This window comes from Schistocerca gregaria, chromosome 3 (assembly GCF_023897955.1).
Source record: "Schistocerca gregaria isolate iqSchGreg1 chromosome 3, iqSchGreg1.2, whole genome shotgun sequence".
Taxonomy (NCBI): domain Eukaryota; kingdom Metazoa; phylum Arthropoda; class Insecta; order Orthoptera; family Acrididae; genus Schistocerca; species Schistocerca gregaria.
This window is the reverse complement of record NC_064922.1, coordinates 622,126,865-622,198,953: the sequence shown is the minus strand read 5'-3', so window position 1 is coordinate 622,198,953 and position 72,089 is coordinate 622,126,865.

Genomic DNA, 72,089 nt, shown 5'->3' with positions numbered 1-72,089 from the left:
GTAAAAGCTTATAAGACTCGCTTTTTTGCTAACGTATATTACGTTTATTTATTTATTCATCCAAAAATTTTCATGATTGTGGGATACGTCATTGTTTTGCAAATATCCCCCCCCCCCCCCCCAAACACACACAGTCAGACAAACTGCAGCAGAAAATCAAACATAGATCGCTGTTCTTGTAGTTCCAGAAGACGCGAAATTGTACCTGCCGACCATTATTTTCTAGCCGCGCGACCTCAGGCGCCTTGTCTCGACTGGCGAGGTTTTCCCTGTCGGAGGTTCGAGTCCTCTCTCCGGCATGGGTGTGTGTGTTGTTCTTAGCGTAAGTTCAAAAGGTTCAAGGCACTTTGGGACTTAGAACTACTTAAACCTAACTAAACTAAGGACGTTACAGGATTCGAACGTAGGAGCCGGCCGGGGTGACCGAGCGGTTCTAGGTGCTACAGGCTGGAACTGCGCGACCGCTACGGTCACCAAGTTCGAATCCTGCCTCGGGCATGGATGTGTGTGATATCCTTAGGTTGGTTAGGTTTAAGTAGTTCTAAGTCTAGGGGACTGATGACCTCAGTAGTTAAGTGCCATGGTCCTTTTTTTTATGACCGTAGGAGCAGCGCGGTTCATTTAGGGTAAGTTAGTTTAAGTTAGATTAAGTATTGTATAAGCCTAGGAACCGATAACCGCAAGAGTTTGCTACCGTAGGAACTTACCACAAATTTCCAAGGAATTATTTTCTCTTTTTTCAGTAATAAAATGAAAACTCGCTGATATCGATTGTAGCACAGCAACAGTTACTCCACGACAGCTGCGATAGAATGCTTGTGCTTCGAGTTACTGCCACCAGGGAGCAGTGGTGGAAGGGAACCGGCGCAACAAGTACTGTCACTGAAATGATACAGGAATTGGAGTGGATATCATTAGAACAAAGGTGTTTTCGTTGCGGGCAATTCTTGTTACGAAATTTCAACCACTAGCTTTTTGCTCTGAATGCGAAAAGTTTTGTTGGCGCCAACCTACATAGGTAGTACGATCACCATAATGAAATAAGGGAAATCAGAGCTCGCACGGAGAGATATAGACGTTTGTTTTTTCCGCGCGCTGTATGAGATTGGAATAATAGAGAACTGTGAAGATGGTTGAAAAAATGGTTCAAATGGCTCTGAGCACTATGGGACTTAACTTCTGAGGTCATCAGTCCCCTAGAACTTAGAACTACTTAAACCTAACTAATCTAAGTACACGACGCGCATCCATGCCCGAGGCAGGATTCGAACCTGCAACCGTAGCAGTCAAGCGGTTCCAGACTGTAGCGATTATAGCCGCTCGGCCACTTCAAGGGGCGAAGATGGTTCGATGAACCCCCTGCCAGGTATATAAATGTGAATTGCAGAGTGTCCATGTGGATGTAGAGAACCAAACTGAATTTCTGTGGAGTGACAAAACTTGCGTGTCTTAAGTTGTGCCACTAAAAATTGGGAGTTCACAGATGGGAATATACTGCAGCTGTAGAACGCCGCTAGCTGTGGCGACACGTTTCCTGGGTATGAGAACGCGGCCACAGGCGCGTGTCGCAGCGCAGAGGCCGCCGGATGAGGGACGAGGCAGGACAGCGAGTAAGTGTGCCACCCGGCGGGTTCCCGGAAGGCGCGGCCGGCAGATGCGGCGCGGGTTAAGGCGCGCTGAGAGGAGTAGGGCCGGCCGCCTCGCCTTGGCTCGCCTTCCGCGTCCGTGACCGCCAGCCACGGCGTCACGAGACACGCACGTGCAGCGCACACCCCACCCCACCCCACCCCTCCAGCCGGGCGGCGCGGCAGCTCAGCTGACCCCGATACGGGCGCGGGCCGCCCCACTCCCACGTGCGTCGCCGCCAGGCAACGGTACCGCCGCGCGGCGGCTAAAAAGAACCACCACCAACCCGAGTGGCACTCGTTAATGTCCTTTTGTTGGTGCCCCGAAACGAGGACGCTCGGCCTCCAGTGACTCAGGAAATATGACCATCCTGTGAGCCTGTTGAGTTGCTAGCAGTATGGGTACCGGAGGCGACACGATGGCATGACTGGAAATTCCTCCGGTCCTCGGCAATATGAATCAAATTGATCTATATTCTCTACCAACAACAGGTCCTGCGGTATACGCCCACATCTGGTTACAAACCCATATCAGATCTACACCTACGTCTACATCTACATGCATACTCAGCAAGCCATGGCGGAGGGTACCCTGTGTTACTATTACTCATTTCTCTTCCTGTTCTACTCGGAAAAAGAGCAACGCAAACACGACTGTTGTATGCCTCCGTATGAGCGTTAATTGCTCGTATATCATCATCATGCTACTTACGTACAATGTACTGGGTGATCAGAAAGTCAGTATAAATTTGAAAATTGAATCAATCACGGAATAAAGTAGATAGAGAGATACAAATTGGCACACATGCTTGGAATGACACGGGGTTTTATTAGAACCAAAATAATACAAAAGTTCAAAAAATGTTCGACAGATGGCGCTTCATCTGATCAGAATAGCAATAATTAGCGTAACAAAGCAAGAAAAAGCAAAGATGATGTTCTTTACAGGAAATGCTCAATATGTCCACCATAATTCCTCAACAATAGCTGTTGTTGTTGTTGTGGTCTTCAGTCCTGAGACTGGTTTGATGCAGCTCTCCATGCTACGTTATCCTGTGCAATCTTCTTCATCTCCCAGTACCTACTGCAACCTACATCCTTCTGAATCTGCTTAGTGTATTCATCTCTTGGTCTCCCTCTACGATTTTTACCATACACGCTGCCCTCCAATGCTAAATTTGTGATCCCTTGATGCCTCAGAACATGTCCTACCAACCGGTTCCTTCTTCTAGTCAAGTTGTGCCACAAACTTCTCTTCTCCCCAATCCTATTCAATACCTCCTCATTAGTTATGTGATCTACCCATCTCAGCTTCAGCATTCTTCTGTAGCACCACATTTCGAAAGCTTCTATTCTCTTCTTGTCCAAACTATTTATCGTCCATGTTTCACTTCCATACATGGCTACACTCCATATACTTTCAGAAACGACTTCCTGACTTAAATCTATACTCGATGTTAACAAATTTCTCTTCTTCAGAAACGCTTTCCTTGCCATTGCCAGTCTACATTTTATATCCTCTCTACTTCGACCATCATCAGTTATTTTGCTCCCCAAATAGCAAAACTCCTTTACTACTTTAAGTATCTCATTTCCTAATCTAATTCCCTCAGCATCACCCAACTTAATTCGACTACATTCCATTATCCTCGTTTTGCTTTTGTTGATGTTCATCTTTTATCCTCCTTTCAAGACACTGTCCATTCCGTTCAACTGCTCTGTCTCTGTCAGAATTACAATGTCATCGGCGAACCTCAAAGTTTTTATTTCTTCTCTATGTATTTTAATACCTATTCCGAATTTTTCTTGTTTCCTTTAATGCTTGCTCAATATACAGATTAGTCGAGGAATAATGTTGTGAACAGTACTGCAAAGCATGTCCGGAGTTATGGTCAGGCATTGGCGTCGGATATTGTCTTTCAGTATCCCTAGAGATGTCGGTCGATCACGATACACTTGCGACTTCAGGTAACCCCAAAGGCAATAATCGTGCGGACTGAGGTCTGGGGACCTGGGAGGCCAAGCATGACGAAAGTGGCGGCTGAGCACACGATCATCGCCAAACGCGCGCTCAAAAGTTCTTTCACGCGGCCAGCAATATGGGGTGGAGCGCCATCCTGCATAAACATCGTACGTGCCAGCAGGTGTTTAACAGCCAGGCTGGGGATGATGCGATTCTGTAACATATCGGCGTATCTCTCACCCGTCACGGTAGCAGTTACAAAACCAGAATCACGCATTTCCTCGATGAAAAAAGGCCCGATGACGGTAGATGCGGTAAATCCAACGCATAACGTGACTTTCTCGTCGTGCAATCGATTTTCACGACAGTTCCAGGATTTTCGGTAGCCCAAATTCTGCAGTTGTGGGCGTTGACAGACCCTCGAAGCGTGAAATGAGCTTCGTCGGTCCACAACACGTTACTCAACCAATCGTCATCTTCCGCCATCTTTTGAAGCCCCCACACCGGATATGCCCTCCGCTTCACTAAATCGCCAGGTAACAGTTCATGATGCCGATGGATTTTGTACAGATAGCATCAGTGCCAAATAAACAGTAGTGTATGGAATGCCGGTGCGACGTGAGAGTGCACGAGCACTGACTTCCCCGTGCATAGACGAACCCGCTACAGTCTCCATTTCTTCCTGAACAGTCTCAGCAGCATTACGCCTTGTGTTCGGTCGGCCACTGCGGGGTCTACCGTCTAAACAACCTGTGGCTTCGAACTTCGAAATCATTCTCGCCACAGCTGCATTTGTCAACGGACCATTACCCTTTCGAATCCCCTTCCTATGGCGATAGGATCGTAACGCTGAACTAGCACATTCCCCATTGTGATAATACAGCTTCACTAAAAGCGCCTTTTCAGGTAACGTAAACATGCTGCTACTGCTGGCGCATCTGATTCTCTCTCTCTTTTATACACGATTGTCATGCGCAGTCACTGACGTTTTGCTGTCCAGCGCCATCTGTCGGACATTTTGTGAACTTTCTTTTTTTTTGTTCTAGTAAAACCCCATATCATTCCAAGCATGCGCGTCAATTTTTACCTCGCTATCTACATTATTCTGTGGTTTATTAAGTTTTCAAATTTATACTGACGTTTTGACATGCATACTCAGCAAACCACTGTACGGCGCATAGAGCCGTGCTACTACTAGTAATTTCCTTTTCTGTTCCACTCGGAAAAGAGCGACGGAAAAACGACTGTCTGTATGCCTCCGTGTGAGGCTTAATTGCTCATTCATCATCTTCATGCTCCTTACGTACAATGTATGTTTTTGGCTGTAGAATCGTTCCGCAGTCACATTCAAATGCCGGTTCTATAAATTTCTTCAGTAGTTTTCCTCTAAAAGAAAGTCACCTTCCCTCCATGAGCTTCCGAAACACCATCATAGCACTTACGTGTTGTTCGTATCTAGCAGTAGCAAATCTAGCAGCCCGCCTCTCAACTACTTCGACGTCTTCCTTTAATCCGACCTGGTACGGATCCCAAACACTCGAGCAGTATTCAAGAACACGTCGCACTAGTGTCCTATTTGCGGTCACCTTTGCAGATGAACCGCACTTCTCCAAAATTCTCCCCATAAACCGAAGACGACCACTCGCCGTACCTACCACAGTCCTCACGTGCTCCTTCCACTTCATATCGCCTCGCAACGTTACGATCAGATGTTTGAACGACGTGACTCTGTTAAGTAGGCCACCACACATGCTGAACTCGAACGTTACTGGTTTGTTTTCCTACACATCAATATTAACTTCCATTTTTCGACATTTAGAGCTACCTACTATCCACCATACCAACTAGGAATTTTGTCTAGGTCACTCCGATGCCTTACCGAACACCACAGCATCATCAGCAAACAACCGCACATTGCTGCTCAACCTGTCTGCCAAATTATTTATGTATGTAGGGAACAGCAGCGGTCTTGTCACACTTTCCTGAGGCATCCCTGACAATACCCTTGTGTTATTACGCCCGGGTTCCCGGGTTCGATTCCCGGCGGGGTCAGGGATTTTCTCTGCCTCGTGATGGCTGGGTGTTGTGTGATGTCCTTAGGTTAGTTAGGCTTAAGTAGTTCTAAGTTCTAGGGGACTGATGACCGTAGCTGTTAAGTCCCATAGTGCTCAGAGCCATTTGAACCTTGTGTTATGTTGTAATCTGACGAAACTAAAATCACCCGGCCACAACTGTGTGTTGATTGATTGCCCTCGAAGAAGGTATATCACACTAGAACATATGAAAAATTAGTTCACCTTATTACGTAAATAAATAAAAGATTTACTGAATTTAGACATCTTTGCCACAAGAGTGCGGGATAATTTACGACTGCAATGCATGTCGCAAAGCTTCATGATGTACTGCTTAACAAACTGTTCTCCTGAGGTACAAGGTTTAGAATTAACAGCACTACAGGTTCAAATGTTCAAATGACTCTGAGCACTATGGGACTTGAAATCTGCGGTCATCAGTCTCCTAGAACTTAGAACTACTTAAACCTAACTAACCTAAGGACATCACACACATTCATGCCCGAGGCAGAATTCGAACCTGAAACCGTAGCTGTCACGCGGTTACAGATTGAAGCGCCTAGAACCGCTCGGCCACACAGGCCGGCACTACAGGTTCATCGGAAACTTTAACTACTCGTTGGTCCTAGATGATGATGTTGATTACTGCAGCTGAGCTCTCGAACTGGGGTCAACTCTCGCTATCTCGACACTAAACTGACCTCAGTGTGAGGGCACTGATACGCTGTGGACTTCAAGAGCGTTGCAGATATCAGCAAATCCTCTCTAATGTATGTAGTATCGATTCGGTTTGCCGGCTGTGGTGCGGCAACGTGATCTCTGTGTGATACCACAAGATACATTTTCATGCTGCAACACTACAGCTTCTGAAAGAGAAACTGAATAGCGCAGTGCTATGGAAGAGGTCAGCCTCCGCAGCTCGCAGCCACTGTGGCAAACTGCCATGTCGACGTCCCGGGTTTAATTCCCAGTACTGCCAGCGATGTCTCCAAAGCAGAAGGACCGTAAATGGGTAATTCAACCTGCTGATGCCAACTGAGGAAAGGCTCCAGGGTCTGCAAAGCCGACTACGGCCGAGAGAGTGGTGTGGTGACGCCACGTCTCTCCATACCGCATCCAGGTGACACCATTGGCTGACGATGAGGCCAGGACGGCATAGCTTCTATAGGCTAGAGACAGTGTAATGTAAGATAGATAGCGCTAAAAGTGATGTAAATTAAAGGGGACAATTGGAACGAGGTGAAAGCTTAGAACAAAGGAACGTCGTTTGCGTGAGTTGCTACTGTTCTTCGTGCGTTTATTCTTTTCCATTATCAAGCTGTCATAAATGTACTGCACTGCAATCACCTTGACATGTACATTTTGGTCTCTGTGATCTGGGGTAAGTAAATGACAAGCAGTAGTATGAAATGTGTTTCGGTTGCACTGCTGCATTACGAGGTGCGACAATAAAATAATGAGACTTATGTTTTTTTTTGCGAGATGTGGCAACTCTGCAGGCTTGCGTAGGTACAGTATCTTTGACCGTGGTCTATAAGCTGCTTCTAGTCCAATCGGCACACCGATGCAACTGCTCAGTCGTGAGTTGTGCTGTAATAAGTTAACACGTGTTTGTGTCTTTCGTCACGGAAATGGAACCGCATAATATTGCGCAACTGTATGACATTTCTTTTTGCGTTAAACGGGGTGAAAACGCGATGATAACTTACGATGAGCGTCAGAAAGCTTTTGGAGAGGAGGTTATGTCAAGTGCTCAAGTTTTTCGTTGGCATAAAATGTTTAGTGACGGCAGACCGAATGTTGAAGATGAAGACCGCACTGGACGACCATCAACGTCACGGAGCGATGTCAACTTGGCCAGGGTATGTGAACTCGTACGATTTGATCGAAGATTATCCGTGAGAATGATTCTAGAAGAACTGAACATCAATCGACAAACGGTTCGTCTAATAATAGCTGAAGATCGGCATCATGATAATGTGCCATCCCATACTGCTCTGTCAGTACAGCAATTTTTAACCTCAAAACAAATTTCAGTACTACTACAGCTACCTCATTCACCAGATAGCGCTCCATGCGGAATTTTTCTATTTCCAAGAGTCAAAACGGCTGTCAAGGAACACCATTTTCAACCAACACAAGATGTCCAGAAAGCTGTGACGAGGGTCTTGGAGGATATTACAGAAGATGAGTTCCTGAGATGTTACCATCAATGGCAGAAGAGCTGGAAAAAGTGTGTGCAGTCAGAAGAGAACTACTTTGAAGGAGACAGCACCAGGCTAAAACGGTAAGCAACATTTTTTTTTCACGTCAGTCTCATTACTTTATTGTCGCACCTCGTATGTCCCAACAATGAAAGTATACAGAGTTTACAAAGAAACTGAAGACATGTCACTACCCAAAACACACTTATTCACTACAACTCATTACTTAATGCCATCTAATAACCTAAAGTAATATATTTCACGAAAACAATTTTTCTTACAATATGAGATCAAATGGGATAATTTAAGTTACATCTACTCTCTGAATAATGAATTATGAATTAAAGCCTTTCCACATCACTGTCCTCCTCTATAGGGAAACACACAAAAATCTGATCTACAATGTTATTTAAAGTTACAGAACAGTCTGCAAAATACTCTATGAATAAATGCAAGTGTGTTTCGATAATAATACTTACAGCACATGGAAATATTTTCAAAGGCCTAAATATAGTATAATATTTCATAACAGTTTGTGTGTGTGTGTGTGTGTGTGTGTGTGTGTGTGTGTGTGTGTGTGTGTGTGAGTGAGTGAGTGTGTGACGATGGAGAAGATTCATGCACTTATTGGACAACGCTAACCTATACATACGACTACATCCAAAATTGTATGTAAGCAGAGAGACCAGATGAGAAGCCAGGACGTGATTTTCTCTGTTGGTCAGAGTACCACAATGGAGGTGACGGTCGAATGGACCTGCCAGGTATTGTTATTACTACTCAACAGGTCATTGTGTTTGAGATACTGAAGAAACAAGTTTTCCTCAGTAGTTCAACTCACTTATGAAGTAAGATACACGGTCCAGTTACCTCAATGTATCCACCACCTATATTCGACATGAACGTCCAAAAACCACCCAGAGACGGCTAGTGGCAGCACTAGCAGTGCAGGATAAACAAAACGTGTCGAGGAAACGCTGTTGTTGTAGTAGTAGTATGGAAATTGTGCGATTTATCTGACTTCCAAAAGGACATGATCATTGGTTTTCGGGCCAAGGTTGCAAGTATTTCCGAAACGGCTAAGTTTATAAACTGTTCGCGTGGTTAAAGTGTACCATGCATAGCAAAACGGCGTTGTCCAAAATCTACGGCGAGCCAACTGTGACGCACCACCGGCCATAGATGATAGGGGTGAACTACACCGGCGGAATTGTGTATCGGGGAATATAGACGTGCAACTGTTGAGCAGCTGACCGCCCAGATGAACCACGGGGCTACCAACAGTGTCTCCTCAACAACCGCTCAACAAATATTGCTGAGTATGGGGCTCTGCAACAGACGCCCGGTGCATGCACCCACACTGGCTACTGTTTATCGGAGACGAACGCCACTTGACGTCAGTTGAGTGGCGACAGGGTGCCTTTTCAAATGAATCACGTTTCATGCTCCATCAGGTAGATGGCCATTGGCGTGTACGGCGTGAAACGTCTGAATGCGACCACTGGGCAACAATCGTTCGAAGGATCCAAGCGGTGGAGGGACCATTAACGACTGGGAATGTTTCCGTGCCTGGGTCGTCTCGTCGTTCTGGAAGGCACAGCAGATCAACACAAGCATGCATCTATCCTTGAGGTCCATATGCACCCCTACATGTGGTGTGTTTTTCCTCGGCACGGTGGTACCTACCTGCAGAACAGTGCAACGTGTCACACGGCTTGCAGTGTACTTGCATGGTTCGAAAAGCACCAGGATGAGCTTACCGTGCTTCCCCGGCCATCAAACTCCCCGGATTTAAATCCAATCGACGATCTGTGGGACTGCCGCAACGGGTTGTACGTGCAATGGATCCTGAATTGAGAAACATAGAGTCTGCATGGCCCCACATTCTTGTTAGCACTTTCCAGAATTTCATAGATCTTTTCCTCCACATTTCGCAGTGGTCCCCCCTGCAGAAGATGAACCATTCAGATTCTTGGTAGGTGGTCACGTTAATGTAAGTGGACGGTGTATTCGACAAACGTATGTTCCGTTTAGTGTAGGAAAAGTGTAGCAAGACTTATGAAATTTACTAACAAATAATTGAACTCGCGACATGAAAAGCCGAAGGTGGTCAAACAGACGTAATGGTATGGCGAGAGCGAATCCCGCATAAAGGAGGGGAAGATTCTCATTTCTGCCGTAGAAGAGTTTGTTGTTACACCTGCTGTGGGCTCGGCTGCTAGAAGGCAAAGGGATCTGTTTCATTTGTTTTCATCAAATTTTGCGTCCTTTCGTCACTCGTATGAATTTTGGTTCAGTAAGTTCACTTTCTGTGAGCTCGGTAATAACGAACATAGGCGTGCTGAGATGCAAGAAATGACAGAGCCGCTCTGTGTCCGGGTAGTCTTTGCCCCGTATTTGTGGTGAATGCGCGGCAAATTTGTGCTTGTAAGGCATTTTAGTCCGCTTCTTCGGTCGGCAAAATCGTACAATGTATCAAGAATGAGCTCTGTTGAGTTGAAATATCTCAGACAAAATATTAATACAATCCGTTCAAGTAGTTTTTCCCTATGGTTCTTGTTGTTGTCAAAACATATTCAATCAATTTATATAGATAAAATGGGTATTTTTGTGTTATACTGTGTAGAACAGAGAACTTGCCTCCTTCACCACTTCTACATCTACATCTATATCAATACTCCGCAAGCCACCTGACGGTGTGTGGCGGAGGGTACCTTGAGTACCTCTATCGGTTCTCCCTTCTATTCCAGTCTCGTATTGTTTGTGGAAAGAAGGATTGTCGGTATGCCTCTGTGTGGGCTCTAATCTCTCTGATTTTATCCTCATGGAGGTGGTGGTGGTTAGTGTTTAACGTCCCGTCGGCAACGAGGTCATTAGAGACGGAGCTCATGTTCGGGTTAGGGAAGGATTGAGAAGGAAATCGGCCGTGCCTTTTCAAAGGAACCATCCCGGCATTTGCCTCAAGCGATTTAGGGAAATCACGGAAAACCTAAATCAGGATGGCTGGAGACGGGATTGAACCGTCTTCCTCCCGAATGCGAGTCCAGTGTGCTAACCACTGCGCCACCTCGCTCGGTATCCACATGGTCTCCTCGTGAGATATACGTAGGAGGGAGCGATATACTGCTTGACTCCTCGGTGAAGTTATGTTCTCGAAACTTCAACAAAAGCCCGTACCGAGCTAATGAGCGTCTCTCCTACAGAGTCTTCCACTGGAGTTTATCATCTCCGTAACGCTTTCGCGATTACTAAATGATCCTTTAACGAAGCGCGCTGCTCTCCGTTGGATCTTCTCTATTTCTTCTATCAACCGTATCTGGTACGGATCCCACACTGCTGAGCATTATTCAAGCAGTGGGCGAACAAGCGTAGTGTAACCTACTTCCTTTGTTGTCGGATTGCATTTCCTTAGGATTCTTCCAATGAATCTCAGTCTGGCATCTGCTTTACCGACGATCAACTTTATATGATCATTCCATTTTAAATCACTCCTAATGCCTACTCCCAGGTAATTTATGGAATTTACTGCTTCCAGTTGCTGACCTGCTATTTTGTAGCTAAATGATAAGGGATCTTTCTTTCTATGTATTCGCAGCACATTACACTTGTCTACATTGAGATTCAGTTGCCATTCCCTGCAACATGCGTCAATTCGCTGCAGATCCTCCTGCATTTCAGTACAATTTTCCATTGTTACACCCTCTCGATATACCACAGCATCATCCGCAAAAAACCTCGGTGAACCTCCGATGTCATCCACAAGGTCATTTACGTATCTTGTGAATAGCAACGGTCCTACGACACTCCCCTGCGGCACATCCGAAATCACTCTTACTTCGGAAGACTTCTCTCCATTGAGAATGACATGCTGCGTTCTGTTATCTAGGAATTCTTCAATCAAATCACACAATTGGTCTGATAGTCCGTATGCTCTTACTTTGTTCATTAAACGACTGTGGGGAACTGTATCGAACGCCTTGCGGAAATCAAGAAACACGGCATCTACCTGCGAACCCGTATATAGGCCCTCTGAGTCTCGTGGACGAATAGCGCGAGCTGGGTTTCACACGACCGTATTTTTCGAAACCCATGCTGATTCCTACAGAGTAGATTTCTAGTCTCCAGAAAAGTCTTTATACTCGAACATAATACGTGTTCCAAAATTCTACAACTGATCGACGTTAGAGATATAGGTCTTTAGTTCTGCTCATCTGTTCGACGTCGCTTCTTGAAAGCGGGGTTGACCTGTGCCCTTTTCCAATCCTTTGGAAAGCTTCGCTCTTCTAGAGACCTACGGTACACCGCTGCAAAAAGGGGGGCAAGTTCCTTCGCGTACTCTGTGTAAAATCTAACTGGTATCCCATCAGGTCCAGCGGCCTTTCCTCTTTTGAGCGATTTTAATTGTTTCTCTATCCCTCTGTCGTCTATTTTGATATCTACCATTTTGTCATCTGTGCGACAATCTAGAGAAGGTACTACAGTACAGTCTCCCTCTGTGAAACAGCTTTGGAAAAAGACATTTAGTATTTCGGCCTTTAGTCTGTCATCCTCTGTTTCAGTACTATTTTGGTCACAGAGTGTCTGGATATTTTGTTTTGATCCACCTACCGCTTTGACATAAGACCAAAATTTCTTAGGATTTTCTGCCAAGTCAGTACATAGAACTTTACTTTCGAATTCATTGAACGCCTTTCGCATAGCCCTCCTCACACTACATTTCGCTTCGCGTAATTTTTGTTTGTCTGCAAGGCTTTGGCTATGTTTATGTTTGCTGTGAAGTTCCCTTTGCTTCCGCGGCAGTTTTCTAACTCGGTTGTTGTACCACGGTGGCTCTTTTACATCTCTTACGATCTTGCTTGGCACATACTCATCTAACGCATATTGTACGTTGGTTTTGAACTTTGTCCACTGATCCTCCACACTATCTGTACTTGAGACAAAACTTTTGTGTTGAACCACCAGGTACTCTGAAATCTGCTTTTTGTCACTTTTTCTAAACAGAAAAATCTTCTTACCTTTAGTAATATTTCTATTTACGGCTGTGATCATCGATGCAGTAACCGCTTTATGATCGGTGATTCCCTGTTCTGCGTTAACTGTTTCAAATAGTTCGGGTCTGTTTGTGACCAGAAAGTCTAATATGTTATCACCACTAGTAGGTTCTCTGTCTAACTGCTCAAGGTAGTTTTCAGATAAAGCACTTTAAAAAATTTGACAAGATTCTTTGTCCCTGCCACCCGTTATGAACTTTTGGGTCTCCCAGTCTATATCCGGCAAATTAAAATCTCCACCCAGAACTATAACACGGTGGGGAAATCTACTCGACATATTTTCCAAATTATCCTAGACTTACAATCCGTTCTGCTCATAGAGCACAATATTGGAAATTCAGTACTAAAGATTGGGCTTAGCAAAGGTCAAGTATTGTAAAATTATCAACATTTGCACTAGCTTTAATTCCTTTCAGTCTTCCGAAGTGATGTGACGTTGAATGTGGTATCAGTGACCATGAGGCAGCTGTAGAAACAATGTTTAGTTATGTACAAAGGGCACGTAAAGACAAATAGAAAGACAAGTTTAATAAATTAGCAAATGGTGCAATGGTGACTTATTCAAAGGAGGAAATGTTTATCACTGGCCAGGAAAGTTTTGAGGAACTCTCGCTCAAGTTAAGAAGAACAATTGGAGAAGCATAGGACAGATACGTACACTATCTAACAGGGGCGCAGATGCAGGGAAGGGAGGGGACAAGAGGTCCAAAGTCCCACCTCTCCGCACCTGCTCAGAGAAGAGCCATGATTTTTTAAATTTTTTTTTATGTCAGTTGGTTTTAAAGTCACCCACTTTAAAATACGGAAATTATTAGTTGTAATTAATGTGAAATTAATTTCCTGCTGTTGAACGCGTGCAGTGACTGTTAGATTGCAGTGATTGGCGGCAGCGAACAATGTCACGATATCTATAAGCTGCCGAAACTACGTTGATTTTCAGCTCACTACTCGCTATCGGTATATGTCGGTACAGTTCCCGTCCACTGTCTTATGTTTTATCACTGTATATTTTCCCTTCCTTTCTGTGGTTATTATTTATTACTATTATTAAGTGAAACACAAGAAAGGGCTAGTATGAGAAATATATATGTATTGATTCGCAGGTGGCCAAAGATAAATTATGTTTCAAATGAGCGCCAGGCTCTCTACAAATTATTTCAAATGCTTTCGGCGGAATATAATGCAGGCCAAGTTCACTGGCCTAGAATAAAGCGTATCTTTGAAAGTATAGCATTTTTTGACGAAATAAAGTTAGCGAAGCTTTGCACTTTAGTTAATTGAATAATTTGAAATGATTCTTTATGCTCCGGCTGTGGTGATATGTTACACACAAAAAAAAAAAAAAAATTAAATACGCCGCTTAATGGCGGCCAATCGTTGCCAGTCAAAGATCACCGCAGCTCGCTTCACAGTGACTGAAAAAAATCTAAATAACTTCTTGCTATTATTAATTCAGGAAGAATTGTTTCTATGGGTTCTTTAAGTAACGCAATGCATTCACTTTTTGTAAATATATTTCCACTAAGCACAGAATACACACTTGAATTATTCGGTACGTACGAGAACAAATAGAACAAAAGCTACCGCTTTACAACACTAAGCGTACCTTACATACAGCAGAACAAATGATCCGACTCGATGTGATTTTAAATATGTTTTTTCTCTTACTTATAATGACAAAGATAATAATTTTAGTTTCGAGAACGTTATGCACTACGACCTCATCTAATATAAATAATGTTTTTTTTATTACATTGCAATCGATATAGTCGTTCTTTGAAGCTAATTTAATACATTTTCATAATTAATTTGTCGTTTATGTCCATATAATATTATTCAGAGTCCTCTTATTATTTACTTCAAATACATCGGCTTGAATATTTCAAAAGGGACACTATAACTGCTGCGAAAATCAGTGCACTGTAGTACCGCGACAAAATCATGTTCCGTGTCAAGTGAGAATTAAATAGCGTTACGAGTTTGTTAGAACTTGAACAACTCTATGATGTGTTTTCGCATAACCTTGTTGTTTTCGTGTGTAATAATTTATACCATAGCTGCTAATCAACTGCACGCACGCGAGTCTAAAGTTTTATCATTTTACAGCAGATAAAGAACATTCCTCCTCAGAGTGGCGACAAAATTCTTCTTCCAGCATTCTCCGACCCTCTCTCCCCACTGAGATCGATGCTCAAATTAGCACCGACAACTATCGATATCAATGCATCGATCAGTTTCGTTCAAGATCACTAAAACTTGAAATGCAAGAAATATGGTTTAAACAACATAGTGATTATCAAAAGACTTGATAACTTTTTAATGCTTTAGACTTTAGAATGTCTCCAAGTTTCATTCGTAGTGATATAACAATGGTATACCTAATGGTTAAATTCGGCATATTTCCAACGGCTTAACGATCCACAGCGGATGCATCTTAGGACCATTGACCAGTCACTGCATGTTCTTTTACATGAAGGTTAAACGACAAACAGCCTGTGGAAGTTTCAAAAAGTTCGTCACACTCATAGCAAGAAGGGAATGGCCATATTTAGCATGACATATTGGGTTGCTTGTCCAGTTCACTTGAAGTGATACTTCACGGTCAGTTCCTCATTTATATTTTGGGAGAGCGAAGTGATATTAAGCCGCAGTGGTAACACCGGTCCGGTCAGATCACCGAAGTTAAGCAGTGTCGGGCTTGGCTTATACTAGGATGGGTGACCGCCCGGATCTGCCGAGCGCTGTTGGCAAGCGGGTTGCACTCACATCTTGAGGCCAATCGAGGAGCTACCTGACTGAAAAGTAGTGGCTCCAGTCAAGAAAACTCACAACATCCGGGACAACGGTGTACTGACCACACGCCTCTCCACGTCTGCATCCAGTGACGTCGGTACCGTTGGGCCTACCGAAGCCGATTCGGACCGAGTTCGGAGAAGTGTTGTTACACAACTGTGTTAATTTAAACGTGCTAATCTCAGGTGACAGTAAATGTAAGTTTTGCATCATCAATTCAATAATAAAGTTAAGCGTTACCATTTAAATGAACCACAAATAATTTGACAAACTGCCTATTGCCTTCTGTCTCGGGTTCTTCGGCCGACGTTCATCTAATGGTTTTTCTGACGTTTCGCCAGCACGAGTGGCTGGCATTGTCTTTTCTCCTTCGCAGATCTAAGACACTCTTTGATCTTCCTCGTCGGTTTGAAAATCGTCTTTACGCCATGTTTGCGCAATGTACGGCCACTTGCAATGTCGGGAATATACCGTATACCATGCACATGCGGAAAAGTTTATGTCGGAATGACTGGACGATCCATTAACACCAGGATCAAAGAGCATAAGCGACATTGCAGGTTGGGGCAGGTGGAGAAATCGGCCGTGGCAGAGCACGCATTGAATGAGACCGACCACATAATAAAATTCGCCGACACGGAAGTTCTAGCTGTAGAGAAGCACTATACACGCGCTTGTTCAGAGAAACTGTAGAAATACAAAAACACGCGAACAGTTTGAACAAGAAAGAGGAAAGCCTTAACATAAACGGATCCTGGCTTCCCGTACTGCAGCGAACGACCGTCGCAGGTAGTAAGAGGAGAACCGCACCGGAAATGACCGCGGAGAAGCCCTCGGACGTTGGCGCGCCAGGTACATATTGTCTGCGGCCGCGAGCTCGGCTCCAGTTCACCACCGGCAATGGAGGCTGAAGCTTTGACAGTGCCAGCCACTCGTGCTGGCGAAACGTCAGAAAAACCATTAGATGAACGTCGGCCGAAGAACCCGAGACAGAAGCCAATAGGCAGTTTGTCAACAAGTGACCACGAAAGCCTTAACAATTTTGCACAAATAATTTGTTTCTCGTGGTCTTTTAAACGCATTAAAAATAATGGTAACGCTCCAGCAGACATATTTTTAGGGGAAAAAACACTGTAAAAGATGAAACGTGACTTCAGAAACCAACACTGTGTTTGAGGCAAGCCATGGAAGTAAATGAAGGCACTAGGTAAGTTGTGGAAATTCTGAGGATTGTTTTCGAGAGAAGAACCGAAATTTGTCGACAACTGGAAACATCAGTGTTGGTTTCTCGGATAGCTAACATCCAAAAGAACAAACCAAACTTCTTGACGCGCGATTCTGAAGAGTGCCATCAAGGACCCATCTTTATCCCATTTCTTGATTGTTTTACAGTATAGTTAAAGCTGAAATTCTCAGAACACGAGGAAGTGCTGCCTGGGTTTACTTCACTGTTTCCGATTCAGCCAGGGAAGTACTCTTGAGCAGTGAAGATTGAGAAGAGTCCAATACCTTAACTGAATTCTACACTGAATATATAGAATGTGGAGATAACGATATTATTACTGAATCACATTTTCAGAAAAGGAAATCTGTGAAAGAAGAGGCCAGATTTTGATCTGCAATTGGACAATGACCTCCAAGTATCAACAACTACAGCTACATCAGAGAGGTCATTTTTCAGTTTAATGATAATCAAGACGTACTTACGAAAATCAATAGGACAGCAAGTTTTGATGTTTATTGTATCACATTAAGCCTGATAACAATTATTATGTTATCATTTATTAATGTTTACAAGTCCTAAAAAAAATTATATTTACTCCTGTTTCAGTTCAATTAAGTAGATCATTGTGTTTTATCCGTTGAGAGAAGACTAAATAGATTAGCCCTGTTTCAGTTCAGTTAAGTAGATCATTGTGTTTTATCCGTTGAGAGAAGACTAAATGGATTAGCCCTCTAATCCATTCATCGTTTAGTACGTAGAACATTATTACAGACGGTAGGTAACCTCGCTAAGAGAAAGAAGAAATTGGATGTGTCATTATAGGTAAGATGCTTGTTATTTGCAAATACCTTTGTTTTCCTATTAATTATTTTAAGCCATGGTTTATTTATATCATGATTTATTTATTTATTCGTTGGTAGAACACTCTACGTGTTACGGATGACGTCAGTACTTCGAAAATGCGTCTTATATTTAGTAGAATTCACGGAAGGGACTCACTGACAGCTGTGGAGGTCAATGTCACGTGGTCAGACCAGCATGAGCTTTGTGGTAACAGTCCCAGGGGGCCAGGCTACAAGATTCACAATGCAAATACTGTCTCCCATAGTGGTGGGTTACCTACGGACACTGTTTTAATAACCTGCGTGTGGAAGAAGGAGATCTGCCACTTTTGGCAAGATCCACAACAAAATTTTTGTGAACGGAATAGCAGTAAGGAGTGGTTCTTCGACCTATATATAATATCTGGTAGTGGAGTGTCGACCAGTGAAGATAATACACCTTTGAAGATGTGGGATTCCGTTGAGCAGATATAAATGTTTACACACTATAAGAATTGCTACAATTGGGTAACATAAATATTTTAGAAATTAGGGAAGCAAGATTATGCTACGGAAGTCCAACTTCAATGTCCATAGGCAGACAGAGAGTGAGAAGAACATGGTTTTTCATCGCGACGTGTTAGCTAGCATGTTACTGGTTAACCACCTGAAATGAGAGTCAGGAATGGGAAAAAGCTTATTTTAAGACATATTTCCATTGTTCGCCACTCGGAATACACGTAGTTCAGCCAATCGTAATCACGTGATGAACAAGAATTGCTGAGACATGTCTCTTACTTTTGGGAACCAAACATCGCAAAATTACTTCTCCGGCCGATCTCTGCAGCCAGAAGCCAACACGGGATGATCTCTTCAGCGGACCATCTCGGCAGCCAGGTGATTCTTTGAGCGGACCTGATCAGCCGTAGAGCTAGAAATTTTTCCGGCTGATTTGTGAACTTCGCCGCAAGTGGAAGTTGTAGGTACAAAACCAATGACTGATTCTGCCGTCACTTCAGACTTCACCTGCTGATTAACGGGGTGAGAGCTAGCTGTGACTGCAGGATGAACTGCAGGACGGTCAGCTCATTTTTACTGAGTTTCAGTAAATTCAAACGTCGTTGTGGAGACTTGCTCGAAATTATATAGTCAACATGCTTTTAACTCCAGCCGTAGATAAATGCATATCCTTGTGAAGTGCTACCTCCCTTTTAGTACTAATTTCCCGACAATCACAGCATGACTTTGAGAAAAAAATGGCTCTGAGCCCTATGGGACTCAACTTCTGAGGTCATCAGTCCCCTAGAACTTGGAACTACTTAAACCTAACTAACCTTAGGACATCACACACATCCATTCCCGAGGCAAGATTCGAACCTGCGACCGTAGCGGCCGCGAGGTTCCAGGCTGTAGTGCCTAGAACGCTCGGCCACCCTGGCCGGCTAAGGACTTTGAGAGTTCAGTTGCTTTATCGTGATATGTGTTTGTTAGAATCGCTCCCCAAATTCGTTGACCAGGTTTGTCGAGATATTAATTCAACATTTTCAACATGAGTCAAAACTGTTATCATGCTTTTTAATGCAATGAACTGAGTTTATTGTGATTCTTGCGTAATTTTGTAAATAACGAATTCCTTGTGCACTATTTTGAAGGGCAACGATTTAATTACGTCAGGTCGACAGGGCCACTTTACTTATCTCTAGTTAACATCCTCACACTGTACACCTGCAAAATCCAGTGACTGGTCCACGTTCAAAAACACTCCTGACCCACTCATTCTGCAGTTACTGCTGCTCTAATGACAACATAATACTCTGCCTCTTCCTGTACTGGCGTATGTGCTTCTCGTTTTATGTAGTCGTCAGTTCCACATTAAATAGGAGTTTCGGGATACTTTTGATCAGATAGTGTAACTAGTAGTTAGTGATGGTGGCATTCATTGTATACAGTCACTGTAAGGAAGCTTCTAAAGACACATCAAGTACTGCACAATATATGTAAAATAAATCATATGATTACAGATAGAAAGTCAGTAAATGAAATGCCTTTGGCCGTCATAATGGCACTGCATGTGGCCTTCAACGACTGCCGGAGAAGAATCTTATCGAAAGATCTTATACAGAACTCAAAGAAACTCAGGTCACATGTAAATCGTGCCACACACTGGCATAAAGTAGGTATCCAGACACTTGTCGACGACATAGAAACTGAAATTGATGACATTAAAGCATAATTAGAAATACTGGAACGCCCATTCAAATATTTCTCTACAAAGCAAAATCCAGGAGTGCAGATCTGTTTGAATTTATGCACCACTGCAGAAGTAAGTGATTTAAGTATTATTATCAGCAGTGATGAGACACAGCTGAATTTATTAACATTCAGCAGGTCTCCAGAACCTGGGGGTATCACAATCAGGTTCCATAAAGAATTAGTGGCTTAATTAGCCCCTCATTTAACCACAATATACTGAAGACTCCCTGAGCAATAACTTGAGTCCAGTAATGGGAAGAAAGTTACAAGAAGTATAGCCGATGCGATATACAAAACTTCAGTGTACTATCACTGACAGTCATCGAATTTTAGAATGTGTTCTATGATGCCAACAGAGTTAACATGCCCTTTGGCTACTATTATGATCTGAACTGGTTGGGCCGACCAGAAGACACATTGCTCCCATGCAGGCAGATACAAAAATAAATCTGTCGCGCAACGGACTGAATAATACGAATAGAATGGTCCTCGCAAATTACATCCTGATGTTGGTTCTTCGAAAAACATTAAGGTTTTCATTATGTGGGAGGTTTATTAAACTACCAAATTAAAAGTCTTGGCCCAATTTAACCCAGATTTATTACAATTACTCCTCGAAATACGTAAACAAGGAAGCAATAATTACACATTAAAATGAGGAATAAATTACAAAGTTGAGGAACTGCCAATTATGATCACTGAAACAAGCTTAACTCAGAGCATGGTGCCGGCCGGTGTGGCCGAATGGTTTTAGGCGCTTCAGTCTGGAGCCGCGTGACCGCTACTGTCGCTGGTTCGAATATATAGGTTAGATAGGTTTACGTAGTTTTAAGTTCTAGGGGACTGATGACCTCAGATGTTAAGTCTCATAGTGCTTAGAGCCATTTGTACCATTTTCAGTGCTTGGTTGGTTTGGCAAAGACCCCAAGGAAGGAGTGTCATCTCTACAGATCAATTTTCAAAATGCAAAACAGTGGATGTGTGTGCAGTGATTGGCCCGACAGTGCCCTGTATTAAACCGGCATACATATGATAAAGTCTGCTCAGTCATGGATGAGTCCTCGAAGCCCTTATCAGGTGTAAAATCAGAGGACTAATCAAGTTTACAAGCAATGGACTGAGAAACGCGTACCTGCTTTCCTGGGTAGCCCGCGCTGCAATATAATCTCATCGTAGTTGACGAGTCGGAGTGTCGACTCCTGCATACGCCAGAGGCTGCTACCAGCCACTAGCCACCATGTGCTGGGTGATAGACTGATACTCAGAAATCCAAGTCCAGCTTCTACCACGGTACTGAAGTCACAACGTCCGTATTTCCGTGTTTTCAAGGCCCAAGCATCCAGTTCCATCCAGAGAGTCCAAAAGATTCTATCTTTCCTCTCTGCTACACACAAAAATCACATAAAACATCCTCGGCCAATGAGAATGCTCTGCTAAACATTGGCCAACGAGGCAGTTATTTAAAATAGCACTCCTATGCCTCATCTAGACAATGTTTTATGAGTTCGTCTTCTGGCGTATTCTGTTATTCTTGTGCTCTTCAGTCCAAAGACTGGTTTGATGCAGCTCTCCATGCTATACTCTATAGTCTATCCTGCCCAAGCCTCTTCATCTTTGAGTAACTGCTGTAACCTGCATCCTTCTGAATCTGTTAAGGTATTCGTCTCTTGGTCTCCCTCTACGGTTTTTACCTGGCACCTGGCACCTGCAGTACTAAATTGGGGACTCTTGAAATCTCAGAATGTCCGTTACCTTTCTTCTAGTCAGATTGTGCCACAAATTCCTCTTCTCCCCAGTTCTATCAATAACTCCTCGTTAGTCACGTGACCTACCCATATAATCTCCAGCATTCTTCTGTAACACCACATTTCAAAAGCTTGTATTCTCTCCTTGTCTAAACTGTTTATAGTCCATGTTTCACTTCCCTACATGGCTACACTTCACACAAATATTTTCAGAAAGACTTCCTGACACTTAAATCTATACTCGATGTTAACAATTTTTTTTCTACAGAAACGCTTTATTTGCCATTGCCAGTCTACATTTATATACTCTCTACGTCGACCACCATCATTTATTTTGCTTCCCAAATAGCAAAACTTATCTACTATTTTAAGTGTCTCGTTTCCTAATCTAGTTTCTCCAGTACCACCTCATTTCATTCGGCTACATTCCATTTCCCCCCATGAACCATGGACCTTGCCGTTGACCGAGCGAGGTGGCGAAGTGGTTCGCACACTGGACTCGCATTCGGGAGGACGACGGTTCAATCCCGTCTCCGGCCATCCTGATTTAGATTTTCCGTGATTTCCCTAAATCGTTTCAGGCAAATGCCGGGATGGTTCCTTTGAAAGGGCACGGCCGATTTCCTTCCCAATCCTTCTCTAACACGAGCTTCTGCTCCGTCTCTAATGACCTCTTTGTCGACGGGACGTTAAACACTAACCACCAACCAACCTTGCCGTTGGTGGGGAGGCTTGCGTGCCTCAGCGATACAGATGGACGTACCGTAGGTGCAACCACAACGGAGGGGTATCTGTTGAGAGGCCAGACAAACATGTGGTTCCTGAAGAGGGGCAGCAGCCTTTTCAGTAGTTGCAGGGGCAACAGTCTGGATGATTGACTGATCTGCCGTTGCAACATTAACCAAAACGACCTTGCTGTGCTGGTACAGCGAACGGCTGAAAGCAAGAGGAAACTACAACCGTAATTTTTCCCGAGGACATGCAGCTTTACTGTATGATTAAATGATGGCTTCCTCTTGGGTAAAATATTCCAGAGGTAAAATAGTCCCCCATTCGGATCTCCGGGCGGGGCTACTCAGGAGGCCGTCGTTATCAGGAGAAAGAAAACTGGCGTTCTACAGATCGGAGCGTGGAATGTCAGATCCCATAATCGGGCAGGTAGGTTAGAAAATTTAAAATGGGAAATGGATAGGTTAAAGTTAGATATAGTGGGAATTAGTGAAGTACGTTGGCAGCAGGAACAAGACTTTTGGTCAGGTGAATACAGGGTTATAAATACAAAATCAAATAGGGGTAATGCAGGAGTAGGCTTAATAATGAATAAAAAATAGGAGTGCGGGTAAGCTACTACAAACAGCATAGTGAACGCATTATTGTGACCAAGATAGACACAAAGCCCATGCCTACTACAGTAGTACAAGTTTATATGCCAACTAGCTCTGCAGATGACGAAGAAATTGATGAAATGTATGATGAGATAAAAGAAATTATTCAGGTAGTGAAGGGAGACGAAAATTTAATAGTCATGGGGGACTGGAATTCGTCAGTAGGAAAAGGGAGAGAAGGAAACATAGTAGGTGATTATGGATTGCGGCTAAGAATTGAAAGAGGAAGCCGTCTGGTAGAATTTTGCACAGAGCATAACTTAATCATAGCTAACTCTTGGTTCAAGAATCATAAAAGAAGGTTGTATACATGAAAGAATCCTGGAGATACTAAAAGGTATCAAATAGATTATATAATGGTAAGGCAGAGATTTAGGAACCAGGTTTTAAATTGTAGGACATTTCCAGGGGCAGATGTGGACTCTGACCACAATCTATTGGTTATGACCTGTAGATTAAAACTGAAGAAACTGCAAAAAGGTGGGATTTAAGGAGATGGAACCTGGAGAAGCTGAAAGAACCAGAGGTTGTACAGAGATTCAAGGAGAGCATAAGGGAACAATTGACAGGAATGGGGGAAAGAAACACAGTAGAAGAAGAATGGGTAGCTCTGAGGGATGAAGTCGTGAAGGCAGTAGAGGATAAAGTAGGTAAAAAGACGAGCGCTAGTAGAAATCCTTGGGTAACAGAAAAAATATTGAATTTAATTGATGAAAGGAGAAAACATAAAAATGCAGAAAATCAAGCAGGCAAAAAGGAATACAAACGTCTCAAAAATGAGATCGACAGGAAGTGCAAATTGCCTAAGCAGGGATGGCTAGAGGACAAATGTAAGGATGTAGAGGCTTATCTCCCTAAGGGTAAGATAGATACAGCCTACAGGAAAATTAAAGAGACCTTTGGAGAAAAGAGAGCCACTTGTATGAATATCAAGAGCTCAGATGGAAACCCAGTTCTAAACAAAGAAGTGAAGGCGGAAAGGTGGAAGGAGTATATAGAAGGTTTATACAAGGGCGATGTACTGGAAATGGAAGAGGATACAGATGAAGATGAAATGGGAGATACGATACTACGTGAAGAGTTTGACAGAGCACTGAAAGATCAGAGTCGAAACAAGGCCCCGGGAGTAGACAACATTCCATTAGAACTACTGACGGCCTTGGGAGAGCCAGTCATGACAAAACTCTACCATCTGGTGACCAAGATGTATGAAACAGGCGAAATACCCTCAGACTTCAAGAAGAATATAATAATTCCAATCCCAAAGAAAGCAGGTGCTGACAGATGTGAAAATTACCGAACTATCAGTTTAATAAGCCACGGCTGCAAAATACTAACGGGAATTCTTTACAGACGAATGGAAAAACTGGTAGAAGCGGACCTTGGGGAAGATCAGTTTGGATTCCGCAGAAATGTTGGAACACGTGAGGCGATACTAACCTTACGACTTATCTTAGAAGAAAGATTAAGAAAAGGCAAACCTACGTTTCTAGCATTTGTAGACTTAGAGAAAGCTTTTGACAACGTTGACTGGAATACTCTCTTTCAAATTCTGAAGGTGGCAGGGGTAAAATACAAGGAGCGAAAGGTTATTTACAATTTGTACAGAAACCAGATGGCAGTCATAAGAGTCGAGGGGAATGAAAGGGAGACAGTGGTTGGGAAAGGAGTGAGACAGGGTTGTAGCTTCTCCCCGATGTTATTCAATCTGTATATTGAGCAAGCAGTAAAGGAAACAAAAGAAAAATCTGGAGTAGGTATTAAAATTCATGGAGAAGAGGTAAAAACTTTGAGGTTCGCCGATGACATTGTAATTCTGTCAGAGACGGCAAAGGACTTGGAAGAGCAGTTGAACGGAATGGACAATGTCTTGAAAGGAGGATATAAGATGAACATTAACAAAAGCAAAACGAGGATAATGGAATGCAGTCAAATTAAATCGGGTGATGCTGCGGGAATTAGATTAGGAAATGAGACACTTAAAGTAGTAAAGGAATTTGCTATTTAGGAAGTAAAATAACTGATGATGGTCGAAGTAGAGAGGATATAAAATGCAGACTGGCAATGTCAAGGAAAGCGTTTCTGAAGAATAGAAAGTTGTTAACATCGAATATAGATTTATGTATCAGGAAGTCGTTTCTGAAAGTATTTGTTTGAAGTGTAGCCATGTATGGAAGTGAAACATTGACGATAACTAGTTTGGACAAGAAGAGAATAGAAGCTTTCGAAATGTGGTGCTACAGAAGAATGCTGAAGATTAGGTGGATAGATCACGTAACTAATGAGGATGTATTGAATATGATTGGGGAGAAGAGAAGTTTGTGGCACAACTTGACTAGAAGAAGGGATCGGTTGGTAGGACATGTTTTGAGGCATCAAGGGATCACAAATTTAGCATTGGAGGGCAGCGTGGAGGGTAAAAATCGTAGTGGGAGACCAAGAGATGAATACACTAAGCAGATTCAGAAGGTTGTAGGTTGCAGTAAGTACTGGGAGATGAAGAAGCTTGCACAGGATAGAGTAGCATGGAGAGCTGCATCGAACCAGTCTCAGGACTGAAGACAACAACAACAACATTTCATTATTCTCGTTTTGGTTTTATTGATGATCACCTCATATCCTCTTTTCAAGATAATGTCCATCCCGTCCAACTGTTCTTTTAAGTCCTTTGCTGTCTCTAACGGATTTACAATGTCATAGGCAAACCTTAAAGTTTTTATTTCTTCTGACTGGACTTTAATTCATGCCCCAAATTTTTCTTTTCTTTCCTTTAGTGCTTGCTCAATATATAGATTGAATAACATCAGGAATATGTTAGAACGCTTTCTCACTCCCAACTCAACCGTTGCTTTCCTTTCGTGCCCTTCGAGTCTTATAACTGCCATGTGGTTTCTATACAAATTGTAAATATCCTTTCGCTCCCTGTATTTTAGTCCAGCCACCTTTATAATTTGGAAGTGAGTTATTCCAGTCAAGATTGTCAAAAGCTTTCTCTAAGTCTACACCTGCTATAAACGTAGGTTTGCCTTTCCTTAACTATCTTCTATGAGAATTCTTAGGGTCAGTATTATCTCCCGTGTTCCAACATTTCTGCGGAATCCAAACTGGTCTTCGCCGAGGTTGGCTTCTACCAGTTTTTCCATTCGTATGTAAAGAATTCGCTTTAGTATTTTGCAGCTGTGACTTATTAAACTGGTAGTTCGGTAATTTCCATATCTGTCAGGAACTGCTTTCTTTGGAACTGGAATTATTATATTCTTATTGAAGTCTGAGGGTATTTCGCTGTCTCTTACATCTCACTCACCAGATGGAAGAGTTTTGTCATGACTGACTCTCCCAAAACTATCAGTAGCTCTAACGGTTTTTTATCTACTCCCGAGGCCTTGTTTCGACGTTAAGTCTTTCGGTACTTTATCAATTTCTTCATGTAGAATCATATCTTCCTTCTCACATCCCTCTACCTCCTCTTCCATTTCCATAATATTTCCCTCAAGTACATCTCTCTTGTATAGTCGCTCTGTATACTCCTTCCATCTTTCTGCTTTCCCTTCTTTGCGTAGAACTGGATTTCCACTGGATTTCCATCTGAGCTCATGACATTCATACAGGTTTGTTCTCCTTCTCTCTCTCTCTCTCTCTCTCTCTCTTTTTAAGGTCTCTTAATTTTCCTGTAGGCAGTCTCTAGCTTACCCCTAGTGGTATATGCTTCTACTTAGTTACATTTGTCCTCTAGCCATTCTTGCTTAGCAATTTTGCGCTCCTGTGGAGCTCATTTTAAGACGTTTGTATTCCATTTCCCCTGCTTCATTTATTACATTTTTATATTTTCTCCTTTCATCAATTAAATTCAGTATCTGTTGTGTTACCCTAGGTTTTGTGCTGGTCCTAGTCTTTTAATCCACTTGATCCTGTACTGCCTTCACTACTTCATCCCTCAAAGCTACCCATTCTTCTTCTACTGTATTTCTTTCCCCCATTCTTGTCAATTGTTCCCTTATGCTCTCCCTGAAACCTCTGGCTTAGTTAGTTTATCCAGGTCCCATCTCCTTAAATTACAGCGTGTTTGCAGCTTCTTCAGTTTTAATCTACAGCCCATAACCAATAAATTGTTTTCAGAGTCTACATCTGCCCCTGGAAGTGTCTTATAATTTCAAATCTGGCTCCGAAATCTCTTTCTCATCATCGTATAATCAAACTGAAAACTTCACGTGTTTCCAGGTCGTTTCCACGTATACAGCTTTCTTTCATGATACTTAAGTCAAGCGTTAGTTATGATTAAATTATGCTATGTCTCTGTGCAAAATCCTATCAGGCGGCTTCCTCTTTCATTCCTTTCCCCCAGACCATATTCAACTATTAATTTTCCTTCTCTTCTTTTTCCTATTGATGGTTTCCCCCACGACTATTAAGATTTCGTCTTCCTTAGCTATCTGAATAATTTCTAGTATTTTGTCATACATTTCCTCAGTCTCTTCCTCGTGTGCAGAGCTAGTTGGCATATAAACTTGTACATAATTGGCTACATTAATGCTTTCACTATAGTATTCATAGTAGCATATCCAAGTTCATATTAATTTTTTAGTGATTATTAGACTTACTCCTGCACTACCCCTGTTTCATTTTGTTTTTATAAGCAGAAGTCCTGTTCCTCTTGCCATCGAACTTGACTAATTCTCACTAAATCCAACCTACCCATTTCCCTTTTCAAATTTTCTAACCTATCTGCCCAATTAACGGATATGACATTACACGCTCCGATCCGCAGGGTGACAGTTTGGTTTCTCCTGATAATGACGTCCTCCTGAGAAGTCCCTGCCCGGAGATCCGAATACGCGACTATTGACCTCCACAACATTTTGCCCAAGTGAACCTCATCATTATTTAACCATACAGTAGAAGTGTATGCCCTCGGGAAAAATTATGGTTGTAGTTCCCCCTTGCTTTTAGCCATTCGCAGTACCACCACAGAAAGGCCGGTTTGGTTGACGTTACAAGGCCAGATCAGCCAATCATCCAGACTGTTACCCCTGAAATTACTAAAAAGGCTGCTGCCCGCTTCAGCAACGTCACAATTGTCTGGCCTATCGAGAGATACCCTTCCATTGTGGTTGCACCCACGGTACGGCTAACTGTATCACTGAGGCACACAAGCCTCCCCACCAACGGCAACGTCTATGGTTCCTGCTCAGAAAACCAAGCACCAAACTCCCACTTCTCAGGTATGTTTCCATGTGACACAATTGGCTGTTTTACAACATCTAAAATTTCTAGAAATGGCGTCCTGAAATCCCACTTACAGATTCTTTTTTCATTACCCAGCGAGCCATCTTCCCTCCTTTTGAGTAGGAGAAATCCTCTCTCCCCGTGGAGTGGCGTCTGGGTGTCGCAGTTCCTCCCACTCAAGGGAAGGGGAAAATACACATTTAACAATAAACAGCCACCAGGCTTCCCATAAGAAAGCAAAGATGAGTATGTCCTGACCGCCCCCCCCCCCTCCCCCGCTTTTCTAGGAAAAGCGTCACCAGCAGAAAACACCATTCGACCAAGCTGTTCTTACAGTAGAGGGAACGACTTGTAAAAATAATTTATTCTGCACTTGCTGAGCGCATGACACGTTTCATTATATTGCGCAGAATCCATGATGGCACAGTGCATTCCTGCAGCCTCTGAAGTGCTAGCCACTAGGATCCCCAGTCACCGATACCACCCATATTATCAGCATCAGATATTCATCAGTCGGTAGAAACATGAAGCGGATTACGATAAAGCTAATCAATAGCGATAGTATATGAGACGTGTCAGTCGATCACGTGACTGACGTTTCTCAACATCCTGAACTGAAATTCAATGAGGGATCTCCAACGGGGTGTCCTCCTCCCTGCAAGAGGAATGAAGTTCCAAAACATCATTCGTGAAAAACACGACTAGCACTTTTTTCACATGTCATACTTGAAGCTATGGATGAAATAAATCAAGGAAGTGTTGCATTTATTGATTTACGAAGAGATTTTATTTCCAAGATAAAAATATGTTCTAGGTTGATCGAGCACATCAGGTTTCTGTTCAAGCCGTTGACGTTTCGACCCAACTAAGGCATCTTCTTCAGGATCTTCTGGTGCCCCTGGTAAGCTGAACAGTGCGATCCGCTGACCAGGAACGTCGGAGAACATGAAAAGGTCCCAGCAGGGGCGTCGAAACGTCGACTCTGTAAGAAGAAAGTGAAGAGGAACTTGGCATAGCATTACTACCTAGGAGATTTTACCTTCAGTTTCGACGATAAGATTCGCCGATGACACTGCTATCCTCAGCGAAAGCGAATAATAATTACAGGGTTTGGTGACTTAAATGAACAGTCCAATGAGCACAGAATTGCGAATAAATTGAATAAAGGCGAAAGCAATGAGAAGAAGCAGAAATGAGAAGTGCGAGAAACTTATCAGAATTGGGGACCACAATGTAGGAGATGTTAAGGAATTCTGCTACTTAGGGATCAAAATTACCCATGATGGACGGATTAGGGGGGGGGGGGGGGGTTATAAAAATCAGACTAGCACTGGCACAAAAGGGCATTCCTGGCCAAGAATCTACTACTATCAAACATAGGCCTTAATCTGAGAATGAGGTTTCTGAGACACACAGTACTGTAAGGTACTGAAACATTGACTGTGGGAAAACCGGAACAGAAAAGCATCAAAGAATTTGCTATGTGGTGCTACAGAAGAATATTGGAAAGTGCGTGGACTGCTAAGGCAAGAAATAAAGAGGTTCTCCACGGAATCGGTAAGGGAACGAGTATATGGAAAACAATGACAAGAGGAAGGGACAGGATGACAGGACATGTACTAAGATATCGTGGAATAATCTGTATGGTTCTAAATGGAGATGTGTAGGGTAAAAACTGAGGAGAATGAGATTGGTATACATCCAGCAAACAATAGAGGACTGAGGTTGCAAATACTTCTCTGAGATGAAAATATTGGCACAGGAGAGGAATTCGTGGTGGACCGCATCATATCAGTCAGAAGACACTTGACTCAAAAAAGAAGGGGGGCGAGGGACACAAAACCCAGAAGGTATATAACTCATTACCGCACCAACACTTACTGACGAACGTAAGCTCGTATATGAAGTCAAACTAAATTTGTGGCTCGAGTCAGGATAACTGAGCTGTAACAGGGCACATTATCTTAGATGGAGAATCAACGATAGATATAAAAGTAACTTCAGCCGTGCTCCAGGAACGCACGTCGGTATATTTGCTGTTAATGTTACATACGTCTGGCAGACAAAATTAATACCAGCTTCAGTTTTTAATCAGATGATGCATTTATTTATAGTTAAATACTGTCCAAAAATTGTCTTATATATCTTCAGCCAGTTGTTGATAAGATTTCAAAGTGGAGCAGAGATTAGCAACATGCTTTAAATGTACAGAAAAGTAAATTGGTGCGCTACATAAAATCCAGATAAGTAGTATTGTATGGCTGAAATAACAGTGAGCCACAGCAGCAGTCAGCAACGCTTACAAATACCTGGATGTAACGATTATCGGAGATATGAAATGGAGTGATCACATAGGATCAGTCATAGATGCAGGTGGCAGACTATGGTTCGTTGGAAAAATACTGAGAAAATGCTATCAGACTACGAAGGTGACTCATAAAGTTGTCCTGTGACCGATTATTATTATTTGTGTGAGATGCGTACAAAACAGAACGAATAACGTAGCTTCAATGAGAAGGACACCACGGACAGGGTTGTTTGACCCACGAGAGAGCCTCTCGGAAATAGTGAAAATCTGAACCGGGACACTCTGAGGTGGAACATAGACGTCAACTGTCCTGTCTAAGCCTGTAGAGGAAGTTTCAAAAACCAGTATTAAGTGAGAAATCGAGCAGTATACTGCTACTCTCTACGCATCCCTCCATCTCGGACCACAGTACTTCCAGCACGCTCAGGGGCTCGGAATCAGTCATTCCTTCAGCGCTCGTTCAACAAATGCAGGAGGAAGAACTCGAATTACGTGATGCAGTGGGAAGTATCCTCTGTCATTCATATGACAATGTTTTTCAGGCTATACATGTAGATATATATAAGATGAATCACATATTGTCACGGTTGCTGCTCGGGATTAGCAGAGCGGTCTCAGGCGCTGCAGTCATGGACTGTGCGGCTGGTCCCGGCGGAGGTTCGAGTCCTCACTCGGGCATGGATGCGTGTGTTTGTCCTTAGGATAATTTAGGTTAAGCAGTGTGTAAGTTTAGGGACTGATGACCTTAGCAGTTAAATCCCATAAGATTTCACGCACATTTGAACGGCTGCCCCCGTCGGAGGTTCGAGTCCTCCCTCGGGCGTGGTTGTATGTATGTTGTCCTTAGCGTAAGTTAGATTAAGTAGTTCGTAAGTTTATGGACCTATGATGTTAGCAGTTTGGTCCCGTAAGACCTTACCACAAAATTCCAAATTCCAATCACACTTAATTTCTAGACTTGTTTTATTTTTGTTGCAGACGCGTGGTCCCATGATGCATTCGTCGCAAACTTAGCGAGATATGTACATCGAATGTGTATGACATATTTGATTTGGTGCTTTCTACTCATTTTATGCTTCCAGGGCTTCCAAATATTCCGTTTAGTATGTTATACTCATTTTCCTTATGTTATACGAACCAATTTACAGCACACATTTGCACAAGTGCTGTCACATAAGCGCTACATCGTCACTGAAGAACTCGCTCATGAATGTGAGGTATGACTATCAGCCAGAGTGCAGCATCTCATCCATTCAGGGTAGCTTCTTCACATCTGCAACATCAGCCAACCAGAAACTCCGCCCTACTTTGCTCGCTATCATCCACGCGCCGTCTGACAACGAAATGGAGCCTAATACTCTCGTGTATAAGTTCACCATCCAATGCATCATTTATCTCACATCAATAACTAACGCCCACGAAAGGAACTCTAAGATACTTTTGACTTTTCGTTTTAATTTAGGACATGCGATGTAAAAACGTTGTGTCGCAACGAATTTTGTAATATGTTACTGCGTGAAACATAATATTTTGTGTGAATGAAACCAATTCTTATAGAATGTAACTAAATTCTTGTAGTTCGAATACCTATAATTTTGTATAATACTGACTGTCCATGTTCCACTCAAAGAGAATTTTCATATTTAATAAATATAATTTATGTAAATTGTCTTCTCATGTTATATTATAGGAATCCATCACCACATCAATTCCATTCCCAATTTTTGCAAATCACGAAGTTCATTAAATAAAAATCTGCCCAAAATGGGGCTCAACAAATCTATCAACACGATCTCCGTGAATGTATGTATATTCTTCAATAATGTTAGATATTTACAGGTAGATCATTAATATCTTTCTCTGACAGAATTACGTAAAAACATTTGTCCACGCGTTTCATATGATTTTCGTGTGTGTGTGTGTGTGTGTGTGTGTGTGTGTGTGTGGGTGGGTGGGTGGGTGTTTGTGTCTGGGTGTACCAGATATCAATTATGGTGATCATGAAAGTGTGTTTATTTAAACAAAGAGCATTATGGTATGTGAATAAATAATGTGACACCTATACCTTTAAAAAGTGTATTGGATTAGGTATTGAGTTTGATGTTCAGGGGATCATCAGTATGACAGATCGTAACGATGTCGAAAGAGTCGTTTTATATTTGCATCACACATTCATTTTCAAGTGTAGCTACGTGCTGACCTTCTAGAATTTATTGATTTTTTATTTTTTATTTTTTTTTAGATTTACACATATGAGTTACTAATCACTTTCCACCACTTGTTACACATTACAAAAATAGAAATTCTTTTACAGAACAGGAGGAGTTGTCAAGTATAAAGTTTTTCAGTCTGTTTTCAAATTTTACTCCCTTGTGTGCCAGACATTTTATCACTGTTCAGATGATAAAAATTTTTAATTCTAGCAATGTGCACTCCTTTTGTGCTAAACACAACCTTGCAGTGGAGTAATATATGTCACTTTTCCTTCTGGTATTACAGTTACGTACAACATTGCTCCCTTTGTACTGCAGTGAACTATTTACAACAAATTTCACGAGGGAATAAATATACCTTGAAGCAGTAGCCAACATACCTAACTCTTTAAACAGATATCTACCAGATGATTGTGAGTCAACCTCCATATACCGAGCGATGTGGCGCAGTGGTTAGCACACTGGACTCGCAGTCGGGAGGACGACGGTTCGATCCCGCGTCCGGCCATCCTGATTTAGGTTTTCCGTGATTTCCCTAAATCGCTCCAGGCAAATGCCGGGATGGTTCCTTTGAAAGGTCACGGCCGACTTCCTTCCCTAATCCGATGAGACCGATGACGCAGTTTGGTCTTTTCCCCCAATTAGCCCAGAAGTGAGAGATTGCAGGATACTCCCACTACTGATAAGGTGTTACGCTGTGTAATGATCTTGGGGAAGTAGATATTTATTACTTGGTACAATCTGATTTCATTCATAGGATGAAATGGTAGGCAGTAGTTAATGCTCTTGCTTGCGAGCTCTAGTGACGGAACAATGGTAAGCTTTACCTGTAAGCAAAGGAAGAGTGTGCCGATTTTAACGACAGCGGTAAAAGCATACAGTGACTGAGGGCCGAGGGGAGCGGCTTTTTTTCTGTGGAACCTAGGTGAAAACGTTGCGGTCTGCCGAATTCCTCAGTCTCATTGTGCAGACACATTGGACGGCACCAGTCAGCCGGCGGCCGCGTCCAGGTAGGCTGACTAGCGCTGAGGAGTCGGCGCTGCTATAGACAGTGCATTGATGACCGGCAGTAAAGCAGAGGATGGACCCTTGTTAGGCAGGAAGCCGATGAGACGACTGTGTGTTTCTGCGAATTTCCGTGGGACAGGTCACTGGCGCCCAGACGTCCAGACTCTGGTACAAAACATAGTTGTGAAGGCACGAGGCTTTTAAGGAGTCCTTAGGAAAGTTCCTTATGGTCGCAACAGGGGAGGTAACAATCTTTTTATGGAGGCCTGTGGTTCCATCCAGGTCATGATATTTGCAAAAGACACGGCGTAAACGCGTGGGAAAGAGGCCGTGAAACTGAATCTTTTTTTCCTTTTCTCCCAATTAATTTGTAAAGTCGCTGATTGGTCAAATCTTGTATGCGGAGCAAGGGACAGTCTCCCAGCTTCGAGTGCTGTACTCCAGTTCGCGATTGGCTTGGGCTAAAGTGAGAGTAGTAAGATGTAAATGTGCTAGGCTACTGAGCTGGCGAGGAAAGCGGAGAGAAAGAGAAGAGGACTCTCTTGTACTGGCAGTAAAGAACTGCAGGTCTTTACCTAAACGGTGAGACTTGTGTCCTCTGTTAGTGTGCCACTTAGAGCCGGTGCCAGTCACCATCTGAACTGTCAAAGATACTGCTTCTGGCATCATACACACAACGAGTTGATGTGTGGATGTACTTATTTGTCTTGACATATTCTGTCATGCATAGTCGTGGCACGAAGTCAAATTGGTTTGGCAGACCAGCAAATGGATCCACCTGCACACTGGAATCCACTGGGGTTTCAGAGACTGATAAGGAAGTACCTGCATTCCGAAGTAGCCAAACGCGAGACCGCTTACTTGCATTTTTCGGGCGTGCGCCATTAATAACAGGTTGCTGCCATCCATGACTCCAGTCAATCGCCGAGCACATAGTGGTGGGGTGCCCTGACCTGCTAATGTCGTGTCAAATGATGAAGATTATCCTCACAGTCAAAATTCTGGCCAACTCAAGTCAAAGACAGCGTCATCGAAGAGTGCAAGAAGGAGTGTGAAACTAGATACAGTTCTCATTCCAACATCTCCGTTTATGCTCTTCAAACCACCATAAAATGGATAGCAAACCGTACTTCCCATTGAATCATGTATTGCTTACATCCCTTTCCATTCGCTTACAGATCGCGGGAAGAATGATTGCTTGATTTTCTCTGTGGGTGCTGTAATTGGTCTGATCTTCTCTTGGCGGCCCCTACTGAAGGAATGCGTAGGGGGTTGTAGTATATTCATAGACTGCTCACTTTATACTGTTTTTTGAAACTTTATCAGTAGGTACACGTGGAATGATTGACATTTATCTGCGGGACGTTCTCCCCTATGTCAAACAATCCAGTCAGCATTCGTGCTGGCCTTTCTTTGTCTACATGCAGTATCCCCCGTCAGTTCTCTTTGGCATTCACCCTACACATCTACGCAGTAGTCTAAAATGCGTCGCATCTCCGTTGTACAATGATTGCGTTTTACCAGTAGTCCACCAATGCTCCGAGGTCTACCATCTTCTTTACTTACAACCGAATTATACGTACATTTCAGAGTCCACTCTCCTCGGTCAGCTAATAAGATAAGCAATTTTTACGATATTTTTGGAAAAAACTAATGAAGCAATCGATGTAAATCTTTTTACACATTATTTGTTGACTTATGAACAACATTTTCCAATTTTTTCAAAGTGCTCCAGTCACCATTAAGCTCCCCATCCGAGGAGCTAAAACGGATCTCTCCAAAATGAGTTGTGTCCATGACGGAAGTCCTGCAATCTGCGAATCTTATCTGAAATAAAAAAGCAAACTTTTTTTTAATCTATAGGATATTGTTCATGAAAACAGCACAGTTTTCTGAAATTAGACAAAAATATAAATAATACAGAAGTAAAAATCAGCTTCAGCACCAACAACAACCTAAGTAGGAAGCTTATTCACAATATAAAACCACCAGATTACAAGTCTTGATGCATCTGCCATTTACAAAATTACCTGCAGCCAATGTAATAAATATTATATCGGCCAAACAGGCGCAAATTTCAGAACCCGACTCAAAGAACATGTACACTGTTACAGGCTTGATAAATGTGACAAATCAGCAGTAGCAACTCACATTAAAGACACAGGCCATCCTTTGAAATTCGAAGACTTCCTCGAAATTTTACAAAAAATAGGAAAAAGTAAAATAATGGATATCATGGAAGAAATGGAAATTTTCATACATAATACAAAGCATGGAGATAACATTCTTAATGAAATAACCGAATTCAAAAACTCAAAATTCTTCAACCGTCTTCATCCAGTTCTAACTCAATAGATTCAAGATATGTCAATACAAATAATTGACTACAAATCTGTCAGCACCAAAAAAATCGATACAAAACCTCGATAATTGATACAGACTTACATGCTACAGTCCGCCATCTTGTGTTGTGTGCATAAAGTCGAAGCAATTTGTGGAGTGAATTACGATGGCAATGAGTGACAAAATACAATGTGCAATAGTGTAATGTCAATCAGCAACTCCGCCATTACACCAGTGATACAAGTGGAGCAGCAAGATGATGAAATCGTAAATGATCAACGGTCATATAAAAGCCTTTCACACTATTTTCGAAACACATAACTGATGCAAATCTATCTGCATCCTATACAGGCTGTGATATCATACATAGTCAACCTCAAGGAAGAAAACCAGCAGAACACATCACCGATTTCGATTCGTAGCCATACACTGCCCCCCCCCCCTCCCCAAATGCCACACCAGCCGCTACAGTAACAAACAATGGACAAAAAGTTCTTGATTAATGTAGTTTAAGACTATTTAGTTTTAAATAACATTCCACTTTATGTATGTCTGTATGTATGAAAGCCTGAAGATGAACAGAACACGTTCGAAATGCGTTGTATTACGTTACATTAAACATAAAGTAAAAAAAGTGACTGGTAGCAGAAACTAGAAATAAATCATTATTCCACAGACACAATTCACAAACATATACATTATGGCTGAAAATATTTTTAAAAATGTAGTTTTGTCTCGTGTTTTTGGTCACATTTTTTGCAGTAACTAATGAATATAGTAAAATAAGAAATTAGCTTGTTACTCGTTGCGCACATGTCCAGCGTGGAGTAATTCAGCCAAATTTCACAAAGATGTATTTATTAATCCACATACACTTCTTCAGTTTAAGATACAGTGAATGATGACTGAGTTTCCGTAAACCTCAGAAAATGTTACCCAAGAATCAATAAATAATGTTCAAGAAGATTTGCATTGATTGTTTAATTAGGTTTCCCAAAAAACAAAAATAAAAGAGGAATCGCATATTTTATTGGCTCACCGAGGAGAATAGACCCTTGGTTACGTATCCGCAATTGTGACTATTAGATCTTGCAGTTTGTGGAACATCCAATTTTATATTTCTGAAGATTTAAATGATGTCGCCAATCTTTGTATCATTTTTCACTATTGTCAAGATATCACTAAATCTTTACTTTTTTTCAAATTTCATTAAAAAAACATCCCATCTGCAAAATGTCTTTACTTACTATTAAAAAACAAGTGTCTGCATGTCATATCGGCTCTTGGCAGTCAGTTTGTCAGGTATCCGTGTGCATTCCTGCATGTTTGTAATGCTTGCCGGATATGCAAACACACTTTGCCTTGCTGAAACCGTAAATTTCTGCACCGCATTTCTGAGGCAAAAGAAACCTCCCTCTGTATCTCCGAATATACACCGCGCGAGACGAAATGTAGTCATTATTTACACAGTATCTGAGACCCTCGAAGCGAGAGCAAAGAAAGTCTCTGTGTGCAAATTCGTGTGAGTGTGTATGTGTGTTTGCCACTTTCTGCGAAAAAGTGACGTGGTTTGGCAGAGGCGACAACTCTGCAGAGTAAATGGGGTCGCGCTCTGAGTCAATAACTCGGTTAGTGCTTGCCTTTGCAGTTAGCAGAGGCTCCGTGCTAACACGGGCGCGCGTTAACTCGAGAAATGACCCATTTCAGGCGATGGAGGTGCTAATGGACACAGACTCACGGAACAGAGCAGCAACTGCGCCGCGTGCAGTGGAATTTGTGTCAAGTGGTGTTGGGGTTTCCCTGCCTCTGCGATTTACTAACGTCCATTTGCTGCTTTCCATTTACAACTAACATTTGCGATATAATGCTGCAGTTGTCTACAGGAATAACAAAGAATGTATTTAGATATCAACGCGACAATTTCTCACGACATCTTTGTGAAAATAACACAAATTCAGTATAATTCTTCCAATTGTATGTTTTTTAATGTGCAATTAAAATTTTTATTTAATTAACAAAGAGTCTTTCAACCCAGTACAGACTGTGGAAATAATTGCAGACGACAACAAAGACAGAATGCACAATACGTAATAGTTAATAGAACATTTTTGCATCTGTAGTTATTATCACATGCCTGTATCACGTCACACTCACAACAATTCTCTGTTCAACTTCCAGCGTCCTGAATTATTCTGGTTAAGCTCCACACACAAGTATGATATACTCTTTAATTTTATTAAAACTAACATATATTAGCAGTGTTTCATTTCTATAATGAATAAATATAATTTTTCTTTTACTTCCTATATCTTCTGCTGTTCCTTCATGATTAACTAAATTATTGTCATCTTCTTAGTATATGCAAGTTCCATCTCTGTCATTAAATTAAAGGGTGTTTGTTTCACTACCGTACTTGCTGTTGTCTTACATTTCTGAATCACTTCCATCACAGCACAGATTAGAAGAAAGGATTACACAAAATTACAACTCAGGACGCTTCAGAAATGAAATAAGACAAACAAAGAAAATTTTAATAATAAAATTTTCGTTTCCTTCACTTCTTGTAATATAGTAAACATTGATAATTTAATCCTGTAGTCAGAAAAAATTTGTTTGTAAACGAAATACCTTTCTCTTTGTTCAATATTGATATTTATTAACCAGATACATTTTGTATTCTCAGTGGCTGAAGTCGTATTCATTTTTAAAAGCATAATTAATACGTGTAAAAAATGGAAACTGTATACTGTTTGAGAACGTTTACAAACGACTCCTTTAAAATGAAAGTCAATATTGTTTGAGGCTATAAACAGTACGACTGTAGGACAATAAAAACTCTGAAAAGTGTTTTGAGTCGATATATCAAGCATTTATTACATAATATAGCACACATACGTGATAAGGTAAAGCAAAATCGGCACTGGGGTTGGAATATCTCTAGAGGACAAAGGTACAAAACCTGTCGGCTGCAGTATCCGGTCATTTATTGCGCTTCATAGTCCTGGCTTCAATCCCGAATCACTCTTCAGCTCCTCTGGGTTGAGGTCAGGTGACACTATTAATAGTGATCCATGTATCGGATGAGAACATTAATCACCCTCTTTCTTCCTTTCATTTTCAGGGTAATCCATGACAACACAAACAAAACGCATTTGTTGGCTGTGTGTGCATTTATAAATCTACATCTGCATCTGCATCTGTAGTCTGCGAATCGCTACGAAGTGCACGGCAGAGCATTCTTTTTATGTATCACATATTCCAGCTTCTTTCCGTTCCATTCATGAATGAAGTGTGTGAATACTGGCTGCCCTAATGGACAGATCAAAGGAAAGCGATGGTATGTTCAGCTCCCCTAGATGTAAACAACGTGGGGAGGCAAACTGGCACCACTATAGGGACTCGTGAATACAAGGTTGCAGTTAATGAATCTACATGTATGTAACGTAAGTCAAACGCAGGTGGAGTACGGTTTAGGTATTAGGTCTAAAACCCTACGTGTCTGTTTTCAGGTAGTAAATGACTGATGGGAGTGAGTAAAAATTATAGAAATGCATTACTTGGGGGAGGGGGATGTATTGATAGTCAACAATGTTTTACGTTTATCCAGAGAAGCATTCTGACAACACTTTATAGGTGAAAGGTAATACTATGAGAAACCCAAATTCAATTATTGTAGTAACCGTGGACACCATGAGCCGCGTGGCAAACATTATGTGGACAGAAACGTTACCAGGACTCCACTAACATCTCGAACGACATCTACAACCACATTCCGATGCAGGTTCCGAAGACTGAGCTTCTACAGATGAGCGATCATCTCCAAATCAGTGCTCAGTATTAGGACTGTGTTAGCGTGCCAGACATGAAGTTGAGCTATGAGAAACAGACCAACGACGACTGGAAATTTGTGATAGAATACGACACATCATTCTTCACACGGTTTCAACAACAGTTTGGTTTTTGTTACACCAGTAGTAATATTGTCGGCTGCGCTACGGACTGATCGAACTTCACCGTTAAAGTACATGATAAATATTCTCGGCCATTGTGGATGAAATGATCTACAGCGAGAAGAGAGCGTATTATGTGTGTGTTCTGGGCTGACTTCAAGATGGCGCTAAAATGTTTCGGGGTAAGGAGAAAATATCTCCAGCCGAGATATCCATGTCAACTGAATTTTGTTTCTGGTATTCTGATCCTGTGTTACTTTTGTCTTATGCGTGTTTCGTTGATGTGCAACAAGTCGAATATCACGTCGTCATAAAATTCTCCATTTTAGAAGGTGTTTGGTCAGTGGAAGTCCACTCATACTTGGTGAGGCGTTTTATAATCATTATTCTCCTTCAGCAAGAAATGCATGGCTGTACTTCTCTTTCATAGGATTCCCCTTGAAGTAAGTCGCAAAACTGCTATCAAGGATGGTAACACGAGGAAGGTGCACCGTATAGAACTGGAAGGTAGTCGGGTAAATGATCAACAGCAAGAAGAGAGCGCCTAAGAAGGAAACGCATGGTACATTACATGTGAATGATTAACTTATCAAATGTGAAGTAAATGTCTCAGAAATATTTAATCCGTTAAAAAAATCAATGATTTTCTGCACTGCTTTGGCCCTGTGGATGAGATAGTGGTAGGTTACTGCACGCACAACAAGAAAGAGCAATCACTGCAGCATGGAAAACAGCAACATCGGAAAAAAACCTTGTCGATTTTATCTGTCGGAAAGGTTATGGGGAATATTTTCTGGACGTGAAGAGGATTTCCTCCTGTTGATAATCATACAATGAGTGAAACGGTAAAAGACAAACACCACACACGCCGTGAAACGAGCCATGCGAAAGAGGAGACTGCGAAAGAGGAAACGTCATATAGCATCGTACAAATGCAGCTGTCTGCTTTGGGAATGCTGGAGGACGTAAAATCGTATCTGTTCGCCAGATTTACCATCCTCTGACTTCTGTCTGGTCCCACATCGTAAAAATAAAACTGAAAATCGGATAAATGTGGTAACATATCATAAAATTAAACTGCAGAAGATATAGCAAAAGATGAAATATGTTGCTACCTAGCAAGCAGAATATCTGCTATATGGGTGACAATAAAAGCGTACACAAATACTAGTTTTCTTTTTTTTCTACACGATATTTTATCAAATATAAACATACAAGTGATAAAGAAGTTTCTGAAACTCGGCATCATATAAAAATCAAACCTGAGCAACACGAAAACGCAATGAAAAAAAACCCAAAAAATATATATGTAACTGAGTGGAGTACGAAATGAAATCATACTGGGTAGACTGCAAGAGGGAAGGTGATTATAGAAAATGTTTTTAAAAAAGACAGATTAATGCTGTATAGAGAATGACAGATTCACACTAGAGTGAAAAAGGGTAATAAAAAATTAAAAAAAAAACGAATATCTGAAACAGTGCTTAAGCTGTGGTTGTCGAAATCAAAGAGAAGCTAAGGTTTGCTTAGGAAGTTCGAATGAAGACCACTTGAGGAAGTGAAGGTATCATTTCCTTGTCCTGGGAAACCTCACACTGGTATGCAGCCTGGATACTGATCTCATAGTGCTCAGAGCCATTTTTGATAGGAACTTACTTTATGGACAACCCTCTTATAATCATCCGGTAGTTTCAGTTTTGAAGAATAGCAAAGTACCACGGGTCCTTGACGTCGACGGGGCATCGCAAAGTAGGCGTTACGTCCGCCTCGGTAACTGCTCGGTCAGGGTTCGATTCCCGCCCAGACCGGAGATTTTTTTCCACTCAGGAATCGGGTGTTGTATCGTCCTCACGTTTGTATAGTCGCAACTGACATGAAATTCGTTCACAATACTCTACCGTATCGCCTTACCATTACTAAGAAGGTTGAATGGGCACTTAATTGGAATTTAAAATAAAAAAAGAATGGAGAGATTGAACCTATGCTTTTCTTCCCTGAAGCATAGCCACTGCAAAAATGTTTCTGTGCTCTCGCTCTCTCTCTCTCTCTCTGTGTGTGTGTGTGTGTGTGTGTGTGTGTGTGTGCGTGTTTGTGTGAGTCTTTTTGCCTGCGGCAGTGGACAGACTGCTGCGTCAGTCAGTCGGTTACTGGTGACCGCGGAGGCGGTAATGGCCTCCGGGAGAGAGCAGTGCCCCAGTGCGAGAGTCTTCCGTGTCCGCAGAGCTTTCCACGCTCATCACGTGTCGCCGTCGCTCCGGGCATTGCGTCACAGCCCAGCAGGTGCCTCCTGCGGCCGCCCATTCGCGTGTCGTGTCACCCGCAAAGTGGGACGAGCGGAGGCTTCCGCGGTGGTTAACGACCGTGCCATGAGGCCATTACCGACACGCTAACCAGTATCATTTGGCACCGACCCGTACAGACCGAGACTTTTATACTTTAGCCCCTCCCCGAATTATTACACTTCTATTAGTTTCTTCATGTGTGGGTCTACAGCCTCGAAGTAACTTTTGAACTTTAGAACATTTTAAATATCGAGTATAGGCTGTCAAAATCTTTATACAAGATGACCTTCATCGTATCATGTGTTACACCACATTACTGGCCACTTTGCGCCTGTGGCCATCTTCAGGTGCAGTCGCGTTGATAATATATGTGTCATGATTAATTATGATAAATTTATCTTGTAAATTCTTTTTCCCGTTGAGTGCTAGTGATATGACGGAAAATCCGGAGCTGTCGATTGATGTCACCCCATTCTGTAGAGACTGCCTCACATTCCATTGTGTTCAACAGTTCAATATACGTATATCTGTTACGTGTTTGTGGCCTTCCCTTTGTCACTTATTCTACATTTTCAAGCTGAAACACCTGCCATAGGTTCTATCTCTGATACCCCCGCGATCAAGGGTACAAAATATCTGCAGTTAAGCTGTCATTTACATGTAAATAAGGAGAAGAACCAGCATTATCTGTGGTGTTTCGACAGACATTTGCATTTTCATTTTTGCAACGTGTAGCTGGAGTCACTATAAACAAATACTGAACATCACTCTTTCGTACGACGCCCAGTGTCAATGGAAAGCGTCGGTTTTGCTTCCGGTTACAAACAAAATTATTTTTAACGTGGAATTTTATACGCCAATTCAGCAGAGCAGTCGCAAATGAACCTAATACGACATTTATTTTATCGATGTGTATTAACGGGGACAGTAAAACACTACTAATAGCCAATATTCCAGCCAGCATTGACAGTGCCGCTCAGCCCCGGTTGACTGCCACCGCCACTCTGAAGCTCTATGCAGTCTATGCTGGAGTACCGAGTATTCTTCGTGTTTCACTGTTCCTTGTAATCCATACTGATAAGCCCAATAACACAGCATATTAATTTGAGACCGCTCTATCGAATGTAGACCTACTCGTAAAATTCCGACTTAAAAATTATTGTGTTTGTAATGGGAATCAAAACGACGCTTTCCGTCGACGCTGGGAGTCGAATGGAAGAAGTGATGAGAAGGATTTGTTTGAGCAGACTGCAGCTACACGTTGCAAAAATAAATTTGCAAATATCTGCCGAAACACCAGAGAACATGTGTCCGAAGACCCACAGGAGAGACGTCTAGGATATTAGTAACTGACATCCCACGACACAGTGTCTGGAACCAATAGGCTAGAGACATGGTATCCGTTTGGTAAAGGCTACTTTACCGTTTCTTGGGGCTCATCCGTTGTTATTTTCTCTTTGTCGATCCTGGCAGATGGTTGTGTCGGGGGCTGTAGATTTATGGGATGGAATTCAGAAGTTCTACCTATCGCTGCTCCCCTGTCAGCAGATAAAAATAGTCACACCTGCTAATCTGTCCGCCTTGGCAGCCGCCACCCTAAAGAGAGAGAGTGACCTGCTTACATTCTGTTCCTGGAGCATGAGACATCGGCCTTCATCGTCAACAGCTGGTGATTATGTTTCCTGGATGCATGACGTATTTAATGAAGTGGACAGGAGGAAAACTACAGTCTGTTTACATACAGCGAATTGAAATTAATTCAAATATTTTTAAGATAAAAACTCATAAATGTGAAGTAGTCTTGTCACAAAGAAGAGGATCTAGCCAGAGCACAATCCTGCGACTATAAGGCGAGCTCATGATTTGCTGTAGGACAGGATAAATATACATGAAAAACTATGAGAATCAAACGATAAACGATAACAGCTCTCCCAATCCCTAGAGAGTGATAATCGGAGATATGGGATCAATTTTGGGAATTGAGAATCACGAAGAAAGAAGTTAGACACGAGGAGTCATATAAACTAAACGCGAAGACAGAGGGAACACTGCAAAACTGAACATCTTAGTATCGACGGAACTGTAACTCCTGTTACTCAAAGTGTAGCATATTTGCATATTAATCATAGCCAAAGTTCCCATGGGCTGTCTATCACGATTAATCATAGCCAAAGTTCCCATGGGCTTTCTATCACGAAGCTTCTAGACTAAAGTTGACTGAATTTACGCTCGGTTTGCTCCAGAGTGGTGGAAGCCAACACATAAAATGGGTGCATGTCCTGGCACTACTACTATAATGGAGTGAAGTCGACCAAGGACTGCAACGAAATATTGAAGGGAGAGGGTATCTCCATACTTCTATAACCTCGGATGTATCAGTGTAGTGAGCCTAGCTCAATAGAAACAGTTTCCTGTACCCAACTTGACTAGGGGTGCCAATGCAAACTGTTCCTACTGCTTTATGCCCGAGTGGCACCTCGTTCTACTGGCGCTCAGATTGGTGAGCCTATGATCGTCACAGTTCTACAAATGCTCGTAGGACTAATGTACTTATCTGTTGGCACAGCTGCTTCCGAATTTGAACGTAACTGTCCCAAACGTCAACAGATTTTCACCGTCTGGTGAATTTTCTGTTATAATTGTTTAGGTTACATGAAAATTACACCCTCCCCACCACTCTATGGTCATCTGCGCAGGTGAGCCACCGGTGGTTTCAGATGGCCGGGAAAAATTGATTTTAATACATAAATTGTCTGATTTATTTAACCAACATTTTAATTAGGTTCGATGTTACGGGGAAGCAGCTGTCCCCAGGGACTGCTTTTATTTCAAGTAGTAAAGGGTCCAGCAATCAGTGGCAAATAATGTTTATTGCATACAGATCTCAGTCACTGAGGGGCCGTCTTGAATGTTAAAGGACATATAAAGAACCAGTTACAAAAAGGCTAAATGCTGCAGAATACAAAAGTCAATAATTATGCTAATATAAGGCACTATTTTTAGGTTATGCTAATACAGAGGATCGTTTTTAGGTCCAGTCACATCCACAATTCGCCTAGAAGACTAAGAGTTTTTGTAGACTTCACTCACACCGTAATGTCATAGTACACGTTAACATTTACCACCATTTCGCAGATATGCTGTGACGTCACGCACACTGTACTGTCAAAGTATCTCACCTCGCCGTTTCTTTATCTATACCTCCCACTATACCACATGTGCATGGCAGCCGTCCACAGTTGCAAGAATAAACTTATTTACACATTCGTCTACTTTTTTTTTCCTTGCTGGTGTGTCTGGATTTTGGTTCATCCTAACAATTTCACCAATTTCCGATCTGGTGTTTTTCTAAGTTATCAGTTTTATAGCCAATTTCCAGATTTGCCGACACTAACATTTTTACAGGCTGTGCTATGACGTAATCAGCCTGGAATCTCATTGACTGGAGCTCACTTGTCTTCAGTGATGAGTCAAGCTTCTAACTGACTAGCATAGATGTATATGAAGACGGCACGGACCGCGGGGGGATAGCAATATGACCCGTTATGCAGCCTGACAATCTTTTCATAGGAGGACCGCTTTGGTTGTCATCCGCGAAACCCTTACAGCACAGTGGTACATCAATTTTACGCTTAATTTTGTTGCCCTTCATGCCATGCCATCCTCAGCTTACATTGCATCATGATAATGCCCACCCGCAGACAGCAAGGGTCTCCACTGCTTGTCTTCGGGCTTGCCAAATCTTGCCTTGGCCAGTAATGTCGCCAGATAATTTCCCATTTGCCCATTTGGAAACGTTTGGAGGATTATGAGCAGGGCTGTCCAACGTGCTCGGGCGTAAGTCGATCTAACGCGCCGGTTGGGTAGAATTTGGCACGATGTCCCTCAGGAGGACATCTAACAACTCTATCTTGTGGACTTGCTCAGTTTGTGAAGCTCTTTTCTTAATGTATCATACGCAAACTATTAACTACGTGTCTATAGTTGTAATTCTTTAATGAGGAAATCGTAACGCTGTTCTATCACGTCTTACCGCACATGATTGATCTATTTCGTGTGCTGAGCTTTGATTTATAACTACAGTATTTACCCTGTACACGCGAGGAAGAAGGTATTGCACTACTGCAATGCAGGTGCACTGAAAATGGCATTAGCATGACCACATATCGTCCTTGTGAACTGTCAACAGCTGTAGAGAAGGTGGTGGAACACATAAAGTCCAAATGTAAACCAATAGTACAATTAGCCGACTGACATTAAGATAACACATCCCCTTTTGAGTAATTGCATGCTACCTTCAACACAGTTAGGGACATTACTTCTGCTAGAAAGAAAAAAAACTTTTACTGCACACAAAAGGGTCAATGCAACCACAGTTTAAAAAATGGTGAGGTGTGAGATACTTTGACACAGCAGTTTACTTAAGATACTTTGACATTACGGTGTGTGTGAATTCCACAATATATGTTAGTCTTCTAGGCTAATTGTGTATGTGACTGAATATAAAAATGGTAGCCAATATTAGCATAATTAATGCTTTTGTATCTAGTACTAGATGTTTTCTTTAACCACTCGACAAATGGGAATATGTGTTACCAACTGCATATGCTATACAACGTTGGAAGCAGCAGCCTGCTGTCATGTTCCAGTATGGGCCCCTCTGGATATGGTAAACTGCCAATCATCCAGTATATGAATCGATGTACTCACTTCATCTGAAATGCATGCTCTGCCCTGACAGGTCCAAGTGCACTTGCCCCCAGACATGTGATATTGCTTACTGGTGTGGGTGTGAGCACCATGACATGATCGATTTTCTGAAATTGTGCCTATGTGTGAAGTGCCAATGCTGAACACACTGCTCTGTCAATAACGCTAAAGAAGAATGCTGTGGTGTGGTTTGAGTTCCCAAAATTATACGCATGTGTACTGACAGCATCTGCACCATAACATAATCACACTTTTTTCTTTGCAAGACTTAGTGAGATGATGAAAAGTGTGGTATGTGTGAGCTGCCGGCTGCATTACTGGCATGAACAGGCCGGATCACAGTCGCTGATCTGGACATAAGTCATCCAGTAAGAACAGGCCGGCCCTCTACAGTCCAGTTATCATTATTGACGACTATAGTTCGCATATGAAACATCAGTCTGCCAGCGCTAACATCCTATTTTATCGAGTGACAACGACATACCATCATTGCTTTTTGATGAAGAAATTATCACTTACCTCCACCGGTGTAAGAACTTTAGGCAATGCTTATGGGATGCTTTTTTTTTCTCGAACTCAGTTTCTCGAGAAATCGTTGTGGAGTGATTACATGAATACTGCTACAGAAAAAAATTTACTCTTGCATAGAGTGCTTATGATATTTTTTTCTCTTATATTGTTAGATTCGCTTGATGAAAACATAGCTATGGGTATGAGTGTGTTATTAAATGAAAAAATATCTGAATATATGTGTAATATCTTGAATGACGTAAATAAGAAGTGGTTAAATTCAGTTGTTAGCATTACTAAACCGCAATGCAAGTATCAAAAGTTATTGATGGATGTATGTATCTGTTCATATTTGTGTGCATGATATTACCAGTCTCATTTCTTTCTTTGCAGAAATACCCACACCACTAATGTCAAAGTATTCATCACCCTACCCTGGACCTCCAAACTGGCGGCCACAAACACCACTTACTGTGTGTGTCACACTTACTGTGGTCACTGCTTGCTACCACATCGCTGCAGCTTGGGCTGACGATGTACCCTTCATCATCAACTCGTTGATAACAGAAATGGAGGATATTGAGATCTGGCTATCTTCTTTCATGATTGCCAAGCAGTTTTGGAAAGGGAGTTCCCTGAAATCACGGATATCATGTGGTATCCTGCCATCAGGTGCAAAGTCATTCTATACTATGATCTGCTGCATCCCTCCTAAGACAACAGTAATGCTGCAGAAAAGAGTAGAAAAGAATTTGCGGGAAGGATAGCATGACATCACAGGGTAAGGCAATTGCAGAGTGGTACAGAACATTTACTGAGAATGTCATACTGAGCTCTTTTCCGAAATTCGGGAAAGAGGATCTGGTAAGACACCCAGCAGTGTACTCCACATTGATACATACTTTCATGTTTTTGATCCAGTTAATGGGGAGGTTCGGTTTCTCCCCTCTTCTTCCAGATACTTCCTCTAAACAGGAACGTATTAATGTCCAGAATACCGAAAAGGGGACGGAGATTGCTTCGCATGGCAGCTTCTGGCTTGCAGTGGAAATTACTCAGACAATGCAGAGCTTTGGATATATAAAAGACATCTAATTTCTGCGGACATCACAACTTCAAATACATCTCATTCCCCAGCATAATCATAGACCTATTGAAATTCGGGAGGTAGAACCCTAATTATTCGGCCTGTGTCTAGATGAGAAGTAAAGCGAACCAGGAGATGAGAAGCATAAAGTAGTTGGACCCCTCTACTTTTACAGAGGCCTGTCAGCGTCGCAGACAACGAGTTAATGCTATTCCATGAAAGTCAGAAGCGTTACTATACCTGGATCAAGAACATATCCTTCCTACTTTCCTTGTGATTGTCGAAACATAATGGGGTAAGGCACTTTTGCCACAGATGTCTCCACTATTCTACCACGACTGAGCATTTAGAAAGACACTGCAAGCATTTTTGAGAAATTCTGGAGTGTATACCTTGACACATACACTCTGAATCCTACAGTCAATTGCACAACACCAGGGTTTTTCTGCGACACAGTTCTAAAGGAGACGTTATCAACATCGAATTGTTAACTAATGTTGATGCGTTACTTTTTTTCGAACACTCTATTTGCCGTGGTTTTGCCAGTGCATGCACTGGTATACAAAGACGAATAATCTGTGAATGAACGAGGAGGAGTGCAGGCCATCTGACGGTTTGAGTTACATCATTTACTTGGATGCAGACAATCCCTGTGGGCATGCAATGCAACAAACTCTACCATTTGAAGGGTTCTGGTGACTGTCCAAAGATGAAATCGTCAGATTGGAGGAGATCCATCCTGTGGCTGCTGATGCTGGAAGGGGATATGTCATGGAGCTAGACCTGGAATGTTCCACTAATTTGCATGAAGTGCACTGGGACTTGACACAGTGTCTGGAGCGCTTAATCCCGAGAAATGATTCTGTTACCAAGCTGATGACAATTATGGGGCTAAGTAGAGATACATTCCACACTATGAAACATCCAGCAGTGTCTCAGGTTGAAGATGAAATATGTTAGACTCACATGCAGCACCTCCTTCGACCAGCATGCCTGGTTGTAGGAGTACATCGATTGTCATACTGAGCAGGGGGCTCTCAAGATGTGTCACACTGAAAAATATTTTTATGAATTGATGAATAATTCAGTTTCTGGCAAAACCATGGACAATGTTAATCAAACTTACCATTCTCATGGGCGTTGTTGTACAAGAGATAATACCGCCATACCCAATTGTAAGTGGAACACAGTCTTGAATGTTGACTAGTCTTTGTAGGGATGACTAAGGTTTCAGTGGAGTTTGTGAAGCTTTTCTACATTAGTATGTGTATTCAGGACCTCTCCAAAACCCACATGTACCCGTTACATTTTGAGTTTAAGGGGTCTATTGGAAAAATAAGATAATTTACTAATAAATAAACCCTTACGATTAAGACATCCTTTAATTTTAATTATTAACAATTCCTTAGTTGACTTAACAAAACTTTACAGACCCCAAGCTACTTATATGGATTCAGACAGTCTTACCTACAAAGTCGAAGTCTGTGGTCCATATAAAATAACTAGATACAATCCCAAGGCATTCAATATGTCGGGATATGTGGCTGATAATCCTTCAAGCTTAACACAAAAGGATAAGATGATCATCAGCCTGATGAAAGACAAGGCAAATGGACTGGTTACGGAGTTTATGGGGCTCAGATTGAAGATGTAAGCATACCATCTAGATGCAGATGCCATCCAAGGTGGACTGTGAGTGTGCATTATGTGGCTTCACAGGCTCTCACAATCGAAGACTACAAGGAGGGTGTGCAGAATGGTAATGCACCTTTGCATATGATGTGTCAATTAGTCCTTTGCTTGTTGGACCATAAAGAACACATTGCACTGCAACTGGAATCTTGTCTGTCCCACCATGACGAGAAATGCTTCATCTGTGTGGAGGGGATTGGGACCATGTCACTCTCATGCTATTTGTCTGAGAATGATTGTGTGTGTGTGTGTGTGTGGAATAGATGAAGTCTTACTCATACTTGTATCTGTATGTGTGTATGCGTGCTTGTAGATTGTATACATATCATTATTATATGTACTAGGTACATATCTGTAACTGTATATATGAATGTGGTTCTTTATTCTTCACCTGCAGCTGATTTCGACGCCCCTTTTGGACAAAATCAACAACAATCGCCTGCCCCACTTCTACACCAAGATATAGTTTCTTATTCAACTCATCCAAGAACTACTTTGATACCACGATATATGCTATCAGCCACTCCTTAGTGGTCGTGAATCTGGAAGACAACGTGACGAAAAGAAGATGGAGTTATCAGAACACGATCCCCGCAGCTTTTCCAGCGCAAGAAACTAGCGGAAAAGTAAGTTTAGTCTGGATTTCAGGAATCCAAAAATCTTCATTGCACAAGCTCACCTAGTCTCATCCGTCACTAACGTTTCAAATGTAGCTGTTAACATTGGCACAGCAGTTTCTGGTTCTGTTCCCAAACAACAAAATGTACCAACACTCCTACATGGATAGCTTCACCCACTCAGCAATCTACTAACTTCCACGAACGTACAGATAGTTGGATGCACGTTGTTTAAACCTGTGGATAAAGACGTGTAGCATCTGCGTCCTATGGCTCTAGGGAAATTCTTGCATCTTGCCTTACCAGAACTCAAGAAAGACGCAATGAAAGTCTCTTCCGTAGGGGAAACCAAAGCGAAGGTCGATGTGACAACTCCTGACAAGGTTAATTCCTTAGTAAACAGCGAAGTATTAAAGTCTAGAAATACAGAAGCTTGCCTTCTTTCATTGGTCACAGACAGGGAGTAATCAGTAAAGAGCAAACTTGAAGAAGCGGAGACTTTGGAAGTCATACTATCTATCTCCCCTGTTACTGGTGGTCGCAGGTTTACGGAGATGTATGGTAAGTAATATACCGTCTAACTGAAGATATGCTTGTTAACCTTTCACTATTAAACTTTACCGGAAGCTATATCTATCCACGGAACTAGATACCCCGTAGATCTTAATATGCCAACTGCCAGATAGTACTTTAATTGCATCTTTTACTGGCATATAAGTAAACAATGTCTGCTACAGATGAGACATGTCAAATGAAGTTCGACTCATTCCGTTGAATCGTCCTCCTCTCCGAATGCTCTTTTCACACGCTGCGGGGAACAACACCCATCCACCGATCCGTCCTGTCCTGAATATCATATACGGTGACGAGCCCAAGAATTAGATATGGTCAATAAATTGACTTGAAAGAGGCTCTAAAAAGTGCTCGTATGCCAACTTCTGAGTTAGTCACTGGGGAAAACAACATTTCTTGCCTACATCTACCATTGACACTCCGACAAATGTGAGCACTCCAGATTTTCAGAACCCACAACTTTTCCCGACACTGCACGCCACTAGCATGCAGGGTCAAGAAGACGAAACTAGGGACCTACTCAATGTGTGGATGTGCCTCACCAGGTAAACGCCACTCGTCGGTCTTACCGGTGACGGCGGAAGCACGGGATATCATTAATGTATATGTGTGGTCTTATTATCGCAGGCTGGTATACCCCACGCATCATTCAGACGCGTCTATAAGCTGCAGTCTCTGTCAGCCTCATGTTCACGGGTTATCAGCTTCAAAAGAGCATCATTAACAACAACCTCTGGTTCTCGTGGACTCTCATCGCTAAAGTAATAAATATCATTGCCGCTGTCATTCATAATATGCGACAAACGTGTTGTGAAAGATATCGGTATCCCACAACTCGTAACAGGCATGTTTAATTCCCTTTCTGCCTCAATTATGAAGCTTAAAAGTATTGCAGCGGAATGCTATATCAGCTAACTACAATACAGGAACTTTGCAAGAACATTATTAATTAGTCACCCTGATATAGTCCTGTTATGCGGAAAGATGGTTCAAGACTGAGCAGATGTTCGCTTAAAAAGTATTTAATAAAAAGGCAGGACCGTCTCGATGGTAAATGTGGCTTTGCTCTATTGGTAAGTCGCTACTCACAAAACTTTTACACTTGCACACTTGCCTCGGAGAATAAACCTTCCCACCATGATATCGCAGAATATGACTGGAGACAATAAACCAGCTTCGATCTGCCTTTATAGTGGGTCAAAACTTGAACCCCACCATGTAGAGTGGGGACGATTCACAACAGACAGACACGGTACGGTTTTGGCGAAAGTAACTAAAACTTTGTATTCTGGTTTCCCGTTGCCTTCCACTGATGATGTGAAATAATAATGAGGACAACACAGGACGAAGTCCCTGAGTGGAGGAAATCTCAGACCCAGCCGGCAATCGAACTCGAGCCCCTTGGCGTAACAGACCGCCGCGCTGACTACTTAGCTATCGGGGCGGACTTGATGATTGTTATTGGAGATAATAATCTAGTGATTGTCAGTGATGGAACTCCTACTATGGTATAATCACCTTTCACTAGACATTCTGCTATAGATTTAACGTATTGCACTCCCTGTTATACTGGCTTGTTACAACAGATGCAATGGGATACGATCATCTCCTAATATAGTTTCATATTAATATTGAAGTTGATACTACCCATATATGTCACGCCTATAGTAAGTAGGAAATTATGTAATCAAATGGGACAAATATAGGGGCACAGTTCAACGGACATTCCAAAAAAATCGACGTGACTTGCGGGAAGAAGACGCGACCAATGTTTAACCAACACTATGGAAATCGCAGCCTATCTCAACATTCCTAAGAAAAACAGTTCACTCTTATTAAGCGACGTTCCCCGTCTTGGTGGAATGCCGAATGTTCTCGAGAAGTTGTAAAACGCCGATTTATTTTGAAAATCTGTCACCAAAATTCGACCTTAGATAGTTTCTTGGGAGTGCCAGAAGACGGTTGGTTGGTTGATTGGGGGGGATGGGACCAAACAGTGAGGTCATCAGTCCATAGGATTAGGGAAGGGTGGGAAAGGGATTCGGCCGTGCCCTTTCAAAGGAACCATTTGCCTGAAGCGATTTAGGGAAACTACGGAAAGGATTGTGTATGGATCGGCAGTCCAGTCTCTGGAAGAACAGTCTTCTTCAGATTGAAAGGCAGCATCCTTTGGCCTTTTATAATGTCCCAGGGCTTGTTTTAAGCCCTCTTTTTTATATTCTGTATATTCATGATTTAGAACGAGTGATCACTCCCCCCTCCCCTACCCTTCCACCCACTTCCCCCATACACACACAAACACTTAAATATTGCAGTATGCAGACGATGTGTGTGTTTATTCCACTGCCGAGTCATATCTTCAGGCAAAAAGGCATTACTACTGTATAGCACACATCGACGAATGGATATCTACAAACAGGCTGAAGGTTTCCACTGAGAAGTCGGTGATCGTCCCTTTTTACAAAACTAATGCTGTTCTTATTGATGGTCATGTGATGTGTGGTAAGTACACTTTCCAGAGACTTTCCAAATCATACTCGATTTCTAGAAATTGTGCTCGACTCTCGGTTAAGCTGGGCGCCTCCTATTCGAATTACTGTTTCTAAGTGTTAATAAGGTTTAAATGTAATTCGGTCACTCACCCATGTGTGGTGAGGGCTGCATCAGAATACCTTACTCATTATGTACCGAGGAGTTATTGGATCTCGACTAAATTATGGCTGTCTACTGTTTCGCAATCCACCTAAGACTGATCTCTCAAAATTACACTCTCTTCAGTACAGAGCCATTCCTACCTGTACTGGAGCCATGCATTCGACGCCTGAATGTAGGAGAGATGCCCTTGAGCAGTAGACGCCAAATTTGTCAGGTAAATTTTACATTCAAGGCATGGCATTCATGAACAGTCCTGTCCACAGAAGTCGAGGCTTCGTTTACCGAGTATGGACTATCTTCAACAGAAGAAATAAACTTAGAAAAAAAAAAACGCATTGTGGAAGGAACAAAAAAAAAAAAAGGTTCAAACGGCTCTGACCACTATGCGACTTAACATCTGTGGTCATCAGTCCCCTAGAACTTAGAACTACTTAAACCTAACTAACCTAAGGACATCACACACATCCATGCCCGAGGTAGGATTCAAACCTGCGACCGTAGCGGTCACGCGGTTCCAGACTAAGCGCCTAGAACCGTACGGCCACACCTGCCGCCTGAAGGAACAACTGACAAAAAATACCGCCCACTTCCTAAACCTCGCCGGCTTCAAAGAAAAGGACAGTTCTGAAGAATTCGTTGTGATCTTGAAAGAATTACAAGAACAATTTTCCAAAAGTTTTGAGGGCGCTGCAAATCTTACATTTATATTTGAGTTGTTTTCGAGACCGTTTGAGATTTCAGTTGACAGCGCTTTTGTACATATGCAGATGAAACGGGTTGATCTGCAGTGTAATTACCGTTTAAAACTCAAATTCTTTTACGTTAAAACTGTCCAGGAAGCCTGCGTTATTTTCCTCAGGAAGAGTCTGTACATCTCTCTAAGAGGTTGCAAACGTGATACAATCATTTCAATCAACACAAGTTTATGAAAGGAATTTTTAGATCATGAAACTCAATAATCCATGATTCCATAGTAACCTTAATGCGAAATCTGTGATATTGTCTGTGTCTGCCCGTACGCTAACAATTTTTACCGAACAAAAGTTAAATGATAACGAATATTTATTTAGTTTGTGATCTACGTTGTTGAGGAATGTGAAATACAAAAACAACTTATATGAAGTGCAACTGCATTGCAATTTAAATGTGGTGCGTACGCAGTTTCGCCCTTTTTCTCTTCCTCGGGCTCAGACAGTGGAATTTGGTGGTGGGAAAGTGTGGGCCAGGCAAATAGCTATGGCACTCATGCTAGGGCACGGCTCACATGCATAATCCTTGCCCCTCCCCCCTTCCCCCCCACCTCCCTAGGGTAGATCAACCATTTACTATGAGTGTATTCCCAAGCTGCCATCTATTATAATGGAGATGTTGACATATTACGGAGCAAGCCTCCTCTATAGGTACTGTTGTTGGTCTGAAACTGTCGTATAGTTTGATTAGTTAAGCAAGGTTAAGATCCATGGAAAACATCAATGGCAAGAGATGTGGAACGTCTCCCAACAAACGTAAGGTCGATTTCGTGCGAAGCCATGGATTAAGGGAAGACTTTTGGATCGTTCAACGATTTCCACCAGCGTTCGATTACCCTTCAACATCACCTCTTTTCCGGTCCATCTAGGCCTATATCAAATCAACATGTATAGTTCTCTTATGAATGTGGTCCTGAAGTGGAAACTGATATAAACTACATCTTATTTCCGTGTCCCAAGTACAAAATTGTGACTGATTGAGCCCCTATATATATATATAGTAATCTACAACACATGGTTACAGTGTTGTAGATTACTAAATAGAATACTCATCCTGAAAGCCAAATAAATTAAAAAGATGGGTTGGGAAAGGAGCAATTTAGGCAGACTATTGAAAATAAAATCTAACTGATATTCAGACTATTGATGGTGATCCGTCCCATGTCGGGGACGCTACGCTTGACGGCAGTTTCATGCAGTTTGGCAGGTGCAGATTAAGTGCCGCCAACAGGTTTCACCTTCTCCCTTCTCTTATCGTCGCACTACATACACTGTAAGGCAGATTTTATTTTTCTGTAATTGTATGTAATATCTTCCACTCATGATTTAAGAATTTTATGCAAATTCAAATGTAATATCTGTTTTTCCTTTAATATCAATCCTATAACGCAGTGTACACTTTAGTATACCCAAGTGCAGTGATATATGTAAATAAATGTTCATTCCCTTTCATGTACATTCAAATGCTCAGTTAGTAGAAAGATGGGCAGAGAGGACATCGGACTTTGTTACCTGAGAAGTTTGGTGTACTTGTTGGAGGGGAGGGTGTTTATTAGTGTTAATGGTCAGATAGTGAAGTGTGGAGAGGATAGTAGAAGTATTGAGAGAGTGGGAAGCAGTTTCGGAAGTTTAGCAACGAGTGGAATCAAGATGTCGCCACAGATGATTGATGGCGTCATCATTATAATGAGTAATGGAATTCTACAACGAAACAGCGATGTTTTGAAGTTTTCAACTGGGAAAACGGGACGAACAGAAGAGTGAACTAATGTTTACTACCCCAGGAGACTGTTCAAGAGAGCTGACTTACAAGATCGTCAGTGAACGAGGAAATTAAGATATACGAAGAACAAGAATTGTGTAGGTTCTCGTCAAAGAAATTTGAATGTGTGTAACAACAACAGTGGCTGGGCAGAGAGAAGATAAAACCTGTTTATTGCGGCTGAGAGAAGAGTAGAGAAGATGAACTAGAACGGAAGAGTGAACTGTGTAAATGAAAGTGACAATTACTCTATCTTTGTTGTAAGGAAGGCAGGCTTGAAACAATGTAATTATTATCACAGCAATTATTACGATGGTCAAGCACAGATCGGCTTTGAGAGTGAAAATATAAAATAAACTGACGCTGCACTAAGCAATAAATTATAGCGTTGGCGTCCATTGTTGTGAACAAAGTCAGTGTTTATTTGTGAATTAACCCAGTGGATCCCACTTAAATATCCTATTTCGTGCATTTAAAGAGGATTTATCAGCAGAGCCGTGCGACGAAGCAACACCTTGATTTTTTTTTCACGTAACTTTCTTAGTTAGGATACTATCCTACTTAGTTAGGAAACTACTCTGTAATATAAGCTTTTGAGATCAGCGTAGATACCTGCAGCGCATAAATTAGCAGAGCTCTTCCGTGCTACAGTGATAGGAGGGGAAAAAGGTGTACATCTCTGGAGGAAGCAATTTAATAACAACGAGACGAGTGTGTGGGCACTCTATTTTGACCTGATGCAGCAACAGCAAGTGTTCCGCGCAGTTAGCTTTTCTTATCTTGAACAGCGGAGACCGCATTCGTTATCTTTAACTGCCGCTGATATGGCAGCGTTAAAGCGAACACCGCAATTGTCAACAGCAAAGCCAAACCATGGCAATATGCGGTGACAGTATTTCAATATATATTTGAACATAGCCAACAGCAAAGAACATTACAACAGTATCAATTATTCCTAAAGTTAACAGTAAAACAAATATTTCTTATTATGTGGGTAATTTAAATTATTATTTGTAGCTGTATGCAGTGACAGATTTTCGAAAACTCAAGCAGGAAAAACTTGTTTGTGAGAAGAAGAGAATGAAATCAACTTGTAAGGAGTGCATCAGAGCTCTCTGTAACATTGATTAAATATTGCATTTAGTATCGGAAACAGTATAGCCAATTTAAGGCTATTCTTTGCATTCTGTAAGATTCTGCTATTCTCTACGGAAATAAATAAGCACTGAGATATCGATAGTAACAACTGAGAGGGAAACATGGGAGAGCGATTCTAAGCATTGTTGTGAGACGAGGTCTGTCTGCGAGAGCAAAATTTCAGTAGTGTTGGTCGAGAACTCGGAGGCAGAAGACGTGTCCCGCTGCCCTCACGTTGGTGATGGCAGATCTTTCCACACTCAAGGCCTGATTTCATCCATATGGCCAGGGGTGATGGCTTAACTAAGCTCGAAGATGGATTTAAAGATAAAATTCTCAAGCATAACGTAAAGCGCAATTGCAGGGTTACGCTCGTGATTGTTAGTACGAGTTTGCAATAATCCCGTATTTTGCTGGTCAGTTAAAGAAGCCTCCTTATTGTGCAAATAATAATATTTATTCTCCATATCTAATTCTTGAGTATGCTGTGATTATTAAATGTTAATGTAACTTTGAAATTGAAATATTTTGTTTATCTGGCACTTAGGCATTATTGATATTTATAAGGTCATTGTCAGACATTTCGCTATTATTAATACTTGTTAAACTATTATTGAACTTGATGATGTCTGAAATTTCTAAATAGACTTAATTTATGAAATCCCTTCTTACAAGTTATTTAGTAGTTAACAGGACCCAAGCAAACTTCTTTTTATCAAATTCGTTCTTAGAAACAATAAGGTTTAGTCGCTGCTGCTGCATACGCCTGCAAATTGCTGTAGACCACTTGGAAAAAGGCAGTAATCTAAAGAGGTGAGTCCTAAAATTAGGGTCGAAACAGAGATACTGACACACCACAACATGACTTGTACTCTAATCCAGTAAATTTCGTTGCACAAGACTGATTAGTTCTTTTCTGCCTTCGCGTTGCTATATCTTATGAAAGATCACACTAGTCACATGTATGTCTGCGTACACAGCGTTAGATCTCTGTTACTACTATTCACATTAGAATTTCAGTTCACCGAGCGAGGTGGTGGAGTGGTTAGCACACTGGACTCGCATTCGGAAGGACAACGGTTCAAACTCGCATCAGGCCATCCTGATTTACGTAAATTCTTATTTAAATACGCAGTCAGATAGCTTATCCAAATGTTAGTTTTACGTTACCGTGTAACGATCTGTTGAGGGCTTAAAGGACACTGAAACTGACACTCATACAACACGCACACAGTGTTAAGCAGGTTAGATTCCTATTATTGATAGCTCAGGTTGCTTATCGAGTCCATTTTACAGACGAACATAGGCTTTATTCGTTGTAAGTACGTTACAAATTCTTGCGTTTTCTGTTAACATAACTTTAAAGATTAGTTCTTTTCTGCCATCGCGTTGCTATATCTTATGAAAGATCACACTAGTCACATGTATGTCTACGTACACAGCGTTAGATCTCTGTTACTATTATTCACATTAGAATTTCAGTTCACCGAGCGAGGTGGTGGAGTGGTTAGCACACTGGACTCGCATTCGGAAGGACAACGGTTCAAACTCGCATCAGGCCATCCTGATTTACGTTTTCCGTGATTTTCCCAAACCACTTCAGGTAATTGCCGGCATGGTTCCTGAGTCTTCTCCTCCGAATCAACCAACGAACCAATCAAATTCCTCTCAGTGGCCGGTTCAGACGTCAGACAGTTTGAATTCAATTACAGTTAAATACGCACAGATTGTTTAATAGAGTTTCAATAGATGCACAACAGATCAAGATTTTATCACTACACTTGGGTAAATTTGCACTAGTAACATTTAATATTCAGTACCTCTGCACGATATGAAGTGCTGCCCATTTTACCTTACTCTCTTTCTGCGTTCAGCAGCTCACTTGTTACAGCGTGATGCTGACTCAGTTTTTTATTCTAGCAAATCGGAAGCTGAAGTTCGCAAAATGGAAATCAGACATCGTTTGTGTGGTCCTGACTTCACCTGGTACTGTGTCTGGTATAACATTTGAAACACAGTGTGCATTGTATCCTCAGTGACTGAGAGTGAGAACTGAATAAACAGTGTAGTACTAGCCTTTTACATTATTAATAAATCTTCTTTCTAAACTATTGTACAAACTGAAATGTGTTATCCGTACTTAGATTTTGTGTTAAATAAAGCATAAAATACGGCAGCACTGCGTATCAGATTTCTGCAGCTCTGATGTTTTTACTGAATTCAGGTTTTAAATACTGTACACAGTGTGTGTAGTATGTAATCAAGGTACATTACATAATTAAATCAAAATATTATTAATGAAAAACCACACACCACTTAGCAGTATGCTCGGAGGGGTCCTATATTCTAGGGTATCCAGACATCATTTCTTTAAATGTAGCGAGGAGCTCATCGGCAACATGATAAACAACAGTTTAGTATCAGGAATGGGTTGATGCGTCACAACTCTCTTAGAGGTTGTATGAAGTTTCAAACATTCCCCGGAAAAAAAACAAGGTTATAGTGGCGGATCGTTACAAATGGTTCAGATGGCTCTAAACACTATGGGACTTAACATCTGAGGTCATCAGTCCCCTAGGCTTAGAACTACTTAAACCTAACTAACCTAAGGACGTGACACACATCCATGCCCGAGGCAGGATTCGAACCTGCGACCGTAGCAGCAGTGCGTTTGCGGACTGAAGCTCCTAGAACCGCTCGGGCACAGCAGCCGGCCAGGATCGTTACAACAGGCATAAAAACTTCGATTTTTGTCCAAACCTTTAAGCTATTTATGGTATTTGCTTTCATTTCCCCTTTTCCTGATTATGGTCAAACTCCGGCCTGTAGAGTGAAGCTGGCAGGGCTCTGCTGTCGTGTGAGCAGCCTTGCCACGGACCTGAAGCCCCAGTAACTAGAAGCGTGCTCGAGACACGTTAGCCTCACGCCGGCAAAGAGCGAAATTTGTTTTGACTGCGCGTCGTGTTTTCCCGGGAAGGTGCGCGCCCTGTTTACAGAAGCGGCTGTGCTAGCAGGAGTGTGCGTGGGCGCGCTAAAAGGCTCTAACGCGTGGTGGCAAGCGGGAAAGGGGGGGGGGGGTAGGGGGAGTGGCGGGCTGTGAACCCACCGTCACCAGGAGCGCTGACCCACTTGCTGTGCTTCCGGGTGTCGCCGCCCAGCGACACGGGACACGACTCGAGTCGACTATCACTCTCCGGCGCGTCGGTGGCGCAGGCGACAGTTTCAGCGCCGCCCTTGCAGCAACGGTAAAGACGGTGCGAAATAGAATGGCGACATAGGAGGTAGATTACCTGGGGTGTCTACACCCTTTCAGTGGATAGGGTCGTTAGATAGTTGTTTTGGCTAGACCAAGAGCGAACCAACGAGGTTCTTGTAGTGCCCATAGGTAGACGTACAGACAGACGAAGTGAGAAATGGTGGAGTATTGATTTTAACTATACGACTGTATTTCAGAAGCCTAGATTAAATGTCAGGTAATTTCGTTGAGTCTTTGGGAGTGGCGTCCTAATTTGTGGCTAATAGCTTCCCGACATCGTCATAAACCTGGCATTACTGATCACACCTCACATTGCAACGAAGAGGCCGTTCTCAGTTCACAGCCTTGCGACATAGTCATGGGTTGCACAGCCTATCAGTCGATGAACCATGCTTTATTTATTTTATTTATAGTATGACATGTCAGCTGCATGAGTGCAAAAATTGTCTCTACAACGCAAAGGAATATATCTACAAATATATTTAAAATAATAAACTAGTGAATAAAATATTTCTTATACATGCAAGTGAACAATGTGATGTGATATACACAAATATGACATGTATCATGCGAGACTAGATGATACTGATTACACATCGATGTCCAGGTATGGATCCATTTCATAGTTCGAGGTCCTCTTCTGATCCACTGAATTTCCTAGTTGGGCACCCTTTTGTGATGGGGTCCAGAGTTGTCTCAGGATCTCCACAGCCACAGCTTGGGTTATCTACGTATCACCATTTATAGAGCGTAGCTTTGCATTTAATGTGGCCACTTCGGATACGATTTAGCGTAACCCAGTCTTTGCGAGCGAAGTCGAACCACTTTAGTGCTTTTGAGTGGTCAGTTATAAGGTGGTAATTACTGACTGAGTTCTCCGATTCCTTTTTTCAAGCGTCCTCTTATGCAGCTGTTATTCAATATCGGGTACTATGACTTCAGTCGGTGATTTGGAAAGTTTCTAACGACGTATTGAATAGGTAGGCATTGTGCTTCATCTGTTTGTGTTATTTTTTCCCATTCTTTAAGAGATGTTATTTGCCCTCTTAGTTTTGGCGGTGCTATGTCTGCCTGGTTGGAGAGCCATGGTATTAGGGTAGATTTTAATGTCCCAGTGATAATAAGTACGGTATAGTGGAGCTGCACGCCTACCATGTTGGTACTGCGACTTCTCTGCCAGACAGGGTTCGTAGAGTTGATGCAACTGCGCCCCAGGAACTACCCGGCAATTTCCTAATAATATTATTCCGTGTTTTGAGTTTCTGATCAACATTTTAAAGATGTTCTTTGCAGGTTAGGGTCCTGTCCAACGTTATGTCCAAGTATTTAGGATGGAAGTTGTGTTTAACGCTCTGTTAGTCAAATAACTGGGAGGCTGTAGTGCGGGAGAGAACTGTGAGAACACTCACAGTTTCGGTCATCTTGTAACCTTCAAGGCACCCGCGGTGCCTCCCTGTCCTTCGGGCGGACGACTCGGCCTGTCCTGGAGGGATGTATGGGGTTCTTCGCCTCTCGGGAAGCGGCCTCATGTTCAACTGACGGCTTGAGAAAACGTGTGCGACGACGCACGAAGCTATTGATGTATTACGTAAATATGATTCTAAATGTGATGAACCATGTTGATCAGTTCTTATCCCACTCTCAGCTGCGCCGTTGCTCTTCAAGATATGTCACAGTCCTACTTAAAGATCTGAAACATGACTTTTAAGTGTGGTCTAGTTGTTCAAATGAAACTGTTAGTGCGTCCGCTAGAATGGATGTTCAGCAGAATTGTACACCGTCCGTTGAAAAATTTCCGAGGCTGATTTTATTCCTGGCGTATTAGCAACGACGGCGCGAAAGTACGGTGGCAGCTTGATCCTAACAACTGTAAATAACACATTAGCATTCGACTAGCTATGGCAGACAGTCTTAACTATTGAACGTGAGACCGTAGCGGGTCATCTTCATTCTCTGCAATCAGAGTTAGGTCAACTGCGTGCAAAATTACATTTACTCTAACGTCACGATCTAAAAGAACTCCATTTATGTTTAACTTCATCTACATATATCTATTTAAGAGTGCTGGAAAAATACAGCACCCCTGTTGTATTCCTTTAGTTGTGTTCATTGGCTTTGTAGTTATGTTTGCCATATCTGTAACAATTTTGGTGTCTATGTATAGATTCTTAATAGCATTTAAGAGATGAGACCGATAACCTCGTCCAGCCATGATATTCCATAACATTTCTGGACTAACATTATCGAAAACTTTCTCGATATTCCCTATTAAACACCGGTCTTTCTTTTGTAACTTGTTGTAGTGTAAAGGCATTATCAATGGTTGATCGTCCTTTTCTAAAACCTGATGGGTCTTCAGATATTAACTATTTTACAACATTTTTAAGTCTTGCATTCAGGATTTTGCATATAATTTATAGGCTGAATCAAGGAGTCCTATAGCTCGATATTTCCTGCATTTATTTTTATCGCCCCTTTTAAAAATAGATATTACTTTAGCTGTTAGATAGTCTTTTGATGCCTTCTTATTATTCCAAAATTGATTAAATATATCAAGAAGTCTTAGGTGCAGGAAAAGTCGTCCGTACTTCCACAGTCCCGTAGAAATACCATCTAAACCAGTGGATTTTCTATTTTTTGTAGCTTTTATAGTTTCCGTCAGTTTTCTCATATCAATATCGTCGAGGCCTTTTGTGTCATATAGCCGGCCGCTTTGCCTGAGCGGTTCTAGGCGCTACAGTCTGGAACCGCGCGACCGCTACGGTAGCAGGTTCGAATCCTGCCTCGGTCATGGATGTGTGTGATGTCTTTAGGTTAGTTGGGTTTAAGTAGTTCTAAGTTCTAGGGGACTGATGACCTCAGATATTGAGTCTCATAGTGCTCAGAGCCATTTGAACCATTTTTTTTTTTTTTTGTGTCATATAGCTGTCTGAATTAAAGTATCATCATGTCACAGTCATTTATAATGAGCTGTTGATTCATTCTCTCCTGCATTATTATTATTATTATTATTGGCGAATTCACCCAGAAATGGAACACGTTAAGCAAATAACTCGAAATTTTTCTTTGAGTTCTCCTTGTTCATCCAATAGGCTTTTTCATTCTCTCCGAAAAGGCTTGTTTACGCTCGTCCGACCACTTTGGTCTGTACTGTTTTTCTTTTGGTTTCTCTGTTATAACTTCCCATTCGTCTACTTTGTGTCTGAAGGTGTCTCTTTCTAGAATGTAGGCTGGTCTTATGTCTGCACTATTTAGGTTCTTTAGAATTTCATTAAGCCAAGGTGTGAAATTCTTAACTGAGGTAACATAACCTATTATTCTCTTCGTCAATCGATTTTCTGGTAGTCAGCTGAGATGGCCAAAGAATTTCATTCGCCTCTTCCTAATATCAGTTTCGATGTTTGAAAACTTTTCTGTTGCTTTAACTGATTGTCTTGGGTATGTTTCCCTCCTAGAATTTTCCTGATGGTCTTTCTCTCCTCTTTCTTGATGTATTCTAGTTGTCGTTTTCTGTTAAGGGTTAGTGTTTCACTTGCGTAGAGGATTGCTCGTTTTATGGCAGTATTGTAGTGCAGAATTTTTGGCCCTGGTGACATTGATTTTTTTGTTTTAGAGTTTTGTTGCTGTGAGATTTTTTGAATATCTGTCAGCTCGATGAATTCTTCGAGGTATTTAAAGTATGGGGCCCTGTTAATTTTATCGTATTTGGTTTCTCTTAACTATTTATTAACGTGTATACATCATTTTCTGATCTGCTGAGTGATTTTATCAGCTTATCAGCGATAATTTTTCTGCCAAGTACATCATGCTTCATACTGCTAAAAACCCGTACCCATGACTCTACGCGCACTTTCCGAGTTATGCAGTTCGCATTATTTCTCTTCTCTTTACATTCAGTATACTTTTCAATAGTGGGATTATTTATGCAGGTCTTCTGCGGCATAAGTTGCTATTATTCTTGGGATTCCTCTTGGGCCTTTAAGTCCTACCAGTACAATGCGTCCGTTACCTATGGATGTAGGTGGCGACACCTGTCCTTGCTCTTTGTTCCTGCTTTACTCCGCTGTAGATCGTAATATAGTCGTCTGTATATTTAGTTCCAGATTTTTTCTTCTTGGATTCTATTACTGCTGAAAAATCTATTTCCTTTTCTTTCAAATGTTTAGCTAATTAGACTTCCTTAAGAGCGATTCTCCTAGCGATCCAGTGGCAACTTTCTAGGCTCTATTAAACAATTTTGTCTTATTCCTATTTCTTTCCCATGTCGCATCGCAGTAATCCGTCCTGTTTCCGATGCTAGACTGAGTGCTGAAAGGACGAGGGCTTCAGATCCAAAAGATGGATACTGAAAGTACGTTTGTTGAGCCCGTATATGAGGTACTGGCCCACTGCAGGTAAGACTGGTAATGGGACTGCCGTCTCTGAGCTTACCACTCTCACCTTGTAGCTCACATAGTAGTGTGTGGAACAGAATTTCCTCTGCACTCAATGTTATGGTTATACCGCCTGCACTCGACCGTCAGAGCGTCGTCTGCTTGGCAGGATACAAGTTGTTTATCCCCATCATCATCCCATCAGTACTGTAACACCATAGCTTAGATACTACATACCTTTTGCTGATTCATTTTGCTTTCTGTTTTGATCAACATTCCATTATTGAGCATCTGTAATTATTCTATGATTAATTCGGTACTGTATAAAAATGTGTACTTTTTTCTTTGTAAAAACTTTGATGTCCTGGTTTAATACTAGGTACTGTATCGTCTTTATTAGTTGGATTCTTTGCCTCAGTTGAAAGCAGACAAAACTTATCATATATAACTGAAATTTGTTTAAATTATTTTTTTGTAGAAATGTCAATACGTGCAAACGTTCCGTTTTAGTTAATATGTTTGGTTGCTGTTATGTAATTGCTGACCCTCACTTAGGGTTCTTAGTTCTTTATATGTATAAAAGGCGTTGCGGTTCGCCTCGGGAACGCAATCTTGTAGCGCGCGCAAAATGTCGTTGGCGTGAATGAAAAGATGAACAAAGAGTCAGGCGGGGACGAGCTACCAAACAGCTGATGTAAAAGCCTCGGATGGATGGATTTGTACGCTAGCTCTGTTTTGGAAGTGGTATCTATCATCGCCACCAAGAAACGACAGAGCTTTATCATTACCAACTGTAAATCCACCAGCCTAGATGTACTCGCCAGCACATTGCGCAGTCACTGTACAGGAATGGGGGAATTGTAGATAAGTAAAGTGAAGGATCATCCCAATGGATGTTTTAGTGTGCTCAAATAGAAAGTAACGTATACCTGAATCTATGTACCTATCTTGATTTTTTTCCTTATCACAATATCTCTCAGGTTCCTCTCCGTTTGAACTATGATTACCGAGTGTCCTTATGGTGGAAAGATGAAAGTCTCAAAGTCAAACAGTTATTTAAGTAATGCTGTTTGATATTTGGTAAGAAGGGAGTATTCATATTTACTGTGGATTTGGTACAATTGTGGGAGGTATTAAATGTAGCTTTGTGAAAGCCTCTCAGTGATTCAAACAGTCCAATTTAAGGTTTTGTGGACTTTCAAAGTTACCCATTTAATCACTGACTTTAAAGAAAAAGACTGTGCTAATAAAGACAAATATTAAAACATCTTGAGGCTAGTTCCAAAACTAAATATTACGAAAGTTTGGCTTGAGATGTTCTTCAGAGTAAACAATTATTGTGCAGTCTAGTGAAATAGTGCAAAAAGGTGAGTCATTGTTTTATAGCTATGTCAATTTGGGTCTCATTGCAGTTGAAGTTTAAAACTGTCACAGTTGAAAGTTATATACCTATAGTTGCTAAATTCTTGATCCTCATATGTGTTGAAAGTGCTTATTACCAGTGCAACAGGATCCATAGGTTGTCTATTGAGCTCACTGATAGAAAATTATTGAGAGAAAGATCATTTTCTACGAAAATAGTAATTTCTATTATTCAGAGGACAGTGAGGAATTGTTTGCTACTGAACTCATTTTCAATTTCATGTCAGGTAGAAAAGTCTTTGGTAAAGAGGGACTAAATTCATGCCCAATTTTATAATTCTACAGTAATCTTTAATAGTAATGTTATTGAAATTATTCGGTTTGACTAGGCCCTGAATGGAGAAGTTTGTGTCATTATATGTTGTGTTTATGCAAATAGCCTTGTTGTTCTTTAACTGTTAGCATTTTCTTTGACGTCACTATCTGCTAGTGACAGAGATCATTGCACTCTCGTCTAATAAAGTATAGGCTGTGTCTGTCCATTAAAGTTACTCATATCTATTTTATTGAACAAGAATGTTAATCATTCTCGTGCCTAATTAGGCTGGCTATGTTTTCTTTAATCTTTGAACAGTGTGGATAGGTAAAATATTGTTTGTTACTGTTTAACGCCAGCCGGAGTGGTCGAGCGGTTCTAGGCGCTTCAGTCTGGAACTGCGCGACCGCTACTGTCGCAGGTTCGAATCCTGCCTCGGGCATGGATGTGTGTGATGTCCTCAGGTTAGTTAGGTTTAAGTAGTTCTAAGTTCTAGGGGACTGATGAACTCAGCAGTTAAGTCCCATAGTGCTCAGAGCCATTTGAGCCATTTACTGTCTAAACATTTAAGTAATTCTTTCACTTCCGATAAGCCACCTCCGTTAGGTACATCACGGTCAACACAACAAAATTCCTTTCAGAGGGTAACGCTGCACTTTTGCTATGTACCATAATTTGTCCCAATATAGTTTCAGAACGTAAATAAAAAGCAGTGGCAGTGTTATAGTACCCCAGATCAAGGAGTAACTTCCAGAAATGGCACTTCCCTATGGACGCCGCCAACTGTGACAGCAGAGAGGAACACACCATGGGACAACTACTCGCCTGTCAACTACGCGCTGCATCTTCCACAGAAGAAGATCTCCTGCTCGCGACTGTAAGCGCAGTTGATGTTGCAAGATTATGGGCAGCAATACTGTAACTTCTTTCTGTCTTTCGTGTTTTAATTTTACTGTACAGTAATTGCTTCTTACTCAAAAAAAAATTATGCACTTTCATTAAACGTGATACACGTGTTGAACAATATCCCAAAAAAGAACTTTTCTCACAGTTTCACAAGGTTATGTGAACATTCTGTGAGTTATGGCCAAGTGGTAGGGGGAGGGGGGGGGGGGGGAGGACCATGTAGAACACCTGAAGATGATTATGTGGCAACAGAAACTGAATCGGGCCACATCAGAGACAAAGGAATAATCACAGGGAAATGTGCTATGGCCACTTTTGTTTTCCACGTATATGAGTGATTTGTCGGATAGAGCATCAATCTGAGACCGTTTCCTCAGCGAAAGTGTCATTGCTTAGTGACTGTAAGAGGATTCGGGGCAGCTTGGAAGGATTTTATATTTAGTACAATTGTTGTCAGATTCCCATGTAAGTAAATATATTATGTACGTGTATCCAGGGTATTGAGAACGGTTAGCGGAAACATTCATCTAATTCTTGAATACTGTATTAATAGTATGTTGTTTGACTCAGTCCCATCTATTAGGTAACCATACATGACGTTGCGAGATGATACGAAAAGTAACAGCGGGTTACGTCAGTTGCAGGAAAGGCGAATGGCTGATTAAGCACTGTAGTTGCTCATCCGTAAACCATAGAGAACACTTATCTGACACGTTCTTGACCACTGCTCGACTGCTTGGATGGAAAGACGATAAACCGATTTACAGAAGAGCTGCTAGATTTGTTACCAGTCTGTTCGATCAGTAAAAGACTGTCAACAAAAATTTCCCATGAGGACGGATGGAAGTCTTAGGAGGGAAGCAGAATTTTTAACGAAAAGCTATTTATGACGTTTACAGAATCAGCATCTGCGACAGATTATACAATGTCTTAGGGGTATTAGCGCAGATATTGCGACCATTGGTACCTTAACCGTGTACCCATTTCAGTGTGTTAGTTGTTTTTTTTTTTTTTTTTTTTTTTTTTTTTTTTTTTTTTTTTTTTTTTTTGCATGTCGCGTAATTTATTGGTAAGAGATCTGGAGAATGTGCTCGACAGGGTAGCAGTCGAACATTTTCTGTATCCATAAAGGCTCATACAGGACCTGCAACATGCGGTCGTGCATTATCCTGCTGAAATGTAGGGCTTTGCAGGGATCGAATGAAGGGTAGAGCCACGGGTCGTAACACAGCTGAAATGTAGTAACGTCCACTGTTCAAAGTGCCGTCAATGTGAACAAGAGGTGACCGAGACGTGTAACCAATAGCACCCCATACCACCACTTCGGGTGATACGCCAGTATGGGGATGACGTTTTGCCATTCATGCAGCCAGGTTCATCATTGAGTACACCATGACAGGCGCTCCTGTCTGTGATGCAGCGCCAAGGGTAACCGCAGCCATGGTCACCGAGCTGGTAGTCCATGCTGCTGCAAACGTCGTCGAACTGTTCGTGCAGATGGTTGTTGTCTTGCAAACGTCCCCATCTGTTGACTCAGGGATCGAGACGTGGCTGCACGAACCGTTACAGCCATGCGGATAAGATACCTGTCACCTCGACTGCTAGTGATACGAGGCCGTTGGGATCCAGCAGGCGTTCCGTATTACCCTCCTAAACCCACCGATCCCATATTCTGCTAACGGTCATTGGATCTCGACCAACGCGAGCAGCAATGTCGCGATACTACAAACCGTAATCGCGATAGGCTACAATCCGACCGTCATCAAAGTCGAAAACGTGATGGTACGCATTTCTGCTCCTTGCACGAGGCATCACAACAACGTTTCACCAGGCAACGCCGGTCAACTGCTGTTTGTGTATGAGAAATCGGCTGGAAACTTTCCTCGTGTCAGCACGTTGTAGGCGTGGCCACCAGCTCCATCCTTGCGTGAATGCTCTGAAAAACTAATCATATACATATCACAGCATCTTCTTCCCGTCAGTTAAATCTTGCGTCTGTAGCACGTCATCTTCGTGGTGTAGCAATTTTAATGGCCAGTAGTGTACTTCTCTGAGGGCAGAGAACAGAGCTCCATTGCAGAGAGCTGTGTATTCATTAATTACTTGTTTTCCTTCAACTGTGGCTTTTTGTATTTGATAATTTTCTTCAGTTATTAGTTTTTGTTTGGGACTGTTGCTGCATTTGAGAATTTTCACGTCTGTATTGATGTCTGTTGGGTTACGTTCCTTGTCCGTAAGGTGTTGAGCAAATTTGGAATGACAGTTGTTGCATTTTAATGCTCTTCCGTGTTCTGTGTATCTGCTATTAAAGTTTCTGCTTGTCTGTTCTGTATAAACTGATTTGTAGTCCTAACATGTAAGTTGGTAAATACCAGATGCGTTGTGTTTGTCTGTGCTTGTGTTGGTTCATATCTGCAATTACGATTTAAAAACTAGTATTTTCAAGTACAAACAGTAAAGAAAATTCTTTATATTTAACAGCTATAAAATATAAGTCCATTGAGGATACTGCAACTGCAGTGTAACATGTATGGGATAAAAAACGAAACTGTGTTTTGCTAAAGGCGGAACCCATCCGCTATGCGCTATGTGTTACTTTCCTTTTAAACTGGGAAAATTCCTTCACGTCGCATCCTCCGTGGTCCCCAGTTGTGTTATTAAGCAATAATGACTTGCTTTTGTCACATGTATTTGCAGATACCAACCAACCTAAAAACTTACTACCCCTAATAGCTATAATTATTAGTCTGCAAATGTAGTAAATACTGAGGTAATGTTGTTGAGTAGACTGACCTCGGTCACCAGTAAAAATATCTGCAGTTACACACTTAACACCCTGTACACCCATCCTATGTACTCCAATTTCTTCTTCCCCAAGAACAAATTAAACGAGTTTGAATCCTCCCTTTCCGAATGCTACAGGAATGAGAACGACTAGTAAGAACATAAAACGCCCCGCGCCATGCAGTATACAGTAGCTTGTGCAATACCTATGTAGCTGCACATGTAGCGTGGAATAAAATAAATTCCAATGACTGGTGCGCAGCTGCCATCGTGCACACACCCCAGAAAACGAAACAACACCAGAAAAGTAGATTTGGAAACTTCCTGGCAGATTAAAACTGTGTGCCCGACCGAGACTCGAACCAGGGACCTTTGCCTTTCGCGGGCAAAGGTTCCGAGTTCGAGTCTCGGTCGGGCACACAGTTTTAATCTGCCAGGAAGTTTCATATCAGCGCACACTCCGCTGCAGATTGAAAATCTCATTCTGGAAACAAAGCAGATTTTGTCAAAGGTGTGGTGATATGCAACTAAAGAAACTTTCATGGCTACCAAGTACGTGTGTCCACAGTAAAGTAGCAGAGGCAAAATTACACTTGGCCATATCAAACACCACAGCGGTTAGTGAGACTTTTTTAGTTGTTGGGACATTTCACTACCTTTTCTATAGGAACAGAGCGAGCTTGCACCACCTGAAGTACAATGGAAGCTATTTTTTGCCTTAACCTACATCCACCTGTTCTGTCCCTTCTCACTGTCAATGGTTTCTGTATGTTCCTCTCCTCGCCGACTCTGTAGAGAAACTTTTCATTTCTTCTTCATTTGTGCCCTACATCTTGCACGAAGACTGATCTCCTGCAAGCCACTCCAAGCGCCTTGGAGGTTGCAAGGTACTGCGCACATGTAATATAAATAAAGTTTGTATTTATTGATGTGTATGGCTACTGTAAATTTGTAAGTTTCTGACTCGAGAATAATAATTTATCAATACGTCTAAGTTTCAACATATTTCTACAGCCGAATTGAAAGGCTTCGGTTCTCTTCTTTTATGTTTCTTCCACAGTGTATAATTCGTTTCCATCCAATGGTGTACTTCAACCGTACATTCTCAGAATTTTCTTCTTGAAATTGAGGCCGGT